Raw genomic sequence first — 72,089 nt, forward strand, 5'->3', positions numbered from 1 at the left:
ATATACAATTGCCGGGCGCTGGTGGCTCACGCCTGTAATCCTAGCTACTCAGGAGGCTGAGATCTGAGGATCGAGGTTCAAAGCCAGCCCGGGCAGGAGAGACCGTGAGACTCCTATCTCCAATAAACCTCCAGAAAACCGGAAGTGGCGCTGTAGCTCAAGTGGTAGAGTGCTCGCCTTGAGCTGAAGAGCTGAGGGACAGCGCTCAGGCCCAGAGTTCAAGCCCCACGACCGACAAAAAAAATAAATAAATAAATAAAAATTATATACAATTATGTTATAGGAAACTGATCGATGTGAGTTAATGTTTATGAAGCATTTAAACAATCACATTCATAATACGGAATCATAATGCAATACCTAAGAATTACAATTCTATTACATAATATAAAGGTGCCATTTTTCTGCCAGGAATGGGATTGGAACCTATGGACTTGGTAACTCTCTTGCAGTGTGTGGGAAGGGGAAACTGGCCTCCTTGAAGTCAAGAAATTCAAGTCTGTTCCTTAGGCCTGAAATAGATCACCACCACTAGAAAACATCCTATTCATGTACAATTTACATATGATTTATATTTATATACATATATTGACTCCATATTGCATTCAGTGCAGTTATTTTTTTTGTTTTATTCATGTATTGACCATTTATTTTTACTATTATGGCACATAAAAATTGATTACATTGATTACATAAGATACAGGTCTGCATATGTATTCCACTTCATACCTGACATCCAGGACATTCACAGAAAAGGAAAACATGTGTCACGATCAACTTCTTATTCCATAATTCATTTTTGGGGAGTGCTAGCATCTGAACTCATGGCCTACAAGCCTACAAGGCCCAATTCATGAATGGGTGAGGGTTACCATGCCATCCTGGGGCAAACTGAGCTGACAGGCTGTTCCCAGGGCCTGAGATCAAGCCACAGGTGTTAGCAAAATAAGAACAGATTGACAGGCAGATGGCAGAAAGCTAATAAATATGTATTTTTATAGTTTTTAGAGATGTCTATATATTATTCAGTTATATAGACTACATTCCTTCCAATTCCTGGGTATTAATCATGCATCCATGTAATTAATGTTATTATTTTCATCCTTACACTATTAAAGAAATCAATCAGTGTCCTGAAATTATTGTGTTCCTTTAAGTAATAATACTCTTTTTATGCTTCACAAATATTAAATAAAATCAATTAGCCTCCTGAAATGATGCTGTCTAAATTTATAGGAGCATCATTCATGATCAACTCATTGAACTTTGACATTGATAACATTCCATTGTTCTTCCTATGGATGGGAACCATTTTCTTAGTATTTCCTGCCATTGATTGGTGTTAGGAGGGGGATTTGACATCAGGGCCTATGTTGCCACGTGGGCCCAGATAGTCTGTCAGCCCTCAGCAATGCAAGGTGAAGTACCTTTTGCAACAGTGTCATTCAGAGCCATGAGGATCACCGTGCAAAGGAAGAAAATATAAAAAGGCCACATTTTTTCTGTGCATTGCTTTCTCTGCAAGACCAGGGGGTCTAGGATCCCAGAAGCAGCTGTAGGTCTAGTGGCTGCACCCCAGCCTAGGGTGATTGAACCTGAGGCACAGTTGCCACAACCTGACTTCAAGCCCGTACTGAGAAAAGTAAAATAAAAAATTTAGCTCCCTCCCTTGCAATTCATGATGTATATTCTTCTAGACTTTGGATTTGAACTCAGGATCTGGGTAAATCAGCAGCAATGTGGATGAAAGGGAAGATCACTGTACTTGAAGATAAGAAAGTCAGGCCTGTTTACTAGTCCTGAATTCAAGCCCCAGCCCTGGAAACATAATATTTATATACATTGTAAAGATAGGATTTATACTTACCTATAGATGTTCAGTCCATACATGTGTGTGGTTATTCCTTGAATTTTTTGTTTTATTCATTTATTTACCATTGATTATACTATGATGATACCCATTCCGTTTATTACATTGATGACATCCTATCAGAGACCATCTAGATTTGTATAAATGTTCTCCATCTTGTCAGTGTTCTCAGGTTCACAAATGATATTCAAAGAAAGGAAGACAATTTCACCCTTGGCTTTTTACTCCACAACCCACTTGTTGGTAGTGCTGGGATCTTAGCTCAGGTCCTAGTAGGACCAATTGGCTAAGAAGTCAAGGTGAACACACCAACCTGTGAGCAACTAAGGATGTAGGCCATTCCCAGGATCTGACATTGATCCCCAGAGTCGTCCAGTATAGTCATAAATTCATAATTTAAACATACAATCTATATTGATATACATGTCTAAACATGTTGCGGCCGTCTACTTGACCAGCGAGGAAGAACGACCACCACACCAGGAGTCTTCTCAGATCACACTTTATTGGAGAGCCTTTTAGTTGTAGGAGAGCTTGGGCGCGAGAGAGCGAGCACAGAAAAAATGGCCGCTTATATAGGGAATAGGGACACGTGTCGTCCTATCATTGGTCGTCTGCCTTTCACCGTCACCAAGTGCCACGGGATTGGCTGGGGACTCTACGTGGCTCGCGCATGCGCAAAGCCCAGGACCCACCGTCCCGCCAAGCACTGCCTAATATGGAGTTGTTTACCTCAACGCTGGAAGGGAGTGGGCGGTGGGCGGAGTCTAATTGCGTTCGCCCCGGCTCCCCACAGTTCCCCCTTTTTGTTTTTTGGCGACAGGTAAGAGTAGAGGTTGGGCCTCTGTCTAAAACATTAATGAGAGGACCTTGCACTGGTCTTCGCCTGAGGGGCGCCTTCCCCAGTGATGACCAGGCCCGTCCGATGCCTTTTTGCAGAGGTGGGATCTTGGGCATCATCCCACATGCAACCCAACATGCTCTTCTTGAGGCGATGGTCCTCCTCAAGTGCAGTGCACTTGCCTCGCACCCTGTCCCAAATTGCAAGTTGCATACCTGTCCCGGTGCAATGGGATCCCCTGATCCCTCGGGGTGCTAAGGCTATGCAAAATGGTAAGGCTTAATTGCCTCTCAGGGCCGACAGCCAGATCTGGGGTGAGGATCCACTCTCCAAAGCGGCTAATGCTTGTGAGATAACAACCTTGTCCCTTCTGGTTTGGGCTCGAAGGCGACAGACCAACCATAGGCAGACCACGCATCCTCCCAAGCAGCAGGCCAAAAATAATCCAACTCCCACCCACTCCTTAAACCAGGAAACAGCAGAGGAGATCCAAGATTGAAGTCCCTCCACGAATTTAGGGTCCACGCGTGTAGAGTTTACGGTCACAATGGCAATCCTCAGCTGGTCAAGCATATCATCAAACTCGCCAGACCAGTTACCTAGAAGATAACTTGACAACTGCTTAGACAAGTTTGCAGCCTGCGTAGCGTTGTTATACTGTACGCTTGTTACACATAACCCCTCATACTTCCACTGACATCCCAGCTGGGCAATCTGCCACAACGTATCTACCTGTTCTTGGACTAAATCAATCCTCTGATTAACCACCATCAGCCCTCCCCTCAATTGTGAATTAATCCCTTGTTGTACATCCAAAGCATGTGCTGTATTGGCAGAAAGGTCATTTAGCGTTTGTGCCATTTGTATTGATTGCCCCATGGCAACAGCTGCCGTTGCAGCTCCCACGGCAGCTAACGAAATAGCTGTCACCACGGCAGCAGTAATGCCGAAATCTCTTTTTTGGCGTAAAAGGGTCAAGGCACTGGAAGCTTTAACAGGTACTGGCACCCAGCGAGGAATGCGAGCAATAAGCGCATACTCATATTTAGAAGCATTCCAGCATGAAGTATAAAAACAAGAATCATTAGTACAGGTCTGCAGACCTTTGTCACTGACTATAAAAACAAAAGGGGGATAAACACAGACTGGGGTAGCCTTATAGCTAATATTATAATATGGTTGAACTCCATCCCCCCCACAACCCACGGTGGATGACCAAGCGACAACGCTATCGGTCCTGGTAGGGCTCTCGATCTCTGGATCCCAAAAGGCCCAAGGTTTGGAAGTGCTCCACCCAAACCGACTCACTCCAATCTTTCCCCCTCCTATCATTGCCATAGGCTCTAAATTTATACAACTGCCTTTTACGCCACACAGCAACCAAATATCAAATGGATTGGAAACATAGGCCTGTGAAGGGTTTTGGTCAGTATAATTCTTTCCCTTATAGGTTTGATTAAAACTTGTGCTAATGCCGGGGGAGAAATAAAAGGTTTGGTCTTGCATAACCCAGGCCCCCGTACGGGATTGACAGCCCGTCCAGGGCCAAGTGTCTCCAGAGTGCCGACCCATGCAAAAGGGGGCCCACTTTGGAAAGCTAGGCAAACCCTTTTCCTGACGCTTTGCCGGCCACCAGCCGGAAAACCAAGTGGCATTGGACTGTTTACAGGGGCCGCCGCCGTGGGGAACATCAAACCAGCCTGCAGTCTGAGATAAAAGCAAAATGCATGGGGAAAAGGAGGGAGTCGACTTGTCTTTCACTAACTGAAAACAAAGACTCCCCCCCAAGTGGAAGGATCTATTTTCCCCAATGGGGGCTTCCTCTGGGTCCAACAAAAGATACGGAAGGTCCATGGTCCTATTGGTGCCAAACAGGCGGGGAAAAAGTCTCGCATCATGTCGAACCGGCAGCGGCCTCGGGAACGCCAACAGAATTGCCCATCTGTGTTCCTCCCTGCTGAGATGAGTCTTGATCATCAATTGTATCACCAACAGCAGGAGCCTGGTCATTTTGTTCAATTTTTTCTTGACCTTGTAGGACCGGCAGCGTCAGCCGACTCGGGACCCAGTGAGGTACTTCTTGATCCTGTGGAAAAACACAAACAACTCCCCTGGATCTCGTTATTACTGGATCCGGTCCATACCATTTGTTATTAATAACATCCTTCCACATGACCATGTCTTTAGTATCCATGGAGTCTCTTGTCATATGCCGATCTGCGGCAGACTGATCATTGTCATTTAAAATCAGAAAATTGAGGGTAAAGAGTGTAAGAGAAAGTCTTTCCCTGGGGGACGCAGACTCAGCAACTCCCCCTTTTTGTTTTTGAAGCACTTCTTTTATGCTTCGATTAGCTCTTTCCACTATACCTTGTCCTTGAGGATTGTAGGGCAATCGGGTAGTGTGTGCAACCTGCATTTGTGCGCAAAAGGCGCGAAAACCATGGGAAGTATAAGCAGGGCCATTATCCGTCTTGAGTCTAAGGGGCTTTCCCCAAGCTGCCCAAGCTTCCAAGCAGTGTATTCTGACGTGGGACACCTTTTCTCCTGCCAGAGGTGTGGCATGAATGACACTACAAAAGGTGTCCACAGACACATGTAAATATTTCAATTTACCAAATTCCGTCAGATGAGTAATCCATTTGCCATAGGGTGTTTGGTCTCAACCCCCTGGGGTTTACCCCCATATGGGGAGGATGAAGAAAGGTAACACAAGATTTACAGGCCTTAACAATATCTCTTGCCACATGCCTGGACAAATTATATCTTTTCCTAAGGGTATTAGCAGGTACATGATACAATCTATGAAAGTCTTTTGCCAATTCTACAGGATCAGCAGCAACCAGAGCCACAGCCCGAGTTGCCTGGTCCACCAAATCATTACACTTTGTCATTGGGCCCGGCAACATAGAGTGGGCACGAATATGTCCAATATAAAAAGGGTATTTTCTGTTTAAAATAAGGGATTGAATCTGTAACAAAACATTAGAAATTGTACTGGCCTGCTTAACTGAAGCAGCAACTTCAAGAAAGGCAACGGCATTTACAACATATAATGAATCCGAAAACAAATTAAAAGGTTGATCAAATCTTTTAAAAACTTCAAGCACAATTAAACATTCAACAGCCTGTGGGACATTCGGCCGAAAATTAAAAACTACCAGCTGTTTGTGTCCTTGAACAAAAAAGGCACCTTGTCCGGATTTTGATCCATCCGTAAAGATGGTCAGAGCATCAACCAAGGGCTCCTTTGAAGTGACAACAGGAAAATAAACTAAATTTTTGTTAACTATGGCAAGCAGAGGATGCTTAGGATAATGATTATCAATTACATTTGGAAATGAGCAAACAAGAATTGCCCACATATCCATTGTGGCTGCTAAAATTTCAACTTGCTCACGGATGTAGGGAATAATCAATTTATCTGGAATTTTTGCAAAGTGTATCAAACAATACTTCATACCCAAAATTGCCTGTTTTGCCACTAATTCAGGAAAATATTGAACAGTTTTTGCTCCCACAGAATTACCATGGAGCCACAATAAGGGGCCATTTTGCCAAAGAACCCCCGTGGGATAATTTTTTGTTTTCAATATACATAAATCAATAGGTAAGTTTAAATCAACCCGTGAAAGTTGAGCCCTAGACAAAGCTGCCTCAACCTTTTGTAGGGAATTTAGTGCTAAAGGTGTCAGGGATCTAGAGGAGGTGACTTCAGGGTCGCCCTCCAAAATAGCAAACAAGGGTAACAGCTCTGACCGAGGGAGATTAAGAAACCCCCTTATCCAATTAATATCCCCTGCCAATTGTTGAAAATCATTAAGTGTTTTAAGGTGATCAGTCCGAATGGAAAGTTTTTGTGGTTTGACCTCAGTAGGAGAAACAACGGTTCCCAAAAATTGAACGACACTAGTCTGCTGAACCTTCTCAGGGGCAATAATTAATCCTTTATCAGCTAAGGTCTCCGTTACCTGCCCAAATGCCTCATGAAGAGTCTCTACCGAGGGAGCAGCCAACAAGATATCATCCATATAATGGACAATCCGCACCTTTGGAAATTTTTCCTTAACAGGGGTTAATGCAGCCCCCACGAACAATTGACAAATTTTTGGGCTGTTAGCCATCCCTTGGGGGAGGACTTTCCACTGATAGCGAGCATCCGGGGTTTCATGATTAACAGAGGGCAAAGTAAAGGCAAAGCGCTCCCTATCCTTCTCATAAAGAGGTATGGGAAAAAAGCAATCCCTAATGTCTAAAGCCAAGATAGGCCACTCTCTAGGTAATGCCGAGAGCAGTGGAAGTCCCCTTTGGATGGGTCCCATAATTTGCATCTGGGCATTTACTGCTCTAAGGTCATGCAATAATCTCCATTTTCCGGAGGCCTTTTTGATCACAAAGATTGGGGTATTCCAAGATGACACTGAAGGCTCAACATGCCCCAACTGTAGCTGTTCCCGGACAAGAGTTTGTGCCGCTTCCAACTTTTCTCGAGAGAGGGGCCACTGTGGAACCCACACTGCCTTTTGCGTTAACCAAGGTATGGGCACCGCACCTGTGCTGGAAGCTTTATTTTCAGAGGCCCCTAAGAAAAACCCAAACCCTTTCGATCCTGTTTGGGGAGCGGCTCCATCGGCTCCTTGCATCCTTGGAGACGCCGACCGAGCCCTAGGGCGGGCACAAATCCTTGTTGTTTCATCATGTTTTGGCTGGCCTCAGAATAATCATTTGTTAAGGTCAACTTTAGCTGCTGCTGCACATCTCTCCCCCAAAGATTGACAGGAACGTCTACCACAAATGGCTGCATTTTTCCAACCTGGCCTTCGTCTGTTCTCCAAGTCAATTCCTTTGCACTTAACTGTGGGGCATCGGCATAGCCCAGCCCTTGTAAGGTCTGGGAGGATTTCTGAGTTGGCCATTGCTTTGGCCACTCTCCTCTTTGGATGATGCTTCGATCTGCCCCTGTATCCACCAGTCCCTCAAATCTTCTCCCTTCCACCTGGAGAGTTAGCATGGGTCTCTGGTCTAAGGTTATAGATAGGCATGTTAGGTCAACTCCAGTGGAGCCTAGCCCCTTATCTCCCCTCTCTATCGCCTTTGCAGTGAAGTTGTCATGAAGGGAAGGCAAAAGCAGAAGCTGTGCAATTCTGTCCCCGAGGGAAATAGACACCACCCCATGGGGGACATGGCAGAGGACCTTAATAGTCCCCGTATAGTCCGGGTCAATAACTCCCGGAAAAATGATCAAACCTTTCATTGTAGAGGAGGAACGTCCTAAGACTATTCCCACAGTGCCTTTATCTAAGGGTCCTGTCATGTCTGTCTCCACGACCTGGACTCCCATTTGTTGTGTTAATACCAGTCGGGAGGTGGCACAGAGGTCCAACCCTGCTGAGCCTGTGGTTGCCCTCCTTGTGGGTTGGGAGTCAGATCCTGAGCTGCCCCATAAATTTTCGGGCCCTGGGGACGGGGGCCCCCCATCCCGTTTTTTTGATCCTGATCTGGGTTAACATCTTTGTTGGCCTGGGGAATAAGGTGGCCATTAATGTCTCTGACTGACCTGCACTCATTAGCCCAATGCTTCCCTTTTTTACATCGAGGGCACACCCCAGGGGTCCTAGCGGGTCGGGACACTTCCTGGGGAAGTTTTTCCTTCTGAGGGCATTGTCGCTTAAAGTGGCCTAACTGGCCACAGCGAAAGCATCCCTTTTTGCTGTTATCCCGGGCCGCTTTAGCGGCCGACAAGACCGCAGCAGCCAGCCCCGCGTTGGTTAGGGGACCGCCAACCTCCCTGCATGCTTTTAACCATGCCTCCAAGCTCTGAGTTCTTACTGGGGTAATAGCCCGCTGGCACTCTTTAGTACTCTGCTCAAAAATGATCTGTTGTACAAACGGCATGGCAGTCTCTAGGTTTCCCAAGACGCGCTCTGCCGTCTCCAACATGCGAGCAACAAAATCAGAAAATGGCTCACTAGGGCCTTGGGTAATTTTTGTTAAGGGACCCGCCGTTTCCCCTTTATTGGGGAGGGCTCTCCATGATTGGTAAAAAAGGGCATTTACCTGTTGATACACCTCAATAGGGTACCGCGTCTGGTTTTCAGTATAGGGCCCTAGCCCCAAAAGCATGTCCACGTTCCATTCGGGGTGCCCATCTCGAATGTTTTGTCTATACTGGGCCTGGGCTTTATCCTGGGCAATGGATCGGAAATCTAGGTATTGCCCATGATTAAGGCAAGTCCGGGCTACCTCAAACCAATCAGTGGGTGTCATAGCGTGTACGGTCAATCTCAAGAGCAGGGCTGTAGTATAATTAGCTGTTACCCCGTAGGATCGGACTGCTTCAACTAAATCTTTAAGTTGAGTATAAGACACGGGTTCAAAAGTTCTCTCATTGGTGGTAGGATTTTCAAAGACCGGAAACGCGGCCGCTAACCGCGACCAAGTATTGCCTTTTATAAAATGGCTCCTCCCCGTTTCTGGGTATGGGGGGGGCAGATGGGCAGAGGCCAGTCTGGCCGCTTCCCTTTTGTCGTGGCCTTGGGTCTGTTGTCAGAGCACGCCACCCCCCATATCTGCCTGCCTCATACTCGGCTGCTACCTTTTCTAGATCTTCAGCATCGCCCGGATCGAGCTGACTTTCCTCTCCCTCTGAGTGACTTTCAACGTCACTTTGTGGGTCCCGCCCTTCCACATGTAGGGCGGAGAACCGATTAGAAAATTCCTTCAGTGAAGGGTATAAAGAGTTTTTTATTGGAGTCTCCCTTTCAGGGGTTTTGTCAAGGCTCTTTTCCTTTTGAGCTTGTGAGGGCTGCAGTCCCTCCTGTTTTGACTCTCTAGAGTCCTTTCCTTTTTTCTTTTTTCTTTTTTGCCTTTTTTCTTCCTCCCTTTCCGATGCTGACTCTGAAAGGCTATCCTGGTGTTGCATCAAAACCCTACGCCCCTCCCGTATTAGATCAGAACCACCCTCCTCAAGGCAAGTGCGAATCATTCGCCACAGGGGGAGAGTCGCACCTGTCACTTGACCCTCTTCCTGGGCCCTAGCCAGGTCCTTACCCAGCTTATCCCAGCACGGGAGCGTAAGGTCTCCCGAAACTGCGAACCATGGGGCCTGTCTGTCAAAATCACTCAGCACCTTCTGGACCGTGGCTTTGGAAACTTTAAGCCCCCGCTGCCTTAACAAGGCCTGAAGAGGTGCATAAAAGTCCGTTAAGCCGCAGGGCTTGTCTTGTCCGTTTCCCATGTCGCACCCTTATGTACGAGTGACTTATCTCTCGGGGCGAAAACCACGTGATCTACCGTGGCTTTACTTTCGCTTTACAATTGTTTGCTATTAACAGCGGCAGGCCTTCCCAGGTTCGCTACAATGTAGGCAAACGCAGAGAACCACTAAAAAAACAAACCACAAGGGAAGAAGCAACGCAAGCAACCAGTAATCTACCGTGAACAGCATTCCGGGGGGACACTTACCGACGTCTCCTCTCCGTGTGTTGAGTTCTGGTTCCTGTTCAGCCTCTCGCACGGGTCCCGGGTTTCGGCACCACTTGTTGCGGCCGTCTACTCGACCAGCGAGGAAGAACGGCCACCACACCAGGAGTCTTCTCAGATCACACTTTATTGGAGAGCCTTTTAGTTGTAGGAGAGCTTGGGCGCGAGAGAGCGAGCACAGAAAAAATGGCCGCTTATATAGGGAATAGGGACACGTGTCGTCCTATCATTGGTCGTCTGCCTTTCACCGTCACCAAGTGCCACGGGATTGGCTGGGGACTCTACGTGGCTCGCGCATGCGCAAAGCCCAGGACCCACCGTCCTGCTAAGCACTGCCTAATATGGAGTTGTTTACCTCAACGCTGGAAGGGAGTGGGCAGTGGGCGGAGTCTAATTGCGTTCTCCCCGGCTCCCCACATAAACAGCATCTTGTATTTAGTGAACTTCTCTTTATTTTGTCTCTATTTCATGGAGGTATTGTGTATTTTACTAAATATGGTGACAGGTATAACTTTGCTGACATGGATGACAACCTGTTCCTATGGTTATAGGGTTGCCTATGAATTCCTCTTCTTGGTTGAGATTCAGGACTTTCACAGGAGAGGAAAACGTGTGCAACAACTGGCTTCTGACCCAGAATTTGCACAGCACAGGAAAACAGGTGCGACTGGCTTCTCACATCAGGGTGAATTTTTGGCAGTGCTGGGTTTTGAATTCGGGGCCTAGGAGGCCCAACTGCCCAATCAGTCCATGTGATCACACCAGACTTTGAGCCACTAAGGAGAGGGGCTCTTCCCAGGAACTGAGATTGAGCCACAGGGAGGCCAAAATAGTGCTCAATGCATCATTGAAACATGGGATATATATTCACATTCGTGTGTGGACTGCATCGTTCATTGAGTGTATTTATTGTGTTTATTTTGTATGCTATTCATGGATGTATTGTGTATTTTCTTATGTATATGATGACAGGTATAACTGGGCTGACATGGATAACAATTTATTCCCATAACCAGAAGGTGGCCCATGCATTCTCCATCCTAGCTGAGACCCAAGACTTGCACAAAAAAGGAAAACAGATGCAACAATTGGCTTCTGACATCAAGATGAATCCTTTGGCAGTGCTGGGATCTGAACTCGGGGCCTAGCAGGCCCAATTGGTGAATGAGTCCACATGAGCACACCAGCCTGTGAGCAACGAAGGAGCTAGGCATTCTCAGTACCTGAGTTTGAGCCCCCCTGGGGGAGAGTGGGGAGCACAATAGTCATCCATTCATAAGCTGAAGGTAGAATGCAAATAAGTACATATTTGTATAGAGTAGGATTGATGGTGACCTGTGGTGGAATCCAATCTGTGAGTACCTATATTTGGATCTTTCCTGATTTATCCATTTCATGTCTGTGATGATTATTGTCGTGCTTTTACTAACTCTTCTCTACAAATAATCTATACCCAATGAGTCTTGCATATTATTTCCTACTCACATCATGCATGAACTACTCATTCAAGGATGAAATCAATCGCATGCCATGACTCTTCCTAGGTCCAGAAACAAGTATCTCAGGATCTCCCGCCATTTCCTCCTCCTAGGGAAACTCAATTCAAGCCTTAGTCCTGGAAAACATACTCCTTATACACATTTTAACGATAGGATTTATATTTCCATTCAGATGTTCAGTCCATATTGTGTTTGGTGCATTTATTCATTTTATTTCTTGTTTTATTCATTTATTCACCATTTATTTTATTGAATTTGATGACACCTATACCATTTATTACATTGTTTACATCCTAACACATAGAATCTAGATTTTAGATGTGTTCTCAATCATGCCTGGCAGTGATGGAGAACTCAGTGCCTAGCAGGCCCAATTCATGAATGGGTGAATTTGAGCATGGGAGCCTCTAGCCAATGAAGCTGTCAAGTGGTTCCCAGGCGCTGAGATCGACCCTCACTTTAGGCCAAAACAGCGATATATGGATAGGCAGACAGTGGTATACAAATAAATATATATTGTTAAAGAGTCCCAGAGCCATCTATCTATGATTGAATGACACCTACTACGTTCCTACCAACTTTTAGGTATTTATTATACCACCATTGAAGGAATATTATTCTTTTCATGCTTAATGAACTATACGTTAAGATCAATCAGCATTCTAGGACAATTGCATCCAATTTTAGATTAGACGGATGCATGAACTCATTCAATTGGTATTCCCATGAATAGGAATGAGTCTCTTGTGTTCTCCTGCCATTGGTGTCAGGACTGAGATTTGAACCCAGGGCTTATGTTGACAGGTTGGCCTATGGCTTCACTGATAGCCCACCAGCCATCAGCAATTGCAGGTTAGGTCCACTTTGCAGCCATGTCATTCAGATCCAGGATGGTCACCATGCTAAAAAAAAAATCATAAAGTGCCAGCCCTCTGCAGCTCACCACTTTTTGTGTTTTCCAGCTTCTTTTTTCTTCCTGCAAGCCCTTTGGGCCTAGGATCTCAGGATCAGCTATGGGTCTGGAGACTGTACCCCAGCCTAGGGAGATCCAAGCTGAGGAAATGTTTCCAGGACGTGAGTTCAAGCCCCATGGATGGCCAAAAAATAAAAATAAAAATATTAATTATTTAACTATATAAAAAATAAAGCTCCCTGGTTTGGAATTTCTGCCAGTTTTTTTTCGTAGCCTGGGATTTGAACTCAGGGTGTTGGCAAATTTGTAGCAATGTGAGGGAACAGTTGCCACTACTTGAGTTCAAACCCCATGCCAAACAAAAATGAAAAACTAAGTCACTGACCTTGGCAGGGGAAGTAGTTGTGGAGATAGGAGGGAAGGGATGGCAGGGGGAAAACAAAGGAGGAGTCAATAATGCTCAATAGGAAATGTACTCATTACCTTGCTCCTGTAACTGTAATCCCTCTGTAAAACACTTTTGCAATAAAAAAGTACAAAAAAAGAGAAACAATGTTGTTCTCAGAGAAGCAATTTAGAAGTAAGGAAAGGATGTCTGAATAGCTGTACAAATTCCACACTGCTTTTTTTTAATGTTCAGTATGGAACTGAGTAACCATAAATGTTTCCATTTAAAAAAATGTCACTGTCTTGGAACTGGGGCCAGTATTTCTGCCATTGCTAGGATTTGAGATCACTGACCAGGTAACTCTTTTACACCATGGTTGAAGGCGAGGTTCACTGTCCTTGAGGAAAAGAAATTCAGGCTAGAGTTCCCAGGGCCTGAATGAAGGCTCTGCAATGCAAAAAATGTTTCTATACATGTTTAATATATGATATACACTTACATATGTATGTTAATTTCATATTAAGATTTTTATTATTGATTTTGTATTTTATTTATCTTGTATTCATTTATTGATTGATTATTGTATTTAGTATTATTATACACATAATATTTATTACAATTTGCACATCTATAATAAAATTCTATACAATAATTTAGGATATGTACTCATCTTTATTAATATTTTATTAAGTGTTGAAACATAATACATAATTAAATGGAAGCATTTGTCACAGTCTTCACATGTTTAGAGTCTCTCCCAAGTATGAGCTTTGTGCAATCTTTGAATATCTTCCTATTGGGATTTCTTTCAATGATTTATAGTCAGAAATCTTTTCCTGAGTATAGGCAAGTGAGGGATAAAATTGTAAGAGTGGGACTAGAAATGTGGCTTAGTGGTAAAGAGCTCGCCTAGCATGCAGGAATGCCAGGGTTTAATCCTCAGTGCCACATACTCAGAAAAAACAGAAGCTGTGGAGGGGCCTAAGTGGCTAACCTTGAGGAAAAGGAGCTCAGAGACAGTACCCATGCCCTAAGATCAATCCCAAGGACTGCCAAAAACAATAGATGAGATGTCAGTGGCTCACACATGGAACTCTAGCTTTTCAGGAGGCTGAGAGCTGAAGATCACAGTTCAAAGACAGCCTAATCAAGGAAAGCCTGTTAGACGCTTTTCTACAGTGAACCATGAAAAGACCCCATGTGGCACTGTGGCTCAAGTGGTAGAGTGTTCGCCTTGACCTGAGGGGCTAAGGGACAGTGCCCAGGCTTGAGTTCAAGACACACTATTGGGAAAAAAAAGTGAAGGTTAATCCAGGTACTTTTCTAATTTTGCTAATTATTATTTGCTAATTATGAGATCATACTTTGGAAAATGAACACTGATGTATACCAGAATTGGATTCAGAGCTTAAGGTTCAAGTGTAACATATCCATTTGCCCAGCCTCTCAGACTGTAGCATTGTAATCTTATGTCCTACAGGGTTCTGAAAGGTCAATGTTGAAAGGCTTAATATGCTCCTCAAGCCCTTTGTGATAAAGTCATTACAGTTCTGAACCTAGCAGAACACCAGTAGTTCAAGCCCATCATCCTAGCTCAGGAGGCTGAGGTCTGAGGATCACAGGGTGAAGCCAGCCAGGCAGAAAAGTCTATGACACTCTGACTTCCACTTCTGAAAGGTCACATATTCAAGAGCTTCCTGTGTTTCCTTTGGTGATGAGAAGTACTTGCACTCTAAATATTCTTGGAGTTTTGAGCTATAGAAGCAAAAAAGAAACATTATTGACCCATCCTGGGTTCAGATGAAGTTCTCAGGATCCAAGCCCTAGCCCTGTTAGCAGGAAGAACTCCAGTGTAACACTGTATTTGAAGGACGGAAAACAGTTTCAAATGCCAGGCTAGGTGCAGAAACAGGCCTACAGGATTAGGAGGCAGAATGTACACATTCAACAGGTAAGTGAGCAGCAAAACCACTTCATTTATTCCAGGCACTGCCAGCAATGGGGAGAAACCTGAAATATTTGTTAGAGTTACACCAGGGTCAGGCTTTTCTCAGCCTATTCAAACAATTTCTAATTAACCTTCCTCCCACAGGTGAAGGGACTTTCAGGATATCTTTTGGCTAACAATAAAGAGCAAATTTAGTGGGGGAGAGGGGAGGAACAGAGTAGAAAAACCCTGCTCTCTGTTCTTAGGGAGTGGGCTTTTGACTCTCCATCTGTCAGATTTGAAGGCCGTTCTACTTCTGCCAGTCCTTTCTCCTTCCTTCATTTTCCACATAATTAATGCAAATCCCCAGACCCACTAGAGTCAGGGATGTTTCTCTTCTTTCTCCAAGCACAGGAGTTAGAACCTGGCTCTGACCAATTGTCTCTGGGGCCCTTGGCTACCTGAGAAGTGGGAAAGAGACAGTCTTCCTACTCTGTGGGTGTGTGAAGGCGATGCTGGTGTCCTGGCACACTGCATAAGGCCTAATGACTGGGAAATGTTCCCTTCTTTCCTCCTGAAATCCAAGACCAGATTCATCTATCATCTTTCTATCTTTCTTTCTTTCTTTCTTTCTTTCTTTCTTTCTTTCTTTCTTTCTTTCTTTCTTTCTTTCTTTCTTTCTTTCTTTCTTTCTTTCTCTCTTTCTTTCTCTCTTTCTTTCTTTCTCTCTTTCTTTCTTTCTCTCTTTCTTTCTTTCTCTCTTTCTTTCTTTCTCTCTTCCTTTCTTCCTTCCTTTCTTTCTTTCTTTCTTTCTCTCTTTCTTTCTCTCTTTCTTTCTTTCTTTCTTTCTTTCTTTCTTTCTTTCTTTCTTTCTTTCTTTCTTTCGTTCTTTCTTTCTTTCTTTCGTTCGTTCTTTCCTTCTTTCTTCCTTTCTGTCCTTCTTTCCTTCTTTCCTTCCTTCCTTCCTTCCTTCCTTCCTTCCTTCCTTCCTTCCTTCCATCCTTCCTTCCTTCCTTCCTTCTTTCCTTTGTTCGTTCTGTGTGTCTGTCTACCTACTTACCTACCAACCTACCTACCATTCTACCTAGGTACAGAGCACATGGGAAGCAAAGATGGCTCTGAGAGAATAGAGTGGGCTGAGCCCAATTGGCCTTATGTTCAGTGGGGAACCACCCCGTGAAAGCTTAGGTGCATGATAAGGTGTGACCTTGACAGTGATTGGTTCCTCTTCCTCCCCTGCCATGCCACCTGCCCTTTTTTGGCTTTAAAAACGCTGCTCTCTGTTAATAAATGAGTTTTTCTTCCTGCTTGACTTGGCTCCCGGCTGTGTCTGATTGTCCCCCGGGCTGAGGGAGACTAGGGAATGGTCGAGCGCCACACTGACCTTTCTTCAGACCCTATCCATCTTTCATGGGATGGACGAAGACCCAACATCTGGTGCCCAATGTTGGGGATGAAAGGAAAATGCTTTATCACAGAAGAAGGAGGAGGAGGCAACATTAGGCCTAGAAGGAGTACAGAAGGACTTGGGAAGTGAGAAGGAAAAGGACCAGGTCAAATTCAACCAAGAATGCACTGAAACATGCCCAGTGGAAGTCAAAATGAGGATGAAAGTTAACCCCTCTGACTCGGGTGACCCTGAAGGTCTTAGGCCCCTTCCCTATTCCCCCGATTGGAGGGGAGGTACTGCACCCTACGAGATCTGCGAAAGGGACTTGCAAGACCCAGACCCCTACCCCATGGAGGGGCTGAGGGTTGGGGAAGTAACCTACTGGAAGACCTTCCCTGGAAAGGAAGGGCCACCTGAGAGCCCAGACTCTAGGCCACAGGATTTGCTTCCCCAAGCATATCCATTCAATCTGTCACCAGGGGCTAACAGGCCTTTGGAATGGTATCCGTGGGAAGCTAAGGATCTTAAAGAGCTCCTCAAGGCCGTGGCAGAGGATCACCCAAACTCTCCTTGGGCCCAGACCCTATTACAGTTGTCTCTAAGGACTGGCTGGATGTGGCCAAAGCTGTCCTTACTAGTTCTCAGTTTATTAAATGGTGTGCTTTCTTTGAGGAGGAATGCAGAGTGTGGGTGGAGAATAACTGGCAGGCTCAACCCATGATCCCTATTACTTCTGCCATGTTAGCAGGGATAAGGGAAGGGCATTCCACTGATGTCCAACAGGCCACAATAACTGGCCCGTACTGTGACCAGGTGAGACAGGCAGGACTTGCTGCCTGGTACAAACTGGATGATGGGCCTACCAAGACCCCCATAGCAGGAGTGAGACAAAAACACTGGGTGAGCCTCTACCGGATTTCATAGACTGAATCCAATTGAGCATTCACTGCAAGCTGCCGGCAGGGAACCTCCAAGATCAGTTTGTAAAGCTGCTGGTCTGGGAAAGGATGAATGCAGATCACCACATGGCCTGCAAGGGATTGAGAGAGAGTTCCCTGGGCAGATGGGTGGGGGCCTCCCAGGATGTGGGAATCCAACAGCACCACTTACAAACTTTAGCTTTAACTTTACAGGCTCAGACATCTTCAATGACTGAGGCTATTACCCAGGGATTGGTAGCCCAGGGCCAAGAAACCCCAAGATCATCTGGGAGAAGGACTTGTTTTCAATGCAGGCAAGAGGAGCACTTTAAGAGGGACTGTTTACAACAATCCCGCACCAACCGGCCTGGGGGCAAACCGCCCCATACACTCTGCCCTAGGGGCAGAGAGAGATACAAGTTTGATTTAGATGGGAAGCCTTTAAACTAGGGGAAGGGCATCCTCCAGCCCCACTAACTCAAGGAGGAAACCCCTCTGCTGTGAGGCCCAGGCAGCCTTGTGGCAGGGCGACCCTAGCCCATTGGACCATCCACCTGGTGGAAGGACTCTGCCCTAAAATGAGTATTCACGTAGTCGGAAAGAGGTTTCACTGATTAATTGACACTGGGGCAGATGGAACCATACTCAGGGAGGTGGAAGTGCCCTTGGACTGGAAGCTTGCACCTGGGCCCCTGATATTGGTGGTAGGGGGCAACTCCCAGTCCCAAGAGATGGTTGACCTTATGACATGGACTAGCCCAGATGGAGAACAGGAAAAGATATGTCCTTTAGTGGGAAAACCTCACTGCAAATTTACTATAACAAGACATGCTATGACAAATGGATGCCATGGTCCCTACAGATCATCAAGCATCCTATGATGATATCCTGGATGGGCATGAAGCACAAAGGCTTAAACAGGATCTAGAGGGAGGTAAGGTAAAGGATTTTTTTAACTTTCATAATTACAGAGAAGAACATAGGGGACAATGCTTGGTAAGAAATGTACGCATTATCCTGCCCATGTAATTGTAACTCCTCTGTACAGTATGTTCACAAATAAAATAAAATTAAATTAAAAAAAAAGAAGAACATAGGGGACATGCTCAGGTGCACCCCCAATCCTAAAAGGCCACTGCCCCCGATAACCTCCCATTAGGTGGAAGCCAGGAAGCCCAATCTGGGTGGAGCAGTGGCCATTGACCAAACCTAACACCCGTATTTGTTATTCAAAAAGCCTCCGGGGTTTAGCATATGCTCCAAGATCTACATAAGGTACATGAAAGGATGGAGCTAGTAGGAACGCCCCTAAGAGGCATGCCCTGGACTCCTGCTGTACCTTCAGAATATACCTTGGTTGTGAAATATTGTGTTTTTTCTATCCCCTGACACAACAATGAAGAGGACCTGACCCCCTAGTTACTATGGGCAGGGTATTTGGATGCATTTTTTCCCATAAGGGAGACAGCCCCCATTTGGATGCCTGCCAGGAACCTTAAGTTTTTACCCATCTCCTCTATACAGGAGGATGCCCAAGATAAACTAACCAACAAGGAAAGAAAAACAGACATGGGCGAGGCTTGTGTTTAAAAGAGAAAAGCCAGAAAGATAACTAATAACCTTCCCCAAGGGCAACCAGCCCTTGAGAAGCTCTTGTGTTCTCTAATAACTGCACATGGCGATATTCCAGCTGTTGGCTGTCCTGATTCTCCCAGTTCTGGCAATGACCCTACGGAATCTGCATCAACCTCAATGGGTGACCCGGGCAGTGATCAGCGCTGGCAATGCAGAAATCATAAATAGCATCACAAGAGAAGCTGTCCCTTTGACCTGGTGGCCTAAAATTCATTTTGATCACCACCTTATATCATTTTAATATTACCTGCTTTAATTGTTCTTTAACTAATTGCTTGTATAGTGGCATTGAATCTATACTTATTGTTAAACAACCACCTTTTGTTACAAGCCCCACCTCTGGACTCTGAAGTGGCAAAGACTGCTATCCCATCCTTCACTAATGTTAAAGGACTGGTAATGACATTTCCTGGCCTGGTAATGCTTTTGCTAATGGTTTTTCTATGCCTTCCTTGCATTATACGTGCACTGTATAACTCTTATGAGCATAGACAGCCTGTTACATAAGATCAATCTCCAAGTGAATGAATTTCCCCCCAAGAGGAATCGGAGACAGAGACGGGTAAGAGGGGGTGTCAGTCTAACCAAACTAAGACAGGGCCTTCAGCTTCACTCTGAAGAAGTTTACGATGACGAGTAAGACAGACAAGGTGATCCACCCAACCTAAGACAGGCAGGTTCGCTTCTTTTAACAAAGATGGGGGGAGATGATTTTGGGAGCCATTGACAGTAAAGCTCAAAGGTCATTTTGACCCCTGTGCTAGCTTAAAGGCATGTACAAGGAACTTGCTTACTTAAAAGACACCAGGTGCCCAGGATTGCTTTGCTATGTCTGCAGTTTTTTTAAATTTTCCTTGTTTTTCTGGACTATGGTAGAATGGCCTGAGTATGGGGGCCCACAAGGATGTAACAGTGCCACATGTGTGGAACTCCCAATATCCAGGCTATCCCATGTTCTAAAGAGGATGACCTTACGAGATACTGAAACTGACTTTTATATATGCCCAGGAAATAATGGAACTGTTTCAGACATTTCTAACTGTGGTGGGACTGATGTTTATTACTGTGCTAGGTGGGGATGTGAGGCAACTGGGACAGGCTCTTGGATCATGCACAAGTGCCCTCCCTATCTTTGTCTGGTGAATCTCAACCCCCAGACTTGCCTCAAACCCCCTGTGTGGCAAATGCTATACTTACCAATATAATCCTGTTAAAACAAACAAACAAAAAAGGTGAGGGGGAATCTGCAGGGCACATGGGCAGTAAAGATGGCGCTGAGAGAGTAGAGTGGGCTGAGCCCAATTTGCCTTAAGTTCAGTGAGGAACCAGCCCGTGAAAGCTTAGTTGCCTGATAGGGTGTGACCTAGACAGTGGTTCGTTCCTCTTCCTCCCCTGCCATGCCACCCACCTTTTTTGGCTTTAAAAAGGGCTGCTCTCTGTTAATGAATGAGTTTTTCTTCCTGCTTGATTTTGCTCCCTGCTGTGTCTGATTGTCCCCCGAGCTGAGGAAGGCTAGGGAATGGTTGAATGCTGCACTGACCTTTCTTTGGACCCCGTTCCTCATTCGTGGGACAGATGAAGACCCAACACCTAGGTATATTTTTGCCAGTTCTTGTTTTGAACTCAAGGCCTGGGCACTGTCTGTAACACTCTACTACTTGAGCCACAGTCCAAATTCTGGCTTATTCTGTGTATGTGCTACCGAGAAATCGTACCCAGGGCTTCTTGCATGCAGACCAGCACTCTCTCAATAATCCACATTCCCTGCCCCCTCATCTTTTCCTTAATGGTAGTTTCTTACATAATTATACTGCCATTTTACATCCCCAAGTTTTATTTTCTGAATATTGCTTACTTCTACAAAACCTGATCTTCTCTTCCCACGCCTGGTTTGTTACTTTTCCTGCAATGGCCTCATAATAAAATGTAAATAAAAGCTTCTGAGAGCGTCAGTGTATCATATAAGGACACAGGACTGGAACCCTGGAAGAGAAAAGACATGGGCCTGTAATGAAGAGAATGATGCAGTATGCACAAGGAGTATATCTGAAAAATAAATCAGTAAATAAAAGGAGAAGCATTGCATAAGGTATGTTTACATTCAGGGAGGTAGTGTACAGACTAAGTAGGTAGAGCACTGAAAAATTTTTGTGGCCATACTAGGGCTTAAACTCAGGGCGTTCCTCAGCTGTTTTTCCTAATGCTGAGGTTTTACCAGTGCCACAGCTCTACTTCCAGCCATCTGGTCATTAATTGGACATAAGTGCCTCCCAGGCTTTCCTTCCTGGTCAGGCCTGTGAATCCTGCTCGGCTTTCTCTCTTAAAGATGGAGCTCTATTCTCTGGACCACTGTACTACGTCTGGTTTTCTGGTGGTTTATTGGAGATAAGAGTCTCACCGAATTCCTGCTCAGGCTGAATTTGAACGGCAATCTTGCAAACAGGATTCAAGCTGCTTTCCTCAGGAAGACACCAAGGAGCCCCTCCACACAAACCCATAGTCTAAATCTCGAGAGGCACTAGAGAAAAAGAGATATATGAAGAAGCATCTAGTGTGTTCTAGATACTTAAAGTTGGAGACACACAACACTCATAATTATCAGATCATTTTATAGACAAAAGGAGCAATGAGGACAGCATGAGGATCACTCCAGCTTTTGGTCCTCTCATCTTGAGATGGCAAATTCACTGCAGCTCAATGCTAAGTGACAGAACTGGCGTGTCCTGTGGACATTTGCTCCCTAATCCTGTGACACTCACTTCTCATTTTTGGCTTCAAACCTGTGACTGAGAGGAGAAGATGAGGAGAGAAAATCCTTCTCAGAGAAACAGCTATAAAGAACATTGGGTAGTTAACTTATAAATTCAAACCTTTGGAATGACCCTGTTAAGAAGTCAGCTTGTCCAGATTAAAAAATGAAGAAGAAAAGAAAGAAGGTGCCAGTGGCTTCTCACTGTAATCCCAGCTTCTGAGGAGGCTGAGGTGTAGAGAATCTGAGTTTGAATCCAGCCAGTTTAGCAAAATCCATGATACTCTTGTTTCTAAGAGATCACAGAAAAACCCAGAAGTAAGGTTGTGATTCAAAGTTAATGCACTACCCTTGAGCAAAAGGAATTCAGGGACAATGTCTAGGCTCATAGTTAAACCCCAGGACCTGCCCCATCAAAAAGAGCCTGTACCTCCATGTCTTTGTGTATGTATGGATGTATTCTTATACATGAAGCTGCAGAGTATTATGATGAACGGCACCAAGGTAGGAAATTTGTATTCAATAAAATGATTTCGTAACAGAGACTGTTTTCATGACAGTGCATAATCCAGAGCTCCCCTCACTGTTCCCAGAGTAGCCTGAGGGTTTCTCTGCATCCCAGGCCAGCTGGTAGAAGTCTCTCTTATTGTCTGGACAGGCAGACAAAAGCCCTCACTCCTGTACAGCTGTGTAATCAACAACTCCATCTGGGTCAGATAGTGAGGATGATTTTGGGCAGGCTCTGAAGGTAAGGCGAAAAAGGTCTCTTTGTTCCCCAAACTATCTCTCTCCCCAGTGCTCTGGTTTGACAGGAAGCCTTCATTTCTGCCACCTCCTGTGGCAGGCCAAGTCCTGTGCACTTATCCTGCCTTTGTGAGACTATATTCCGGTGCTCAGATACAGTGTTCAATATAAATCAAGATTCCTTCTGGCAGACAACTAGGACCCTTAACTTAATGAAATGTTTCATTGCCAGTGATGATGGGCCTATGATGCCTCTCTTAGGTTTCTGGAAGCTTGGGAAATCCAAGCACATATCTAATATCACAAAGCTTCCTCTCATCTAGGGCTGGTGAATTCAACAGGTTTTTAAACATTTGACCTCTCCTAGTTTGGCCCTGGGTGGCTAGGTTTTGGGGTTGAACACAGGGCCAGGGTGCTGACCATGAGCACAGTGCAGAAGCCCGGTGCTTTATCATTTTGGGTAACAGCATCACTTCTAGTCTGTGTGTGTGTGTGTGTGTGTGTGTGTGTGTGTGTATGTGTACACGTGGGCACACAGGGGCAGGGCACATACATCATTCTTTGAGGTTGAACTAAGGACCTGAGCATTGTACCTAACTTCTCTTGTACAATCATAGCGTTCTCCCACTTGAACCACAGAGCTACTTCAGGCTTTTTTTTTTTTTTACTGTTGTGTTCCTGAGAAATGAAACGCAGGGTTTCATATTTGCAAAGCCTTCTACCCCTAAGGCACATTCCCAGCCTTCCACTTCAGGTTTGTTAACTTGTTTCTCTCTCTTTTTCTATTGTAGGAGTTGATGTCTGGGCCTGGGTCCTGTCCTTGAGCTCTTCAGCTCAAGTCTTGTGCTCTACCACTTGAGCCAAACACCATTACAGCTTTTCTGGTGGCCCATTGGAGCTAAGTGTCTCAAGGACTTTCCTGCCCATGCTGGCTTTGAACTATGATCCTCAGATCTCATCCTCCTGAGTACTAGGGTGACAGGCACCTAGCTTCCACTTCAGGTTTCTTAGTGGTGAACTGGAGATAATATGCTCATGGGACCTTTTGTGTCTGGGATAATTTGGAACGCAGATCCTCAGATCTCTGCTTCCTGGGAAGGCAGGATGAGAGACCTCAGCTATAGACCTCTAGGCTGTGGCATCTGCTGCAAGGGGGTCCATGGCTCCAAGAGGTGGAGTGCTAACCATGAGCCCAAGAGGTAAGGGTCAGAGCTTAGGCCCCTATTTCAAGGTTTATGACTTTGAAAAACCAGAACAAAACAATATTGTCTGTAGTAGACAACTCATTAGTCTTCAGTAATACATAATTTTGTCCCTGCCATGGAGACATATCTGAGCCTCAATATTCTTGTCTGCATAATCATCTCAGTGGGGAGATCTTACAAGGACCCAATGAAAGAATGCACCTGGTGAAGGACACAGCACATTGCACTCTTTGCATGATTCAGCACACAGCATCCTGTGAAAGACTCAGAACCCAGCACCTAATGCAGGACTCAGCACACTGCACCCTGTGAAGGACTCAGCACATAGAACCATGTGCAGGACTCAGCACAGAGTACCCTATGCAAGACTCAGCACATAGCTCTGTTCCACAAGCTGTCATTAGACTTAGGGTGCTCTAATCAATATCACCATTCTATGAGGAACATTTCACAAACCACACAAGTTCACACCTTACAGTTTAGTGAGATTTCTTTGTGGGGGGGTTTAGTCATGGAGCTTGAGCTTAAAGCTTTGGGATATTATTGTTCTAATAACATTTGCACAAGGCTAGAACTCTACCACTTAGAGCCATATTTCAAAGAGTCTAGCAGACTTCCTGGCAGGTTTTAAAGCCCCAGAGAGGCCAGGATATCTGGGGTAAGCCAGGGTAAGCCAGGATGATGGGGGTAACCCATGGAGCTGGGTTGCAGCAGTTTATATCTGGCTAAGTCAGCATCAGACTCCTAGCTTGCTCTGTCATGTGGTATTTGAAGTCCTGTCCCTCTACAGTTGTAGTTAGAACATTGTAACTCTTTTTGGCGGCAGTCCTGGGGCTTGAGTAAGGGTTTTGAAACTGTCGCTAAGCATTTGTGCTCAAGGGTAGAATTCAAGTGATTGAAAGACAGCAGAACTTCCAGGTTTTCTGTTTATGTGGCACTGAGGAATCGAGCCCAGGGCTTCATGCTCACTAGGTGAGCACTCAACCACCGAACCCCAGGAGTGAATGAGGTATAAATAGATAGAGATTGATGTATATAAACACTATATACACAGAAAGATGTCTGTATACTATTAATTTATAAATATTACTACCAATTAATAATTATTAAATTATGTCTCCATTAATGATATGTCCCAGTTAACAATTAATAAAGCATTAACTAAATTATTCAATATCCTGTTATTGTTTATCACATATTGTACATACATCCATACACATAATTTCATATTTTATAGAATGAGACAGATATCTATATATTATTAAATTATGCATCATGTGTTATTACCAATTATTAGGTATTTATGTCTCCATGCATTTTTTATTCTGGTAATACTTAATAAAATATTAAACTTAATACACATCCTATAATTTTAGTGTCTAATTTTATCCTAGAATGATTCACTACTAATTCAATCTGTTTTTCATTTATTGTAGTGACAATTCTTCCAATTATGACATTTTTTACATTTATGACATCCTATTAAATATAGATTTGCATATATTACATATAGATTTTCATTTGAATTATACATCCTACCTGTCACCAAGCACTTTCAAAGACAAAGAAAACATGTGTCACGCTCAGCTTCTCACTCCAAGATTACATTTTTTGGCAGTGGTGGGATCTAACTCAGGGCCTAGAATGCTCAATTCATAAGTGGCTGACTGTCAGAACAGCAGCCTCTAGCCAATTTAGCTGCCAGGCACTTCCCAGGCCCTGAAATTGAACCCCATATGTTGACCCCATTTTATGCTTAGTGTGCTTGTTCATTTTATGTTTTGTTTTATTCATTTACTTACCATTTATTTTATTGACTGTTATTACACATGAAATATTTATTACATTTATTACATAGGATATGGATTTGCCTATGTATGAAACTTCACACCTGATACCTAGGACTTTCACAGAAAAGGAAAACATGTGTCGCCATGGGCTTCTTACTGCACGATTCAATTTTTGTGAGTGCTGGCATCTGAACTCACAGCCTACAAGGACCAATTCATGAAAGGATGAGTGTCAGCATGCCACCTGAGGCATTTTGAGCTGACAAGCATTTCCAGAACTTGAGATCCAGCTCTAGGAGTTGACAAAATTAGAACAGATTGACATGCAGATGGTAGTACAAAAATAATTATTGATTTTTATAGAGTGCTAGAGATGTCTGTACATTATTCAGTTATATAGGCTACATTCCTATCAATTTTGCGGTATTTAGTATACGTCCATGTAATTAATATTATTGTTTTCATCCTTAATTATTAATTAAATCAACCACTGTCCTGAAACTATTATGTCCATGTAATTAATAGTATTCTTTGAATGTGTCAAAAATATTCATTAAAATCCATTGGCCTCCTAAAAGCACTCTATTTATATGGTAGTATTCAGAAACAACTAATTCAACCTTGCCATTCACAATCTTCCATTGGTATCCTTATGAATAGGAACGAGACACTTAGGATTTCCTTCCATTGGTTGGGGTTAGGACCCGGCTTCAAACACAGGGCCTATATTGCCATATTGGCTTTTGGGTTCCCTGGTAGCCCGCCAGCCTTTCGTAATGCCAAGTTACCAACATTCTTCAACCGTGTCTTTCAGAAGCAGAATGGTCAACTAGCAAAGAAAACAAATATAAAACCGGTAGCCATCTGAAGTTGCCAGTTTTTTTTTTATTTTCTGATTTGCATTAATTATTTTTTTTCTTGTCAGCCTTTGGGTCCCAGGAACCCAGGTTCAGCTGTGGGTCCAGTGGCTACACCCCAGCCAAGAGTGATCAAAGCTGAGGCAGAATTGCCATGAGCTGAGTTCAAGCCCGGTGGTTGACAAAATAAAAATACATACATACATACATACATACATACATACATACATACATACATACATACATACATACATACATGCATGCATGCATGCATACATACATACATAAATACATTAAAAATGTTTTTAAAATTATGAGGCTCCTTGGCTTAGAATTCATGCCATTTTTTTTTGCCAGGACCGGGATTTGAACTCAGGGTCTGGGTAAATCCTCAGCACTGTGGGGGATGGGGAAGATCAACATTCTGGAAGACAAAAAAGTCAGGCCTGTTTCTAGGACCTCAATTCATGTCCTAGCACTCGAAAAAATAATATTCGTATATATTTTAAATACATGAATTTTATTGACCTACATATTTTTACTGCATATTGCAGTTAGTGTATTCATTTTATTTTGTGTTTTGTTTCTTATATATTTTAGTGAATATGATTACACATATAATATTTTTTGCATCCTATTACATAAGACATAGATTTGCCTGTGTATTCTACATCATTCCTGAGTATCATTCACCCATAATGAAACCAAGTGGGACAATTGGCTTTCCACCAGGATTAAGTTTTTGGCAGTTCTGTGACTTGAACTCAGGGCCTAGCAGGCCCACTTCATGAGTGGGTAAATGTTAGCACACCAGTCTGATGCAAGAGAAGTTGGTGGGCAAATCTGAGGACATGAGATCAAGCCCTAGGAATGGCCAATATATAAACAGATAGATGATTAGACTACAGTGTGTGTGTGTGTGTGTGTGTGTGTGTGTGTGTTGTGAGCTGTTTTAATCAGGGCTATCCCTCTACCACTGGAGCTACACAGCTCTACTTCTGCCTTTGTTGGCACTGAAGTTGGACAGGGATCTCAAGGACTTTTCTGCCTAGTGTGAATTTGACTATGATCCTCCTATCACAGCCTTGTAAACATCAATAAGGACTGCTGAGAACCACTGGTGCCTGCCTAATCATTGGTCTTGCTGATATTCTTAAACAAACCTGTGAGTTCCCTATCCTCGGATTAAAATGGTGGGAGCTGGAGCCCACAGTTCGAATCCTGATCCTGCCACCTCCAAATGGAAAGAGATCCTTAGAAACTCATTCCTATCTATATGAATACAATGGAACATGATCTATGTTATGTTTGAATGGGCAGCTCTTAAATAATTCTACGATAAAATTATACACAATAATATTATAGGACACTGATCGATTTTAATCAATACTTTATGAAGCATTTAAAAAATTACGTTCATTAAATGGAAGCATAATGAAATACCAAAGAATTGGGCGTCACACAGTATAAAGGTGCCATTTTTTCTGCTACAACTGGGATTGGAACTCATGGTCTGGGTAACTCTGTTGCACTGTATTGAAAGGGGAAGCTAGCCTTCTTGTTGTCAAGAAATTCATGTCTGTTCCTTAGGTCTGAAATCGATCCCCAGTACTAGAATACATCCTATTTGTGTACATTTTAAATATATGACTTATATTTACATACATAGGTTGACTCCATATTGCATTCAGTGTAGTTATTCATTTTATTTTTTTGTTTTATTCATGTGTTTGTGGGGCACATAGGCAGCAATGATGGTGCTGAGAGGAAGTTGAGTGGGCACAGCCCAATTTTTTACCTTAAAATCTGATTAGATAAAGCTTAGGTGCATGATAGGGTGTGATCTTTACAGTGATTGGTTGGTTCCTTTAACTCCCCTTCCCAGCCTCTCAATTTTTCTCTTTAAAAGGTGCTTGCTGTGTAGTAATAAACGAGTTCTTGCTTGACTTGACTCCCCACTGTGTCTGAATGTTTCCCAGGCTAAGGGAGACTGGGGAACAGGCAAATGGGGCACTTACATTTTCTTGGGCCCCATCCATCTTTCGGGGGCAAACAAAGACCCAACATGTATTGACTTTATTTTAATGACTAATATGGCACATAGAACATTGGTTACATTGATTAAATAGGATGTAGATCTGCATATGTATTCCACTTATACCTGACACCCAGGACTTTCACAGAATAGGAAAACATGTGTCACCATCAGTTTCTTACTCCATGATTCATTGTTTGGGCATGATGGCATCTGAACTCAAGGCCTACCGGGCCAAATTCATGAATGCGTGTGTGTCAGCATGCCATCCTGGAACAAATTGAGCTGATAGGCAGTTTCTAGGATCTGAGATCGAGTACCAGGGGTTCACAAAATAAGAACAGATTGACACGCAGATTATAGTACACTAATAAATATATATTTCTTTACAGAGTGCCAGAGATGTGTATCCATTTTTCAGTTATATATACTACATTCCTACCAATTCTTGGATATTTCTTATGCCTCCATGTAATTAATATTTTTTATGTTTTTAAGTTTTTTATTGTGAAAATAATGTACAGAGGGGTTACAATTACATGGGCAAGATAATGAGTACATTTTTTATCAAGCATTGTAGCCTCCTCCTTTGTTTCCCCTTCCCATCCCTTCCCATCCTCCCCTCTGCCCCCCCACCCAATCCTCCCTGCTCCCTCACCCTCCACCAAAGTTGTAAAGTTCATTTTGGACATAATGACTTGTACATCTCTTTGTTGCAATGGGTCCACCTGTATCCCTATTTAAATGATTTGTTTTTCCCCTTCCCCTCCACAAATTATATTGACAACAAATACAGTGAAAGCAGGGGTTATACTGTGGGGGAGCAACAAAAAACAATCATAAATGTGTTAGAAACAATCACATAAAAGAAAAAAAACATTTGAGTACATATCTTAGGGTTCATTTCCCTAACATCACCTTATCTGACCTTTTCTGCTTGACTCAGACATATACTAGTTATTGCAAATAAGGGAAACCATGAGATAGGGCACTAGCCTTGAGCTAAACAGCACCCAGGCCCTGAGTTAAGGCCCCAGGATCCACAAAAAAAAATAAATAAATGTTATTATTTTTATCTTTAATAAAGTATTAAGTAAATCAGTGTCCTGAAATTATTGCATCCCTGTGAGAAATAATATTCTTTTAATGTTTCGTATATATATTAAATAAAATCAATCAGCCGACTGAAATCATGAAGTCTGTGTACAAGTATCATTCATGAGCATGTCATTCAACTGTGACATTGATAACATTCCATCATTATTCCTGTGGATGGGAACGAATTTCTTAGGATCTCCCACCATCTGTAAGTGGCATGACTGTATTCGAACTGTAGGCCTATGTTGCTGTGCGGGACTATGGCTTCTCCAATGGCCCTCAATTAAAAAAAAATATTTAGCCCCCTGGTATGCAATTCATGACATTTTTTCTGCCAGGCCTGGGATTTGAACTCAAGGTCTGCGTAAATATGCAGCACCGTGACGGTAGGGAATCTGAACATGCTTGAAGACAAGCAAGTCAGACCTATACCCTAGGCCTGAATTCAAGCCTCAGGGTTGGAAAACATACTCCTTATATCCATTTTAAATATAGGATTTATACTTCCATACAGATAGTCAGACCATATTTTGTTGGGTGTGGTTATTCATTTTATTTTTTGTTTTATTCATTTATTTACCATTTATTTCATTGACTCTGATGACCCCTCTACCATGTATTACATTGTTTACATCCTATCACAGCATCCAGATTTGTAAATAAGTTCTCCATCATGCCTGACACCCAGGACTCTCACAGAAATGGAAAACATGTGTCACACTTGGCTTCTTACTCAACATTAAAATTTTGGCAGTGCGGGGATGTGAACTCAGGGTTTAGCAAGCCCAATTCATGAATGGATGAGTGTGAGCATGGCAGCCTCTAGCCAATGAAGCTTTAAGGTGGTTCTCAGTTGCTGAGATCCAGCTCCAGGTTTGGCCAAAACAGTGATAAATGGATAGGCAAAGGGTGGTATACAAATAAACATATATCAGTAAGGAACACCAGAGGCATCTATCTATGATTGAATGACACTACTACATTACTACCAACTCTTAGGCATTTATTATACCGCCATTGAAGGAATATTATTCTTTTCATGCATAATAACCTATTAAGATCAATCAGCATCATAGGATTATTGCATCCAAATTTAGACTAGACTCAAACATGAACTACTCTTTCAATTGGTATTCCTATGCATAGGAATGAGTCTCTTATGATCTCCTGCCATTGGTAGGTGTCAGTACTGGGATTTGAACCTGGGACATATGTTCACAGGTTGGCCTATGGATTCCCTGATAGCATGCCAGCCTTCAGATATGGCAGGTCAGGTCCACTTTGCAGTCATGTTATTCAGACCCAGGATGGTCACTGTGCAAAGAAAAAAACGTAAAACCCTCAGCCCTCTGCAGCTTGCCACTTTTTGTGCTATGCTATGTTTTTTTTTTCTTCCTGAAACCCCTCTGGGCCTAGGATCCCTACTTTGGCTATGGGTCTGAGGATGCCCCACCCTAGGGCGATTGAAGCTGAGGCAGAATTGCCATGACCTGAGTTCAAGTCCCATGTTGGCAAAATAAAGAATAAATAAAAATATTAATTAATTATTTAACTAAATTAAAAAGAAATAAAGCTCCCTCGTTTTGAATTTATACCAGTTTTCTTTCCTAACCTGGGATTTGAACTCTGGATCTTTGTAAATATGTACCAATGTGAGGGAAAGTGCATATTTGCCACTACTTGAGTTCAAACCCCATGCAAATCCAAAAATAAAAGTTAAGTCACTGAGCTCGGCAGGGGGAGTAGTTGTGGAGATGGGATGGAAGGAATGGTAGGGGGAAAACAAGGAGGAAGCAACAATGCACAATAGGAACTGTACTCATTACCATGCTCATTTAACTGTAACCCCTCTGTACAACATTTTTACAATAAAAAAATGAAAAAAGTAGTGCTCAGACAAGCATTTTGGGGTTAAGAGAAAGATGTCTGATAGATGTACACAATTCTACGCTGCTTTTTAAAAAAATTTTCAGTATGTAACTGAATAAACAAAACTACTTCCATTAAAAAATTAAGTCACTGTCTTGGAACTGGGGCCAGTATTTCCATCATTGCTGAGATTTGATCTGACCATCCAGGTAACTCTTTTGTATCATGGGTAAAGGCAAAGCTCACTGTCCTTGAGGAAAAGAAATTCAGGCTAGAGTTCCCAGCTACTGAATGAAGGCTCTGCAATGGAAAATACATTTCTATATATGTGTAATATATGATATATACTTATATATGTATGTTTATTACATATTATAATGTTTATTATTGATTTTGTATTTATTTTGTTTTTTTTTACTTTTCATTTACTTATTGTTTATTGTATTTTGTATTATTATACACATAACATTTAGTACATGTTGTACATCTATTATAAATTTATACACAATACTTTAGGACATTGATTTGTTTTTCATTAATATTTTATTAAGTGTTGAAACATGATACATAATTAAATGAAGCATTTGTCACAGTCTTCATATGTTTAGGGTCTTTCCCAAGTATGAAATTTGCCTTCATTATCTTTAGAACCTTCCTAAAGGAATTTCTTTAGATGATTTTTACTCAGAAGCCTTTTATTGGGGATATGCAGTTGAGGGATAAATTTGTAAGGGTGGGGCTAGAAATGTGGCTTAGTGGTATTGAGCTGAGTCAGCATGCATGAATGGTAAGGTTTGAATCCTCAGTGCCACATACTCAGAAAAAGCCAGAAGCTGTGGAGTGGCTCAAGTGGTACAGCGCTAGGCTTGAGAAAAAGGAGCTCAGAGACAGTACCCAGGCCCTTATTTCAAGCCCCAGGTCTGGCAAAAACAGCAGGCCAGATGCCTGTGGCTCACAACAGGAACCTTAGGGTCTCAGGAGGCTGAGATCTGAAGATCAGAGTTCAAAGACAGCCTAGGCAAGGAAAACCTGTTATAATCTTATCTCCAATGAACCCCAAAAAGACCACATGTGCTGTGGGTCAAGTGGTAGAGTGTTCGCCTTGAGCTGAAGGGCTCAGGGGCTGAAGGGCTCAGGGACCGTGCCCATACTTGAGTTTGAGACACAAAACTGGAAAAAAGTGAGGGTTAAGCAAAGTACTTTTCCTATTTGCTAATTAGGAGAACATTCTCTGGGAAAAAGTATGGTCATGCACACCAGAATTGGAGGTAGAGCTCAAGGTTCAAGTGTAGCCAATACATATGCATAGCCTCTCAGACTCTAGCATTATAACCTTGTGTCTGAATGGTCCAATGTTGAAAGGCCTAATATGCTGCCCAAGCCCTTTTTGATAAGCAGTTGACTTGTAATGCCAATGTTATTACAGTTCTGAACTTAGGAGATCACCAGTAGCTCATGCCCATCACCCTAGCTCAGGAGGCTGAAGTCTGAGGATCATAGGATAAAGCCAGCCAGGGCTGGAAAGTCGATGACACTCTGACTTCTACTGCTGAAAGGTCAGATGTTCAAGAGCTTCCTGTGTTTCCCTTTGTAATGAGAAGTTACTTGCACTCTAAATGTTCTTAGAGTTCTTGAGTTATAAAAGCAGGAAAGAAACATCATTGACCAATCATGGGTTCACATAAAGTTCTCAACTTCCAAGCCCTAGCCCTGTTAGCAGGAAGAACTCCAGTGTAACAATATTTGAAGGCAGAAAACAGTTTCAAAAGCCAAACTAGGCAAAGAGACCTAGTCCTACAGGATTAGGAGGCAGAATGTACACACGCAACAGGTAAGTGAGCTGCAAAACCACTTCATTCATTCAAGACACTGCCACCAATGAGAGGAAACCTGAAACATTTGTCAGAGTTACACAAGGATCAGGCTTTCTCAGCCTCTTCAGACAATGACTAATTAATGTTCCTCCCTCAGGTGAAGGGAACCTCAGTCTATCTTTAGGTTAACAGTAGAGAGCCTTGCTCTTTGGTCTTAGGTAGTGGGTTTTTAACTCTCCATCTGTCAGATTTGAAGGCCCTTCTTCTACCAATGCCAGTTCATTCTCCTTTCTTCATTCTCCACATTATTAAAGCAAATCCCCAGTCCAAGGAGAGGCAGAGCCCTTTCTCTTCTGGCTCCAAGCACCTGAGTTAGAACCTGGCTCTGCCCTCTTGACTCTGGGGCCTCAGCTGCCTGAGAAGTGGGAAAGAGACAGTCTTCCTGTTCTGTGGTTGTTTGAAGACCATGTTGGTGTCCTGGCACACTGCAGAAGACCTCATGACTGGGAAGTGTTCCCGTCTTTCCTCCTGACTTCCAAGTCTAATTCTGTCTTTTTCTTGAATGTGCATGCTAGACAAGCACTCTCTCACTAATCCACATTCCCAGCCCCCTCATCTTTTTCTTAATGGTAGTTTTTACATAAGTATGCCACCATTTTATGTCCCCAATTTTAATTTTCTGAATACTGGTTACTTCTAAGAAACCTGATTTTTCTCTTCCACTGCTGGTTTGTGACTGTTCCTGCATTGGCCTCATAATAAAATGTACTTAAAGTCTGCTGAGGGTGACCTCCTTTAGGCAGATGGCTGCACAGGTTGTTGTGTATGTCTGTTTGTTGCCACTCCTGGACCTTGACCTCAGGATCTGGGCACAGTCTGTGAGCTGCTTTACTTAAGGCTAGCCTTCTAACACTGGAGTCATATGGCTATAATTCTGGCTTTGTTGGTCCTGAAGTTGGACAGGGCTCTCAAGGACTTTTCTGCCTAGGATGACTTTGACCATGATACTCCTTTCACAACCTTGTAAGTATCAAGGAGGACTTCTGGGAACCACTGGAGCCTGCATAATCATTGGTCTTGCTGATATTCTTAAACAGACCAGTGAGTTCCCTATCCTCGGGCTGAAGTGGTGGGAGCTGGAGCCCACAGTTCGAATCCTGGTCCCTGCCACCTCCAAATGGCAGGAAATCCTAAGAAACTCATTCCTATCCATATGAATACCAATGGAATGTGATGTATGTCATGATTGAATGGGAAATTCTTAAATGATTCTCGGATAAAATTGGAAACAATTAGATTATAATACACTGATCAATTTTATTTAGTATTTTATGAAACATTTAAACAATCACATTCATTAAATGGAAGCATAATGAAATACCTCAGAATTGGGTGTCATATAGTATAGATGTGCCATTTTTTCTGCCAGGACTTTCTTTAGTTAATTGTTAGATCCCATTTTCTGAATGTAATTTGGTATATGAAACTACGATATATTATAAAGCAATTATTCAAACAGTTTTATCAGAAATGTTTATGGCGAAATATAGAGATAAATCCAAATTATACATATTTGAAGACAGTGCTTGGTTAGTCCTCTTCTCATATTCCCCATTCCGTTCATGAGAATAATACACATTGTAAGGTAATGCTTAGAGTGTTTTGGTGAAATAGGTTGACTTTAATCCAGTGAGTTACTCTATGCTGCATTTTGTTTACTTTATATCCAGAAAAGCTAAATTTTTACTTTATCATTATCCTTAGGGTTTATACTCAGATTTAATCTCTGATGGGTGACAAATAAAGATATAAACATTTTTTAACAGTGGCTAAATTTAGGCTGAGGAATCTAGGTACAATGCAACTCATGCAGATAGGCCTCATAAGTCATGACACCCTGGTATCCAAATGTTAACCAATGCTTACTGCTGTCATGCTTATGAGATTTTGTGTATTATAAACAGTGGTTATTAGAATGTTTTTGGAATCAACATCATTTCATGGGTTAGGAACAGAAAGACATTGTAAACAGAAAAAAATTTAAGGAGGCATTCAAAATAAGTTACCATGATATACATCATATAACACAATATTTTGAAAATGCAAACTAAAGGAAATAATTTATGAAAAACATCAACATTTATGATAAATACAGAATCACTATGACTGATTTTTCTCTTATCCCAGTTGCAATACGGATTACATTATGACTTTTCTTGTGATATGTTTAGTTAAGTCTTGATATTTAGTTGGAGAAGTTATGTTCTTTCATATATTCATTTGTCAGATCAAAGAGGAAATGAATTCCATGCCAGAGTCAACATCCATAATAATGTTACAGATGTATCCTGCTACTTTGCCAAAGTTTCAAATCAGCTTGAGTAACTGAGGTCTTTTTTTTGGATCTAAATAAATAGGTATGCAATTTTCTCAGTACTAGAAAGATTTTCACTAACATTTGTTAAGCTATTATTTTCTAGAAACTACTTCTCTCTTTTCATGGGATTTTTAATTTCATTTATATCAGTTGTTGATGTTCTCCTTTAGATTACCCACATTCAATATTCTACAAAGTGTAATTTGGAATAGTTTAAAGTTATATACAATCATGTACACTACTCAGATTGTATTAGTTGCATATTTTTTCTTGTTAAATCAGTAGGAATTAGTTCTCAATATGGATAATATTGCACTTATTCATTGCTTTTCTGAACTTTTTAGTATGTCATGATTTTGTTATTTTATTCTTTTAAATATGTGCAGATCTCACTCCGCATACAGTCAGATTTGTTTTAAACAATTTGATCCATTCAAGGGGTTTGCTATATTAGGTTCATCTAGATGAATTTAATTATACCTTAATACAACCATATTTCTGAGACACAGTTTTCTTTATGGCTCTACTCCAAGTTAACATGTATTTGAGGTTTTTGTGCTTTAAAACCTGGGCAAAACTTGTTTTTGTTCCTGGGAAAGTTCTACTTTGTTGGTTGTTTTTCCAGTTGTGATGACTTCAACATATGTTTGTATTTTATTTCAATTGTTTTGTGTCAATATTTTGTTTCATATAACAGAAATTACAAAAATAGTCAGTGATTTAGAACTTTTCCAAATAGATTCTAAGAGAGACACTTGAAATTTTGTGACAACTGGGAATGGGCAGGTCTTCACAGTGGAGGGGATAGCAGAATACCAGATATTGTTTGACATGATTTTAATTCTTCCTCCTCTTGCCTCACTATTTCCAATGGTATTACTTCAAAGACTTTAGTGGAAAGAAAATATTTTTGTCTGTATGAACTCAGAATATTTTATTCAATTGGGACACATTACATATTTATATTTCATTTTAACTCGAATATCTTTCTTTCATTTAAAACCACAGTTCTGAATTTATAAGGCTAAAGTAGCATCTACTAATTTATATGAAATGGTACAAACTATTTTCACTTCACACGACATGTAATATATAGAGTGTAATAAAAATAATGAGTAATATAGCATGTAATAATTGCCTTTGGGGAAAGTCAGTTACAGTGGGTTTGTGAGATACTGAGTAATAGTAAAAGTTATATTTGATTCTATTAAAAAATTCCAAGTTACATCTAAAAATTATTCATAGTTATAAATTAATGCTGAAAACAACATTATTTATTAGAAAAAGCCAGAAGTTTCAATAAGCTTGCTTTTTTAAAATTGTCCTGAATCTTGTCTTTGGTGGCTCATGCTGAAATCCTAGCTACCCAAAAGTCTGAGATCTGAGGATAGTGGTTCAAAGCCAGCCTGGGCAGAAATGTTTGTGAGACTCTTATTGCCAATGTATATCTTGAAAACTAGAAACGGCACTGTGTCTCAGGTAGTACAGAGTTATCCTTGAGCTGAAGAGCACAAGGACAGTGCCCAGGCCCAGTGTTCAAGCCCCACGACAGGCAAAAAAATTGGCATGGATTTTCACTTTATTATTTCATGATTTTTTTAAAGTGAAAATACGTACAGAGGGTTTACAATTACATGAACAAAGTAATGAGTACATTTCTTATCAAGCGTTGTTGCCTCCTCCCCTCTTTCCCAGTCCCATCCCTTCCCATCTCCCTTTCTGCGGCCCCTCCCCCCCCCGTGCCAAAGTTGTAAAGTTCGTTTTTTGACTTAACGTCTTGTACCTGTCATTGTTGCAATGGGTTCACATGAATCCCAATTTGTTTTTCCCTTCCCCTCCCCAAATTATAACAACATCAAATACAGTGAAAATAGAGGTTATATTGTGGGGGAGGGACATAAAAAGCAACAAAGAAATCATCTTGTAAATATGGTAGAAAAAACAGCAAGTAAGTAAAAGCATTTGAGTCCTTATCTTGGTGTTCATTTCACCTAACATCAACTTGTCTGACAGTTTGTGTTTATCTCCGACATATACTAGTTATTGCAAATAAGGGAAACCATGGAAGCTATATATCTTTGGGCCTGGATTACTTCACTTACTATAATGTTTTCCAAGTCTTTCCATTTCCTAACAAATGGGGCAATGCCATTTTTTCTGATGGAGGCATAGAATTCCATTGTGTATATATATCACTTTTTTTTATTATTGTAAGAATACCGTACAGAGGAGTTACAATTACATGGGCAAGATAACTAGTACATTTATTATCAAGCGTTGTTGCCACATTTTATCGATCCATTCATCTACTGAGGGGCATCTGGGTTGGTTCCATATCTTAGGTATGGTAAATAATACGGCAATAAACATAGTGGTACTGGTAGTTATAGTATGGGTTTGTTTGTGATCATTTGGGTAAATGCAAAAAAGTGAGATTGTTGTGTCATAGGGGAGCTCTACATGGAGTCTTTAGAGGAACCTACATACTACTTTCCAGCGTGGTTGAACAAGATTACAGTCCCACCGAAATCCTGTCTAGCTTGTCTTGTTATTACAGTTCTTCATTATAGCCATTCTAACTGAGGTAAGGCGGTATCTCAGTGTGGTTTAGATTTGCATTTCTTTTATTGCTACGAAGGTTGAGCATTTCTTCATGTATCTATTGGCTATCCTTCTTTCCTCTTCAGAGAAGTTTCTCTTTAGTCTTTAGCCACTTATTTATTGGGCAGTTGCTTCTTTGAAGATTTGTTGTTGGGGGATTTAATTTTTCCAGTCCCAGGTATATTTTAGATATGAGACACTTGCCCGTTGTACGGCTAGTGAAGATCTTCTCCAAATTTGTAGGATTTTTATTGATCTTGCTAGCTATGTGCTTTGTCATGCAGAAGCTCTGCAATTTCATGCAATTCCATTTGTCCAACCTTTCTTTGATCTGTTGTGTTTCTGGGTCTCTATTAAGAAATTTTCAGCCTGTGCCAAGGACACATAGATTATCTCCTAGTTTGTCCTGCAATGTTTTCAGTGTGTCTGCTTTGACTCTGAGGTCTTTCATTCATTTGGAGTTGATTCTTTTTTTTTAATTTTTATTTATTTTTTATTGTGAAAATACTGTACAGAGTGGTTACAATTACATGGGCAAGATAATGAGTACATTTCTTATCAAGCATTTTAGCCTCTGCCTTTGTTTCCCCTTCAAGGTGATATATATGGATCTAGCTTTACTTTTCTACAAGTGATTAACCAATTTTGTCAGCACCATTTACAGAAGAAGCTCTTTCTTCCATTCTATTTCTTAGCTACCTTATCGAAGATTAGGTAGCTATAGTTCTGTGGGTTCATTTCTGGGTTTTCAATTCTATTCCATTGGTACTGAGGTCTGTTCTTGTGCCAGTACCAAGCTGTTTTGATTACTACACCTTTGTAGTAGAGTTTGAAATTTGGTATTGATATTCCTCTAGCACTATTCTTTCTGTTAAGGAATATTTTTGCTATTCAGAGTCTTTTATTGTTCCATATGAATTTTTGTATTTCCTCTTCTATTTTCTTGAGGAATGAGTTTGTAATATTGGTAAGCATCACATTGAATTTGTAGATAGACTAGGGAAGTATTGACATTTTCACGATTTGATTCTTCAAATCCAGGAGCATGGGAGGATTTTCCACTTTCTAAGTTCCATTTTTATTTCCTTTCTCTGGATTTTAAAGTTTGCATCATAAAGATCCCTCACATCTTTGATTAAGTTAATACATAGGTATTTTATCTTTTATGGGCTATTATGAATGGAGTTGCTTTCCTGATTTCAGCCATGGTTTCTCATTGTTGGCATACAAAAAAGGCATTGATTTTTGAGAGTTACTTTTTCCCCTATTACTTTGCCAAAATTTTGTATCAGCATGAATAATTTCGGAGTGTAGTTGGTGGGATTATTTAAATACAACACCATATCATCTGCATATAGGGAGAGTTTTACATCATCTTTCCCTATTTGGATCACTTTAATGTTTGCATCTTGTCTTTTGCTGTAGCTAGGCATTCTAATACTAAATTGAAGAGAAGTGGTGAGAGTGGACATCCTTGTCTCGTTCCTGAGTTAAGAGGAATTGGCTTTAGTTTTTCAGCATTAAGTATAATGCTGGCTGTAGGTTTGTCATATACAGCCTTTATTGTATTGAGGAATGTTGACTGGATTCATACTTTTTACAGAGCTTTCATCACAAAGGGGTGTAGGATTTTGTCAGTGCTTTTTCTGCATCTATTGAGATAACCATATGGTTCTTATCCTTGCTCTTTTTGATGTGATGAATTTTATTAATTCATTTGCATAAATTGAACCAGCTTTGCATACCTGAAATGAATGCTGTTTGATCATTGTGTATGATTTTTTGGATGAATTGTTGACATAAATTGGGCCAAATTTTGTTGAGGAGCTTTGCATCAATGTTCCTCAAAGAAATGGGTCTGCAGTTTTCTTTCTTTGATGAGTCCCTGCCTTATTTTGGGATAAGGGTTCTGATGGAATCATAGAATGAATTCGGTAGTGAACTTTCTCTTTCAATTTCATTTAAGATTTGGAGGACTATTGGTGTGAGCTCTACTTCGAAGGCCTTGTAGATTTCCACTATGAATCCATCTGGTCCTGGGCTTTTCTTAGATGGGAGGACTCTTATTGCTGTTTCTTTTTCTATGCTTGATATGTGTATGCTAAGTTGATTTAACTCATCTTTGTTGTTTTGGCATGTTAAGATTTGCTAGGAAAGGTCAGGTTCTCAAAGTTATTCACATAATGGTTTGAAAAGTACTTCCTCATATTTTTTTGAATCTCGGTTGTTTCTGTGGTGATGTTTCCATTCTCATCTCTGAGTGTTTTTTTTTTTTTTTTTTTTTTTTTAATTTGGGTGAGTTTTTCTTTTTCTGATAAGATTTGCTAAGGTTCTGTCAATTTTGTAATATTTTCGAAGTAACAACTCTTTATTTTGTTGATTTTTTCTATGATTTTTTGGTTTCTAATTCATTCAATTCTTATGTAATTTTAATTATTTCTTTCCATCTACTGAATTGGGGTTTATCTTGCTGCTCTTTTTCAAGGAAGTTCAGATGTCTTATTAAATTGTTGGTTTCAAATCTCTCCAATTTGTTGCTGTAGGACCTCAGAGCTATAAACTTGCCTGTGGGTATTGCCTTTGTTGTGTCCCAGAGGAGCTGGTAGTTTGTGCGTTCATTTTTTTTTTTAATATCATGAACATTTGCATTTTCTTTCTAATGTCTTCCATGACTCATTTGTGATTCAACAGTGTGTTGTTCAGCCTCCATGTTGTCTAGGGCTTTCTTTTTTGGCTTTTGGTGTTGAGTTCTAATTTTATTCCCTTGGATGCTGATTCTTGGATCTTACTGTGGTCTTCTTGGTTTTCTATGTGAAGGATACTTTTCTTTTGTGGGGCTGGTTTTGTGGAGATATATTGTTTCAATTTTTCTTTGCTTTGGACAGTTTTTATTCGACCTTCGGTTATGAAGGATAGTTTAGCTGTGTGCAGTATTCTTGGTTGATAGTTGTTTGTCTTTAGCACATGGCATACACCATTCCAGGCTCTTCTTGCTTCAATCGGCTCTGCTGGGAAATCTGGGATGATTCTAATTGGTTTCTGTTTATAGGTGATTGTTCTTTTCTCCTTGAGATCTGTAAGGTTCCATTCTTTGGTCTGAATTGTTCCTGTGCAGACTATAATGTGACAGTGGCATGTCTTGTTCTGGTCTGGTCTATTTGGGGTTCTATAAGCTTCTTGTATCTGAATAGGCCTGTATTTTTGTATGTTTGGGAAATTCTCTGGTAGGTTTCTGTTAAATAAATTTTCTGGACCATTCACTTCTTTTTCTAGGTGCTCCTCTACACCCATTAGCCTCAGATTAGGCCTTCTGATGGTGTATTCCAAATGTTGAATAGATCTATCATATTTTTTTGGATTTGTCTTGCATAGTTTTATGTTTTTTCTTTATAATATCTAGGCTGTCTTCAATCCCCGAGATTCGATCTTCTGCATGGTCTAACTTAATGTCAAGACTTTCTACTTTGTTTTTTATTTATTTGTCTTCTAATTGGTCGTCTTTGATGGCTTCAAATTCTTTGTTGTTGCTTTGCTTTCGATCTAGTATGAAATTCTTTACTTCTTTAATTTTGAGTTCAGTTTCTCAAATCACATAGTTGATTGGTTATGGCTTCCCTGGACATCCATTCTTTCTGTCCGGCTCCATTCAGCATTCCATTTGTGGTCTCACTGACTTCTTTCAGCGGTCTGTTTATGGATTCCATGAATATCTATTGATCTTTGTCTACTCTCATCCTGCTCTCGTAATTCCTGCATTACACTTTGATTAGTTTCGTCACATTCACGCAATATCAGTAATTCTCTGTGGTTGTGCTCTGCCTGCTCATGCATTTCCTGTATTTATCTTTGACTCTTCTCAACCTGCTTATGCAATTCCTGCATCAATCTTCAAGTAGTTCTTAATGCTTACAAGATTCCTGTTTAATCTTTGATTTGCCTACTCTCGCTCCCTATCATGCTCACTCTGAGTCCTTTACTAGTAGTGTTTGTACAGGTTTTTATGGAACTTCTCTGGATTATTCATTAACAATTCTTTCAACTGAGATACCTGCACTTGCCATTTTTATTGTGCTTTTATTGTGCTTTTCGCCTTGTTCTGCCCATTTGGTATGAAAGTAACAACAATTTTGTGCTAGAACACTATTTTAAAGCAAGCATCAACCTGTATTTACACAATCCTCTATTTGCACAATCAAAATGGCTGCAGATACAATGTAATTCAACAGATTGATTCTATTCAACATCAAACAACTATGTATTATTGGGCTACAAACAACAAAATAGGATTTGGCAAACCAGAAAATATTAGCTTTAGGGAGAAATGTGGGGACAAAAAGGACTAGAGGAATATGGAGGGGTAAAAGGAGAGTAAATTTAACCAATTCCTAATCTCAGAGAGGGAAATGGATTGGACAGAATGATAGGAGAGAAATAAAAAGAAAAATTGGAAAAACAAAAATTAAATTTAAGAAGTGAAACATTTAAAAATTATGTACATTTAAAGAAATGATACCTAGAGAAGAAAAGGATAGAATGAGTGGAGGGGACTGATAGAAAGATAGATGAAAGCAAAAAATGAAAATTATTAAAATTAGTTACTTGATAATTATGTAGGTATAAATAGATGATACTGCTCTTAAAAAAGTTAAGCCTAAGAGGTTGTGAATTGAGTAATAAATTTCTGGATTAAGTATGTACACAATAGGGAATAAGGTCTAATAATTGACGACAGGTATATATCGGGATGAGCAGAACAGCAATTAATTCATGCGAAAAAAAAAAGAGAAAAAAATAAAAAGGACCAAAAGCTCAAAAGAGATTAAACACAGACACAGACACAGACACAGACACAGACACACACACACACACACACACACAGACACACACACACACACACACACACACACACACACACACATACACACACCAAAAATAAAAATTAAAAAAAAGATGAACAGAAAACACTTTTAAAAAATAAAAATATAAGAAAAGTTTCAAAAAAGTGTTCCTTGATTTTTTGTTTTTTTGGGGGATGAATGGGAAGACCCTATATCTCCCCTGTGTCCATAACGAGTCTCTTGGTAGAGACTCGGCTCTGCTTGTGCTGTTTGGACTTCCTGTGGCTTGACTGGTTTCTTGTCTGTTTGGGCAGGCAGAAACAGCTCTGTGTTAGGCATGTTTTTTGATCCTCTTCCCAGGCTAGTTCAGTGGGAGGGAGATCTGCTTGTAGTATCACAAAAGAGGGAAATGGTAGTTTCCTCTAGTTTGGAGATGCTGTGATGAGGCTAGGTTCTGGGTAGGGTTGAGGTCTCTCAGCAAACAGTAGCTTTTCCCTGAGGGGCTAACTCCTGAGACATTCACAAAGCCCAGCTTGGAGCTTTTCTCAGGTTTAGGCTTACTGAATTTCAATGTTTGTCTAGGCTGTTGTAGGGAGAGGCAGTCTCTGGCTGTGTTTACCTGGTGAAGAAAGTCACTCCTCTGTGGGTGGAGTTTTTTCTGCCTGGGCTGGTGACTTTCTCCTGGGTGGAACTGACATCATAACTGACATCATAACTGTCTTCATAAACCTATTGTGTGATCGTGGTATTTCCCCTGCCAGGTAAGTATGGGAAGGGATGGGAAGGGGAAACAAAGGAGGAGGCTACAATGATTGATAAGAAATGTACTCATTATCTTGCCCCTGTAATTGTAACGGCTCTGTACAGTATTTTCACAATTAAAAAAAAAAAACTATTGTGACCTATTGTAACATTAAACCTATTGTGACCTCATCACCATTATAGCATCACCAACTAAGTATAACATCAAAATATTATTATCACTCGATATTGTGACATCATATTGCCATTGTGATATCACTGTTCCATTGGGTTTTTCAAAACAATTATGACCTCATAACATTTTACAAAACTCATGGCCTTTGAGCCTGTTAACTTGTAAACTTGCACACTTATGATGCATAAAACACAAGACAATCCAATGAGGCACATTGAAGATTAATTTATTTACAATAGAAATGGGACTGCATTTACCTTGTCCTGGGCTGTACAGTTAGTGACAGCCCAACCCCAACCACCAAACCTCAGACGTCCAATAGGCATTGTTAATTGGTTTGCAAAACACCAAACCCCCAAATTATAATCTCCATGCTCCAAACTTCAATAGGTAAGGCTTTTTCCTTTTCCCTTATTCCCTCCTTCTTTATAGACTTTTCCTTCATTTCCCTTTTTCCCTTCCATCACTTCCTTCTTCTCTTTAGGGCTCTCCACTACACTTCTCTGGACTGGTGGACAATAGGCTTCCTTACTCACCTGCTCTCGCTCAAATTCCACTTCTCTCAGGTCTTTCCCCTCCTGCTGTCTCACCACTTCCTTCCTTGCAGGTCATTCCTTGATTTTCTCCAATTCCATTGCTCTGACCATGCAGCCTATATATAGGTTTAACCCCTCCATCACTCCAGTGGGTCTCCTATCTAACAGTTTTCAACCATCACTTCACAAACTGCCTGTTCCCCAATCAATTCTTCACAGCTCATCATGTAAAGGTGACATCCTACCCCCTCCAGCAGCATGCCCTGCTCACTTGTGTGGCATGCCCCAGGCACTCCAGTGGGTCAGGTCATGGGGCAACATTGATTAGTGGGACCTGCTCATTATTAGGGCCATGCTGTTTTATATATTCCCCACTGTTTTGCATGTCCAATCAAATCCTTGATTCCTTCTTACCAAATCCTAAAAATTCCCTTCTCTCCACCCAATGAACAGGCTTAAAAGGTAAATTTAATAGAAAAAAAGTAAATTATAGAAACACACTAGTTAGCACTAATTAACACTTAGTAAGTCTTATCTTTAACAGTCCATCTTGCAGCCTTCTCTGTATATTGGTCCACTACTTATTCCATTTGAGACTGATGGATCCAATGTTGTTTTCATGCTAATTCAATAGGCAACAGTGAAGTTAGCACCACGAAGTAAGGTCCTTGCCACTTAGGTTCCAATTCAGTAGCATGATGAATTTTTACCCACACCAGCTCTCCAGGCAAGAAAGAGTGGATGGAGTTCCTTATTTTCTTTTTTCAGCTCCATTTCTTAGTTTATTTCATTTACCTGGGGTCTAGTTTTTTAATTTATTTCTGAAGTGAGACTTGCTATAGAATAATCTAAACTAGCCGGGCGCTGGTGGCTCATTCCTGTAACCCTAGCTACTCAGGAGGCTGAGATCTGAGGATCGCCGTTCAAAGCCAGCCCGGGCAGGAGAGACCGTGAGACTCCTATCTCCAATAAACCACCAGAAAACCGGAAGTGGCGCTGTAGCTCAAGTGGTAGAGTGCTCGCCTTGAGCTGAAGAGTTGAGGGACAGCACCCAGGCCCAGAGTTCAAGTCCCACTACCGACCAAAAAAAAAAAAAAGAATAATCTAAACTACTTTCCTCAAAGAAATTTTCCTTCCAACTGGATTTAATTTTTTATTTTATATTTGAAATTTTTATTTTCATACTGTTTATTTCTAAACACTTTTTTATTATTATCTTTAAATAGTTGTACAAAGAAGTTCCCATTCTACAAAACAGTACACGAATAAAAGGTGTCTGACAACATTGTCATCCAAATCTTCTAACCCTTCCATTCTCACAATTTTGTAAAAATTGAGATAGGTGATTACATATATTTCACATATTTCACAGTATTGTGGAATTATGATGCTTAGTTAAAGTCACAAACACATTTTAACCTTGACAAGTCAAATTATTGTTATCATTGTCCAAATTTTTTTAATTCTATGAACTTTGACAATACAATTTATTTTTCCCACCTCAGGTGATATTTACATTTTTTCCTTTTGCTTAATGTAGGCTATTCCCTCTTGCCCTCTTTCCCTCTCATTCATCTCTTCCCATCACTGTGTTTGGGTTGCTTAGTTATTTTTCTTCTATGTCCAGTTGCAGCTGATGGGCTCCTTTGTTGTATGTTGTTTCATTTCCCACTTATTGTGTTCCTCCTCCTGGCTTCCCTCCATTGCCTGCATATTTCTACCGTCTACATAGTCAAGAACATGGAGTCATTAATGTTGATACAACAAAATGAGTGGCTGTCCGTTGTTTCTCGAGTCCTGTTTACTTTGTCATACCTTCTTGCATTTTGGCTTTAGCATCCAAGTATCAGGTAGACCCTATGCAGTTTGTCTCATTGTTCTCAGCTTATCTCACTCAGATAATTTGTTCTAGTTCCATCCATTTCCCTGCAAATACCATCATTTTGTCCTTTCTAATGGCTACATGGTATTCCATTTTATATAGGTTCCACATTTTTTGGTTCCACTTATCAGTTCTGGCTTATCTGGGTTGTTTCCAAATCTTGGCTATTGTGAACAGTGTTGCAATAATCAAAGAGGTGTGTATTTCTATGTACACTGGTTCCTGTTGTTCAGAGTAGATGTCTAGGAGTGGTATGGCCAGTTCATAGGACAGGTCGATATTTAGCTTTCATAGGTACCTCCAGACTGCTTCCAAAGTGGTGGTATTATTATACATTCCCACTAGCATTGTAGTAATGTTTCTTTCTTTGTATCCCTTCCAGCATTTGTCATTGGCTGAATTTAGGATGTGGGCCATTGTGACTTAGGTAAGGTGGTATCTCAGAGTTGTTTTTATTTGCATTTCCCTACAGCCAGGGATGATGAACATTTCCTCATGTATTTCTTTATTGTCAGGCTAATGCCCCACTGGTTTTCAGAAGAGTTTTAGGTAGTAGCCTCGGAAAATTTACCAGGGTGCAAATATCTACACGTAAACTGACAGAAAGCTTGAGCCTGTATGAATTTTTTACAAGTTCAGTGTCAACACTTGTACACTTATTACAACTGTTTTTGCTTATTCCTTTAATTTTAACGACTAGCAGCTCTAGAGACCCCACTGGTTTTAGAGTGATCTCCCAAGTTACCTGATCACCTCAGATGTTTCCCTGTATCTTAGGGTCTCTAGTTTCTTTGCCTCCTGTACAGTACTCTGAACCTTGGAGACTTCTTCCATTTTATTCTCCTCCTTTTCTCTCAAACTTGCTTTCAAGATCCCACTCTCCTTCTCAATGTGCTCCTTAACTTCTAACTGTTTTGGCCGGGTCACAGGAGAGTTCTTTGACTGTGCTTTCAACCTCTTGGTTTCTGCTCCTTCTCACAACACCTTTGCTTGCTCTTCAGCTCCTCCCTTAAGTTCGCAAAGGTGCTATTGCGAGGTATTTTTTCCCAACTCCACCTGTTCCATTGGGACACGATGCTTCTGCATTACATTTATAATGAAGATCTCAGCAGTCTTTTGGAGTTTTTACTCTAGTAGTTTCTCTTTCTAGTTTTCCACTTCAGTGTATTTTTGTGACAGATCTTTCAACTGTTTGTTTAGCTGTTCTGTTTTTCTTCCTAATGCTCTTTCCCTTTCCCTAGCATTCCCTATCAGAGAAAATGGTCCTTTAACTCTTTCTGAAGAGTAACAATCTCTTTCTTGAGCCTGATATTTTCCTCTTTACTTTTCTTGGCCTGATCTTCTATGACACAGCACTTCCCCATCTTCTCTGCTAACTACTCTTTCCTTCTCTTTCTGTTCCTTTGAATTTCTGGTGACAATTTTCAAAGCTAATAACTGACATGTACTTCAGCCTCATACATTCTTATATCAGGTCCAGCTCCTTTTTCATGTCCACGATTTCTTAATGCAGCATCAGGATCTCTTCTTTGCCTCACTTGTGGTTAGCAAGGATGGCAGTATTGCTGTCTTTTGCTTCTGTCAGCCTGTGATCCCCTAATTTGTCTCATACTCATCCAGGCTAATGAACTTCAATTTCATTTGATTCTGAGTGTTTTTTAGGTTCATTTGAGGAATTTCTTCTCATTTTTGACTCTCACAAGTTTATATCTTCAAATATTTTCTTCACATCAAATAGTTCTCTCTGTTTTTTCCAATGTGCTCTTCTATGTGCTTTTAACCTCTTGGTTGCTTTTGACTGGTACATAATGGAGATTCAGTCTTTTATAAGCCTGTGTTTTGAGATAGAAGTGTGTGAATTTTTCTTTGCCACATTTCTTCTTAAGTTCAGAGGGCTGCTTTTTAAAGTGAAGACAGTTGGAATTCAGAGCCCTAAGCTCCTTTGCATGTTACTCCAGAGATATGAACACATTTTTCAGGTGTTTAATGTGATTACATAACCTGTTGTTTTCTATCTTTCTCCTCCTTGGACATTCCTTTTCACAATGTCCATTTTGGTTTCAATAAGCACACTGATCTAGTCCTAGAGGTTCCCTACTGCCATTTGCAAATGAATTTTACTGTCTTTGCCAAGGGTTTCTTGATCCCTATTCTGGTGCTCCTATCAAAACTCAACCACCTTTCTTAGAGTCTTTTTTATCCAGGGTATCTATGTTATCAAACACCTACTGAGCAACCACTTCCAACTTAGAATACACCTTTCTCTCAATAACTTCTATCTTTTGAAGCTTTCTTCTAATATCTGGGGCTGACTGGGAAATAAAGGCCATATTTAAGGCTCTTTGATTCTCCAGGGCTTCAAGATATATAGTCCAATATATCCTATAGTCTTCTGGGAGAAGTACCAGAAAAGCATTAGGGTACTCACTGGTGAACTGTACCATCTCACTCACCTTAGGTTGATGACTTGGCTTTTTAGCCACTAAGGTATCCTTGCTAATCAAACCTAGCAATAATAGGTAAGCACTTCCATACCTCGATCACTGTTAGTCTCAGCTTGGGTAAGTCTGCAGAAAGACTTGCTCCAAATGGTCTGGTTCAATTGTGGGGCTACTGTTTGGACCAAGTACTACTTTCAAGTCACCCAGCAAGATTCACTCCCTTTTCTACCAGGTGAAAAGCACCTGTAATATTTGGTGACACTCATTCTGGATGTGCTTGTGTGTGAAAATTACTGTTTCTAATGAAATAATGAGCCCCTGGGTTTTTTTTATCTGAAAAGGATGGAGTTTGCTGTTTCCAGTTATACAGGTCACTAGTTGTAAAGGGAACATATATTAAAAAGGGGGCTTGCACCCATCTCCTCCTTGTTCCTGTCTCAAGGGTAATGATGGTAACATACCACATTGTACCACCTCACGCTGGTAAAGTAACCACTTTTGGAATAGGAGGACTTAACATTACAGGTGCTGATGGCAAAGAATAGGAGAGAGTACATGAATGCATCTTCCTCTGAGAGACTCTATAACCCTGGGGGAGAATATTTTTTTGGATATGGCAACTTGGATATGGCCTTGTTCTCCAATCTTGAGGAAAGGAGTAAACAGAGATGCATAGAGGACACAGGTAAAACTATCAGCATACACAAACAGACCAATAGCCACAGACGATTAACTTACATGTCCATACGTCTCAATGTTGACCACTACAGGAGGTCCCAGATGACAGAGATAATGTCCCAGATTGCCTCTTGAGGAGGCCGCAGATGACTCTTGGAAAATGTCACCTATGTCCCTAGGAGGCCCTAGATAATCTCTCATGGAAGTTCCAAATGGCTCCCCAAGGAAGGTTCAGATGACCTCCAAAGGAGGTCCAAGATGTCCTCTCAATGAGGCTGAGATTATCTCTCGATTAGCTCCCAGATGGCAGCTCAAAGAGGCCATATATGAACCCCAGAAGAGAGTCCAGATACCCCTCTTGAGAAAGCCACAGATGACCTCCAGAGAAGGGCCTATATGGCTTCTCAAGGAAGTCCCAGATGATGTCTGAAGACGGTCATACATTTCTCATCAAGGTAACCCAAGCTGACCTCCCAAAGAAGTTCCAGATGACCTCAGGAGGTGGTCTTAGATTACCTCTTAAGGAAGTCCTAAAGACTACTTTTGAAGAGGTCTCAGGTTGCCTCCTGAGGAAGCCCCAGATGACCTCTGGATAAAGTCCAAGATTTCCCCTGGAGAAGGCCCCAGACGACCTCCAGGCTAGGTTTCAGATGGCTTTTCAAGGAAGTCACAGATGTACTCTTGATGAGGTTCCAGATGGCTTCCCATGGAAGACCTACATGACCTCTCAAGGAGTTCCCAGAAGCCACAAATGACCTCCAGAGGGGGGTCTCCAAAACAGGCTGGCAAGGTTTCCTAGACGCACCCCTAAAGGAACCTAAATGACTTTTGTCAATGTTGGTCCTCCGGAAACAAACACTCGAGGTAGACTCTTAAAACTGAGGGTTGACACTTTCACCTATGGGGATTTTTCCCTGGGGCCAAGGCCTGATGCTATCCAAATTGATTATCTCAATGGGGTTTCTGAATATTAGGAACTCTGTAGTTCAAGAGAATCCATCGAGACACATTAAATATAATAAATGTTCTCCAAACCACCAACCCCCAAATTCATGATATCCAAAGCTCCAAATATCAAAGGTCAAGCCTTTTCTCCTCTTCTCTTTTCCTCTCCTTGGCTACAGAACTATACATCCTTCGATGTCTTTCCTTTTTTCCCTTCTACCAGTTCCTTCTTCTCTTCAGGCCTCTCCACTCTCCACAGGTCTGTACTGCTTTGCCTGGGTCGTCAGTTGCCATCCTTCACCTCCTGCCCCCCCCCCAACTTCCTCTCCTCCAAGGTTCTTTCCCCTTCTGCTATCACATCATTTCCTTCCTTCCAAGACTTTTCCCTTTTTCCCTTTCCTTCTATTGCTCTGAACAAGTAGCCTATATAAAGTCTGTACCTCTTCTCTACTCCAACTGCCTAACAGTTTTTAAATGACACATCCCAAACTGCCCACAGCCCAATCACTTCTTGACAGCTCAACACATGTTGATTAATGTACCAGCTCCTCCCACAGAATGCCCCTCCTTCTTTGGTGGCATACTTTGTCCTCTCCAGCTGGCCAGGACATGGTGCCTGGCTGATTATCGGACCCTATGGATTATTGGGGCCCTGCTGATTATTACAGTATCCTCCTTGTGAACTAGTAGCAATTGAAATTGGAAATTTGATTGTGATATTTCAAACTCGTTGTGACATCACAAACCATTTTGACATCATCATCAGCACGATATCACTAACCCATTGTGACAATATTTTCATTGTGACATCATGATTCCATTGTGACATCTCAAATCTCTTATGACCTCTGAGATCCTTTGAAAAATCCATGCACTTTTCAATAGAACAGTCCCTTTTTGTACCCATATCATTGTTGTTAACTTACAATTGACATCAGACATGCCATTATAACATCAAAAAGTGTTTGTGACATCCTCAACAGTGTGACATCACATTTTCATTATGAGAGCATCAACTCATTGTGATATCACCAAACTCAATGACATAATCGCATTATGACAACAATTCTTATTGTGACATCATAGACACATTGTGAATGCCTATTCTGTGATTTCATTGTATTTCCAATGTGGCATGAGAGTTGATATCAGAAACACATTTTTTTGCCTACATAACCATTTTGTTGTCATAATCACATTGTGATATCACAGTGCCATTGTGATATCACTAACACAATGTGATGTCACAAACATCTGTCCTCATAACTTTTGTGACATGCTAATATTGTGATATCTTTGACCTTTTTGGCCTCATAATTTTTCAACCTCATATTTCATGTATGACATGAAATACCAGATATCCACTGACATCATGACCACTGTGACATCACACTGATAGATGTCGTGATCAGCGTGTCACATTGTGACATCACAAAAGTTTTGATATCACAATTAGTTGGTGATACCATACAGGTAAGGGGTCACAGTAGGTCTATGATGCCACAATTGGTTGGTGATATCCAAATGGCATAAAAAGGATCTCATTTGTCATGAAATCACAGAGAATATGTGTTCACGAATGGACTGTGGTATGTACAAAGGTGTCGTTGCAAATGTGTTGAAGTCGTAGGAGGATTATGATGTCACAGTGTTCATGATGTCTGTCAGTATGATGTCAAAATTATCATGATGTCACAGTGGATTTCTAGTATCACATATTGTAACTGAAATATTATAAGGTTTAAAACAGATTGTGAGCTCATAAAGGGCACGACACAAGACTTATGAGGACAGTGTGGGCACACAGGCATCAAAGATTGCCCTGAGAGGAGGCTGAGTGGGCAGGGCCTGATTTGTTTAAGTTCAGTGTGTAAACAGCTTTTGGAAGCTTAGGGGCATGATAAGGTGTCACCTTTTCAGTGATTGGTTGGTTCCATTTCCTCCCCTCTCACGCAGTCTTTTGCTTTAAAAAGGGCTTGCTCTGTGTTAATAAATGAGTCCTTGCTTGACTTGAATCCCCGCTGTGTCTGATTGTTTCTTGGGCTAAGGGAAGCTGGGGAACAGGCGAGAGGCCACACTTACTTTTCCTTGGACCCTGTCTGTCTTTAGTGGGACAGACAAAGACCCGACATCTGGCTCCCAACTTGGGGCTCAAAAGGAAAAGGTACTGGCCGAAGCTAAGCGCTCTCTCAATGTAAGTGAAACCTTTAGTATGGGTAGTGCTATTTCACAGAAGAAGGAGGAGGAGGCAACATTAGGCCTAGAGGGAGTAAAGAAGGTCTTGGGAAGTGAGAAGGAAAAGGAAGGGGTCAAATTCCACCTAGAAAGCATGGAGACATGCACAGTAGAAGTCAAAACGAAGGTGAATGTTATCCCCTGACTCGGGTGCCCTTGACAGTCCTAGGCCCCCACCCTATTCCCCTTATTGGGGGGAGGTAAGGTGCTGTATCGAGCCTGCAAGAGGAATCTGCCACACCCAGACCCCTACCAACCTTCCATAGAGGAGCCGAGGGCTGGGGAAGTAACCTAGTTGGAGTCCTGACCTTTAAGGGAAGTGCCACCCAGAAGCCTGGATCCTAGGCCACAGGATTCACTTCCCAAAGCTTATCCAGTCAATCTGGCACCAGGAGCTACTAGGCCCTTGGAATGGTATCCATGGGAAGCTAAGGATCTGAAAGAGCTCCTCAAGTTGGTGGTGGAGGATGGCCCGAACGCTCCTTGGGCCCAGACCCTATTACATGACATTGCTTATCACCTATGTATCTGGTGGGATGTGGCCAAAGCCCTCCTTACCAGTTCTCAGTTTATTAAATGGTGTGCCTTCTTTAAGGAGGAATGCAGAGTGGAGGTGGAGAATTACCAGCAGGCTCAACCCGCGATACCTATTACTTATGCAATGTTAACAGGGACAGGGGAAAGGTACTCCACTGGCATCCAACAGGCCGCAATACCTGGTCCTTACTGTGACCAGAGGAGACAGGCAGGATTTACTGTATGGTACAAACTGGATGATGGGCCCACTGAATCCCCCATAGCAGGAGTGAGACAAAAACCTGGTGAGCATCTAGCTGAATTTGCAGACCGAGTCCAACAGGATATTAACCACAAGCTGCTGGCAGGGAACCTCCAAGATCAGTTTGTAAAGTTGCTGGTTTGGGAAGGGGTGAATACAGACCACAGCATGGCCTGTGCAGGATTGAGAGAGAGTTCCATGAGCAGATGGGTGGTGGCCTCGCAGGATGTGGGAACACAACAGCACCAGTCCCAATCATAAACTTTAGCTTTACATGCTCAGACATCTGCAATGACTGAGGCTATTACCCAGGTGCTGGCAGCCCAAGGCCGAAGAACCAGAAAACCATCAGGGAGAGGGACTTGTTTTAAATGCGGGAAGGAGGGGCACTTTAAGAGGGACTAGTCACAACAATCCCCCCGCCAAATGTCCCGGGCGGTCCAAACCTCCCCCTACACCCTGCCCCAGGTGCAGGAAAGGATACCATTGGAAAAAGGATTGGCGATCCAATTTTGATGCAAATGGGAAGCCTTTAAAATAGGGGAGGGATGTCTTCCAGCCCTGTTAACTCAAGGAGGAACACCCTCTGCTGTGAGGCCCAGGAAGCCTCATGGCATGACAACCCAGGCCCATAGGACCGTGCCCCAGGAGTAAGGACTCCACCTTAAAATGAGTATTTTCATAGAGGTTTCACTGCCTAATTGACACGGGGGCAGATCAAACCATACTCAGGGAGGAGGAAGTGCCCTTAGACTGGAAGCTTGGACCCTGGCACCCAATATTGGGGGTAGGGGGTAACTCCCAGCCCAAAGAGCTCACTGCCAATTTACTAGGGCAAGACATGCTAAGACAAATGGATGCCATCGTCACTACAGATCATCAAGAATCCTATGATGATATCCTGGATGGAGAAGAGCAAAAAGGCTTAAACAAGATCTAGAGGGAGTTAAGGAAAAGGAATTTTTAACTTTCATAATTACAGAGAAGAATATAGGTGATCCGCTTCCGTGCCTCCCAAATCCTAAAGCCCACTGCTCTCGAGTACCTCCCATTAGGTGGAAACCCAGAAGCCCTATCTGGGTGGAGAAGAGGCCATTGACTAAACCTAAACTTGTAGCCCTCCACTTTTTGGTGAAGGAACAGATAAACCTTGGGCACATATGTTCTTCTATGAGTCCTTGGAGCACACCTGTACCTGTTATTCAAAAAACCTCCGGGGCTTGGCGTATACTCCAAGATCTAAATAAGGGAAATGAAAGGATGGAGTTAGTGGGAACGCTCCTAAGAGGCATGGCCTGGACTCCCATTCTACCTCAGAATATATCTTGGTTGTGATTGATATTAAAGAATTTTTTTTTATCCCCTGCATCCAGGTGACTGCAAGAAGTTTGCTTTCTCCATTCCTTCTCTTAATTTTTCCCAGCCTGATCGGAGGTTTGAATGGCTGGTGCTGTCACACAGACTGGCCAATAGTCCGGCCTTTTGCCAACAATATGTGGCCACACTTTTAGGCCCTGTGCTGGGTTCAGATACCTCCCTTGCCTATGCCTACATGGATGATATAATTCTGGCGCACCAAGACCCAGGCCTCCTTGAGGGCCTTCTGGCTCAGGTTCTCACCATATTAAAAAGGGGGGTTTCCATAGCCCTCAATAAAATACAAAAGGTACCTACTTTTAAGGTGCTTGTGTCCCACCTTAACTTGACCCAGGCCAGCTCCCTTAAGCCTTTGCTGTACATTCCAGCCTCTCTGAACTTAACCCAACTTCAGAGCCTTTTAGGGGAAATAAATTGGATCTTGCCATGGGTTCCTCTCCCTAAAGATAGTCTTGTCCCTTATTTGCTCTACTAAATGACAGAATGCCCCAAGAAGTTATTAAAATTTCAGACTGTCATTGGGAAATATTTTTGCAGTTCCAAAAAGCCCTGGATGAAGTTTACCTGAAGGGGTATTCTATTTTTGAGCCCATTTTCCTTTGGTTGTTTGCAGGTGTTACATTGATTTCTGCAGTTTTAACTCAAAGGGGGGAGCCGTTACAGTGAGTTCACACTCCCCTGAGGGGGGGCACACCTCGAGTGTACTCAGGCAGGCCAACTTACAGATGCTATTGTCAAGGGAAGGACCCAAGCCCAAAGGCATTATGGCCTCGACCCTCACTCCATTGTTTTTGCTTTTCAGATGGCAAGCGTTGAGTGGCTCACTCGAGCCAATGCTCATCTTGCTTTCTCCATGGAGGTGTTCCTAGGCCAAATTGACTGCCATTATCGGCCATCCAAATGGACTATCATGTTATGGCGACTTCCCCTCAAAATGCCTTCTCTATTTTCTCCTACGACTATTCCAGGTGCCCTCCATGTTTTTTTCTGATGGAGGTAAAGCAGTCTCTGTGTATGCAGCCTTTGAAGAACAACAAAAGACCCAGAGCCAACAAAGATTTCAACCGTGTCAAGGGTCAGCACAATATAAAGAATGCTGGCTGTAATTATGGCCCTTCAGGACATTCAAAAACTCTTCAATTTGTATTCTGATAGCCTATATATGATTAACTTGTTCCCCCATATTCCCTAGGCACATAGTAAGCTGGATGAAACCCTATTTCCCCTCTTATGGTTACACTTAAGGATCTATTAGAAGGGCGGGGAGCCCATATTCATATTCAACATTTGAGAGGGCATTCAAAATTTCCTGGGTTTTTATCCCTAGGCAATAATTGGGCAGACCAGTTAGCTACTGGCCCACAAGCATTAACCATACAAGAGGCTACCTGTTTGCATGATTTAACCCACATTAACTGGAGAGGTCTTCAACATAGATTTTCTCAGATTCTTGTAAAGGACCTCAAAAGGATAGTACATACCTGCAAAACATGCCAGCCCTTCTTAAAAGTACCCCCTGTTACAACCACCAGCAGTAAATCCCAGAGGCCTTAAACGTGACAAACGGATGTTACTCATTTCCTAGCCTTTGGTAAGTTTAAATATATCTTTGTCTCCGTAGATACCTACTCAGGAGCATGGTGGGCCACAGCACATAGAGGAGAAAGAAGTAAATATTTACAAGCACATTTTCTTCACTATTTTGCCACCTTGGCTCTACCAGCACAAGTTAAAACCCATAATGGACCCTGTTTTGTTAGTAAAGAGGTGTCAGAGTTTTTTTGACAACTGGCACATTAATCATATGACAGGATTTCCCTATAATCCCCAAGGCCAAGAAATTATAGAAAGAAATCACCAATGTCTTAAGGGGCAATTATAAAAACAAAAAGTGGGAGTTACCCCAATATACAGTTACAGATATCTTTGTTTACCATTAACCTTTTAAATTTTCCAAAAGGGGCAACTGAATCCAGATTTCAGAAGCACTGGGGACAGCTAAACCCTAAGTCCCAAGTGAAAGTCAGGTGGAAGGAACCCCTGACACAAACAATGGAGAGGACATTTCTTTACCATGGGCAGGGGATTTGGATGCGTTTTTCCCATAGAGGTGACAGCCTCCATCTGGATACCTGCTAGGAACCTTAAGGTTTTACCCATTTCCTGTATAAAGGAGGATGCCCAAGTGTAAACTAACCAACAAGGAAAGAAAAATGGCTATGGTGGCAGAGGCTTATGTTTAAAGGAGAGAAAGCAAGAAGGATAACTAACCATTCCCAAGGGCAATCAACCCTTGAGAAGCTCTTGTGTTCTCTAACAATTGCAGATGGCGATACTCCAGCTGTTGGTTGTTCTGACCCTCTCAGTCCCGGCAATGGCTAAGGAATCCACATCAACCACAACAGGTGACCTGAGCAGTGATCAGTGCTGGCAATGCAGACATAGCTCCACAAGAGAAGGTATCCATTCGACCTGGTAGCCTGACCTTCATTTTGTTCACCACCCTATGTCATTACGTATGCACCATTTAATATTTCTGTAGGAGCTATTTATTTTAATGCTACTTGCTCTAATATTTCTTTTACAAGCCCCACCTCTGGACTCTGAAGTTGAAAAGAACTGCTATCCCAACCTTAACTGTTAAAGGACTGCTAATGACATTGCTTGGCCTGGGAATGCCTTTGTGGATGGTTTTTCTATGCCTTCCTTGCATTATACGTGCACTGCAAAACTCTTATGAGTTTAGCCAGCCAGTTTTAAATTTCCCCAGAGAGGAACCTCAGCAGAGACAGGTATGAGGGGATGCCAGTCTGACCAACCTAAGACAGGGCCTTCAGCTTCACTCTGAAGAAGCTCCAGATGAAAGGTAAAACAGACAAGGTGATACACCCAACCTAAGACAGGAGGATTCACTTCTTTAAAAAAGACACGGTGTTGGGAGCCGACAGTAAAGCTCAAAGGTCATCTGGACCCCTGTACTCGCTTGAAGGCACATACAAAGAACTGGCTTACTTGAAAGACACCAGGTACCCAGGATTGCTTTGCTATGTCTGCAGTTTGTTTTAAATTTTCCTTGTTTTTCTGGACTATAGTAGAACGGCCTGAGAGTGGGGGCCCACGAGGATGCACCATGCTGCTTATGTGGAATTCCCAACACCCAGCCTGCTCCCATGTTCTGAAGAGAATGAGATAGTGACTGCTACATATGCTCCGAAATTAATTGAACTGCTTCGGACATTTCTAACTGTGGTGGGGCTGATGTTTATTACTTTGCTAGGTGGGAATGTGAGGTAACTGGAACAGGTTCTTGTATCACACATAAAGGCCCTATCATTTTCTGGCGAATTTCGCCCCCCAGACATGCCTCAAACCCCCTGCATGGCCAATGCTATTCTTACCAATGTAATCCTGTTAAAATAACCTTTACAGAGTAGAGGAAAAGGATACCTAACTGGGAGGTGTATCTGCCATTAAAACAAAAAGGGGGAATCTGTGGGGCACACAGGCAGCAAAGATGATCCTGAGAGGAAGTGGAGTGGGCAGAACCTGATTTGTTTACATGCAGTTTGTAAACAGCTTGTGGAAGCTTAGGCTCACGATAAAGTGTCACCTTTACAGTGAATGGTTGGTTCCATTTCCTCTCCTCCCACGCAGTCTTTTGCTTTAAAAATGGCTTGCTCTGTGTTAATAAATGAGTTCCTGCTTGACTTGACTCCCCGCATCTGATTGTCTCTTGGGCTAAGGGAGGCTGGGGAACAAACGAGCAGCCGCACTTACATTTCCTCGGACCCTGTCAAGTTTTCGTGGGATGGACGAAGACCAGACAGAACAGGACAGGCTTGTGATATCACACTGTGTTATTGATATCACTATGGCATTGTAATGTCACAAAGTAATTGTGATGCCATATATTTATGAGATCACAATGGTTTTCTGATATCAACCCAAATGCTACATTTGAAATAGAATGAAGAGAATAGGCATTTGCAATGTGTCTATAACACCACAAGTACAATTTAATGTCATAATGCTATGAGGTCATTGTAAATTGGTGATGTTGCAAGGAGGTAATGGTGTCATAATGAATATGTGTTGTCACACTGGTGATTTGGTCACAAAGTATTTGTGATGTTACAATGGCATATATGAATCTAATTGTCATGTGTTCATAATGAGGATATGGGTACACAAAGGGACTGTGATGTCACAAGTACCATATGTGTTTTCAAAGGTACTTAGAGGTCATGATAGCTTTATGATAAACAGTTGTGATAAGATCACAACGGGTCTTTGATGTCATAATGATTTTCTAATATCTCAAACACATGTCCAATTTCAACTGTTAGTATTTCACAATGTGCATACAAGTTCACAGAAGGAGCTTGAAGCTTTAATGGACATGATTTTTTTTAATGTTATGAGGTCATATTAGGTTTGTGAATACACAATGGGACAGTGATATCCCCATGGCAATGTCAACTCACTACATCATGTCAAAATATTGTTTTGGTGTCACAATTAGTTGATGATGCTACATTGGTGATGAGGTAACAAGAGATTGATGATGTCACAATATGTTGGACATGTCACAATGACATGATGGTTCTCAATTGTCTTTAACTTAAAATGAGTATATGAGTTCACAAAGGGACTTTGGTTTCTCCAAAAGTATGTGTTGTCACAAATATATTGAAATCCTAAAAGTTTTGTGATGTCAGAATTTGACACAATGGTTATGAAATCTGGCAGTGTGATATCACCATTGTCATAATATCACTGGGAATTTGTGATATCAAATGTCATATGTGAAATTTAATGAGGTCAACAAGAGATTATGAGGACAAAAAGGCCTAAGATATTAGAATTTCAGCATGTCACAAAAGTTATGATGACAGAATATTGTGATATGTGGGTTATTGTGATATCACAGCTGCAAGGTGATATACAAAGATATTGTAATGTCACAATTGTTATGAGTCCACGATTTGTTTATGATATCAACCTACAGGCCACATTTTAAATAGAATGAAATCACAGAAAAGGCATTCATAATGTGTCTATGGTGTCACAAGAACAATGTGAAGTTATAAATCTATCATATGATTTTATTTTTGTGATTTCACAATGAGCAGATGTCAAATTGACAATGTAATGTCACAATTTTTATGAACTCACAAACTATTTTTGATGTTAAAATGTCATGTCTGATTCTCAATTGTCAATATTTCACAGTGGGGATTTGACTACATAAAGGGAATGTGGTGTCACAAAGGTATACATTTTTTCAAAGGATATAAGAGGTCATAATAGATTTGCGATGTCACAATGTGGTCCTGGTGTCAAAATAGAAATGTGATGTCACAATGGGTTTGTGATGTCACATTGGTGATAAGGTCATAATGGATTAGTTATGTCACGATTTTGTAATATCACAATTATTTGTCCAATTTCAATTGGTACTAAACCACCATGAGGACACTGTAAAAACCCTATAATCCACGGGAACAGACAGTCATCATGGTCTCTTGGTCTGGACCACCAGAAAGGGGGGTTGCATGCCACTGGAGGGGGCAAGACATGCTGCTGAAGGAGATAGGATGTCAAGCCCCACATGGTGAGCTGCCAAAAAGTTTTTGGGCATGAATATTTAGGAAGTGATGATTGAAAATTTTACGCAGGAAACATATTGCAGTGGGGGAAGGGTACGTGTTCACTGCAACAGAAGGGGAGAGAAAAGGAGAAAAGGCCTGGAAGGAAAGAAGTGATGAGACTGCTGGAAGGTAAAGTCCTGGGAGGAGAGGAAATTGAGGGAGACCAGGTGAAGGATGTGAAGGGAGGTGAAGGATGGCAGCTGGCCACTTGGATAAGGCAGGGCAGGACTGTCAAGAGTAGCATTGTCATTTGGGATGTCACAATGGGCTGATTTTATCCTAACAACAATGTAATCTCACTCTGGACTTGATGTCACAAAGCATTTGTAATGGTACAATGGCATGTCATATCAGTTGTTCTTTGTTCACAATGAGGATTTAATTATCCAAAGGGACTGTGATGTCACAAACACCATGTGCTTTTCCAAAGGTGCTAAGAAGTCACAACAGGTTTGGGATGTCACAAGGTGATCATGATATCACTGTGGAAATATGATGTCACAATGGATTTGTGATGTTGCAATAGGGATAAGGTCACACTTGGATAGTGATGTCACCATGAATTTGTAATATCAATGGTGATATTACTAGATCACAATGACGATAGGAGTTCACATAAGGAGCTAGAAGTCAGAAAGGCCATGAATTTTCTAAAATATTATTAGTACATAATAGATTGGTGGAAATGCGATAGGACAGAGATATCCCATTGGCAATATAATGTTGCCATTACATGAGATAGTATTGTTTTGAAGTCACAAATAGTTGGTAATGCCATATAGGTGATGAGGTCAAATAGATTTGTGATTTCACAATGGGATGGTGATGTTACAATCTCATGCTAGGTCTCTAATTGACAATGAATATAAAAGTTCACAAGGGATAATGATGTATCCAAAGGCATATTTTGGCACAAGTGTAATAAGTCTTAACAGGTTTGTGATGTCACAATGTGACTCAGTGCTCATGACATCTGGCAGTGTGATGTCACAGTGGTCATGATGTCACAGTGGATTTCTGATATCACAGGTAATACCTGATGTGTAGCGACCGTCCACTCGACCAGCGAGAAAGAACGACCACCACACCAGGAGTCTTCTCAGATCACGCTTTATTGGAGAGCCTTTTAGTTGTAGGAGAGCTTGGGCGCGAGAGAGCGTGCACCCGAAACATAGCCGCTTATATAGGGAAATAGGAACGCGGGTCGGTCTATTGTTGGTCGCCTGCCTTTCACATTCACCAGGTGTCATGGGATTGGCTGGGGACTCTACCTGGCTCGCGCACGCGCACAGCCCAGGCGTCCCGCCAAGCACCGTCTGGGGTGGTTACCTCAAAGCTGCAAGGGAGTGGGCGGAGTTTTGCCCCGGCTCCCTACACTGATGTATTATGAGTTAAACAATTTATGAGCTCAGAGAGGCCAGAGATCACACTGGCAGCATGTCAAAACATTTATGAGGATAGGACAGTTTTGTGATGTCACAGTGGGTTTTGATATCATAATGGAAATGCGGTGTCAAGGTATTGTGATGTCATAATGGTTATGTTGTCACAATCTATTTCTAATATCAACCCACCTGCCATATTTGAAATAGAATGAAATCACAGAATAGGCATTCCAATGTATCTGTGACATCACAATGACCATGTGATGTCATAATGCAATGAAGTCATTGTTGTTTTATGATGTCACGATGGGCTGATGCTGTCATAATGACAATGTAATGTTACACTGGTGATGATGTAACAAAGGTTTTGCAATGTTAAAGTGGCATGTCTGATCTCAATTAGCTCAAAATGAGGATATAGGTACACAAAGGGCCTGTCATGACACAAAGGCCATGCTTTCTTTCAAAGCTGCTGAGGTCATAATAAGTTTGGGATGTCACAATATGATCATGGTGGCACAATGGCAATGTGATATCACAATAAGTTTGTGATGTCACCACGGTGATGTGGTCACAATGGGTTAGTGATGTCTCATCAAGTTTGTAATATAACAATGACATATGCAATTTCAATTTCTTCTAATTCACTATGAGGATGCTGTAATAACCAGTGTTGCCAGAATTATCTGTGGGAGCCAATAATCATTGTAAATTCTTGGCCTGGCCCAAGGGAGAATGTGGAGAATGCCGCCAAAGATGGAGGTGTGAAGCCTCACATGGTGAGCTGTCCAGAAGAGATTGAGCATTGGGCAGATTGGGAAGAGATGCTTGAAAATTGTTAGGCAGGAGACCCATTGGAGTGAGGAGGGGTACAACCTATCTATAGGTTGCCTTTTCAGAGCATTGGAAGGGGTGGGGGATAAAAATGGGAGCTACCAGGATGAAGAAAGTGATGAGACAGCAGGAAGGGGAAAACCTGAGAATAGAGGAAGATGAGGGAGAGCAGAATGTTGGCAAGTGGTCACTGGGACAGAGTAGGGCAGGCCTGTGGAGAGTGGAGAGACCTAAAGAGAAAAAGGAAGTGGTGGAAGGGAAAAAGGGAAACACCAGGACGGAAGGACAGGTCTGTAGTGAAGGAGGGAGGAATGGAAAAGTAAAAAGCCTTGCCCATTATGGTTTGGAGATTTGGAGATCATAATTTTTTGGCTGGTCGTTTGCAGACCAATTAAGAAAGGGTGGGGCTGCCCATTGGAGGTCTGGACCTGGGTATCCAGTCCAGGATAAGGTAATCACAGTCCCCTTTCTAGTGTAAATTGGTTTATTATATTAAATGTGACTACATGGTTTGTCTCCTTGCCTTAGAGTTCACAGAAAGAGCTTGAAGTCTCAAAGGCCATGCGACAGTGATATCACAATGACAATACCACAATATCATGTCAAAATAATGCTTTGATACCACAATTAGTTTTTGATACCATTCTCGTGATGAGGTCACAATAAGTTTGTAATGTCACAATGGGTTCATGATGTCAGAGTGGCATGGCAGATCTCAATTGTCATTAATTGTCAATGAATATATGAGTTCAAAAAGGGACTGTAATGTCTCCAAAGGCATGTGTTGTCACAAATGTGATGCCATTCTACAAGGTTTGTGATGTCACAATGTGACATAATGGGCATGATATCTGGCAGAATGATGTCACAGGGGATTTCTGATATCACATGTCATACCGGAACTATGAGATTGAAAACAGATTATGAGCTCACAAAGGGCCTAATATATGACAATGGTAGCATGTCACAAAACTTATAAGGACTGGTTTGTGATGGCACAGCAGATTAATGATGTCACAATGGCAATGTGATGTCACAAAGGATTGTGATATCACAATGGTTATATGCTCAAATGGGTTTCTGAAATAGAATGAATTCACAGAATAGGCCTTCACATTTATGTCTATGATGTAACAATGTCACTGTGATTTATCATACTATGATGCCATTGTCGTTTCGTGATGTCACAACGAGCTGATGGTGTCATAATGACAATTTGGTATGACTGCTGATTTATGATGTTACAATGGTTATGAGGTCACATTATGTTTCTGATAACACACATGTCAAATTTTAAATAGAATGAAAAATCCTGGAACCGGTGGCTCATGCCTGTAATCCCAGCTACTCAGGAGGCTGAGATATGAGGATTGCAGTTCAAAACCACCTACAGCTGGAAAGTCCATGAGACTCTTATCTCCAATAAAAATCACTAGAAAACCAGAAGTGGTGCTGTGGCTCAAATGATAGTGTGCTCGCCTAGAGCTGTAGAGCAGGGACAACATCCAAGCCCAGATTTCACTCTCCATTACCAACTACAACAAAAAAGATTAAAAACAGGCATTCACAATCTGTCTATAACATCACAATGACAATGTGATCTCATAATGCTAACTTATCGTAGTTTCATGATGTCAAAAGTAGTTGACGCTGTCATAATGAGAATGTTATGTCACACTGGTGCTGTCACAAAGGGTTCATGATGTTACAATGACATGTCTGATATCAATTGTCAGTTCATAATGAGTTATAGTTACACAAAGAGACTGTGATATCACAAAGGCTATGTGTTTTTTCAAAGTTGCTAAGAGGTCCTAATAAGTTTGGGATGTCACAATGTGATAGTGATGTCAACTATCTATGGAAGCTCACAATGGGTTTGTGATGTCACACTGGTGATGAAATCAAAGTTTTGTGAAGTCACATCTCATAGTCACATGCCCAATTTCAGTTGCTACTATTTCACAATGAGGATAAGAGTTCACAGAAGAAGACAAATATAAAAGGCTTTGAATTTTCTAAAATGCTATGAAGACATACTATGTTTTTGAAAACACAATGGAACAGATATCACTATTGCAATGTGAGGTTGCAATATGATGACTTAGTAATGTATTGCTACCACAATTGGTGATGCCACACTAGTGATGAGTTTACAAGAGGTGTGTGATGTCACAATGGGTTGGTGACATCAAAATGACACATGTGATCTCAATTGTAAACTCACAATGAGCTTACAAAGGGACTGTAATGTCTCCAAAGGCTTGCGTTGTCTCAAAAGTGATGAAGTCCTAACAGGTATGTGTTGTCAGAATGTGACAAAATGCTCATATCATCTATCATTGTGATGTCACCATGATCTAGATTTCACACTGGATTCGGGTATCACATTTCATACCTGGATTGGGTAAGAGAGGACTGAAATTTCACAGTGTATTAGTGATATTATTATGGAAATGTGGGGTCACAAAGGGATTGTGCTACCACAATGGCTATCAGTTTGTGCTGTCACAATTGGTTGGAAATGTCACAATGGCATGCCGATTCTCAAATGTCATTAATTCACAATGAAGATATGAGTTCACAAAGGGACTGTGTTGTCTCCACACAAATGTGTGTCATCACAAAAATGTGATGAAATCCTAACATATTTGTGAGTTCACAATGTGACACCATGGTCTTGATGTCTATCAATGTGATATCAAAATATTCAAAATGTGAGAGTCAATCACTGATATCATATGTCAGACCTGAATTATTGAGTTTGAAAACAGAATATAAGCTTACTAAAGGCCCAAAATATCCTAATGGCAGCATATCACAGAAGATATGACTAAAAACTCATGGTCTTTGGATCTTATAATTCTTTCTTTGCAATAGTACCCTCATTGTGAACTAGTAGAAATTGAAATTGGACATATCATTGTCATAATACAAACACATAGTGACATCAAAAACTCATTGTGACCACATCAAAACTGTGACATCACAAATTTATTGTGACATCACATTGTTCTTGTGCCTTCACATTCAAATTGTGACAACAGAAAGCAATTTTGAACTCTTAGCACCTTTAAATAACACATGACCTCTGTGGCCTCACAGACCCTTTGTGTACCCATATTCTCATAGTGAACTAATGAAAATTGTGATCACACATAGCATTGTATCATCACAAATCACTTTGTGCAATAATTATGACTGTGAAATCACATTGCCATCATGACACCATCATCTCATTGTGACAACACCAAACCCCGATGACACCATACCATTTTTTTCTTTATTTTCTTCTGTACATTTTTTATTGTAAATATAGTGTACAGAGGGATTACAGTTACATGAGTAAGGTAATGAGTACATATCCTATCAAACATTGCTGCATTGACATCATATTGTCATTTTGATTCATAGACCCATTGTGAATGCCTATTCTTTGATTTCATTCTATTTCAAATGTGCCATGTGGGTTGATATCAGGAAACCATTGTGAACTCACTACCTTTGTGACATCAAAATCTCTTTGTCACAGCACAATGCCTTTGTTATATCACTATCCCACTGTGACATCAAATACCTCTCCTGTCCTCATAACTTTTGTGAAATGCCATTGTGATATTTTAGGCCTTTTGAGTTGAAAATCTGTGTCTCACCTCATATTTCAGTTATGACATGAGATATCTAAAATCCAGTGTAACATCATGGTATCACACCACTGGACATCATAACCATTGTGTCACTTTGTGACATCTCAGACCGGTTAGTTCTTCAACTTTTTGACTACATATACTTTGGGGACATCAGAAACCCTTCCCAAACTAATATACTCATGGTGAGTTAAAGACAGTTGAGATCCCACATGCTATTGTGACATCACCAACACTTTGGGCCATTTAAATTCTATTGCGACCTCCTCATCAGTATCGCGTCACCAATTGGGACATCAAAACCTTATTGTAACATGATGTTGAGACATCACATTGTCATTGTGAGATCAGTGTCCCATTGGGTTTTCACATAGTATGACCTCATACTATGAAGCTTCTTCTATCACCTGGTATCCTCATATTGAATTATGAGTAATTGAAATTGGATATATCATTCTGATATTACAAACTGTGACATCACAAAACCATTGTGACCTCATCAAAAACCCAATGGGACATCTCATTTCCATTGTGATATTATGAATCACATTGTGCCATTCCAAAGCTATTATGACCTCTTACCACCTTTGAAAACACACATGGCCTCTGTGACATCAAAGAACATTTTTTGTATCCATATCCTCATGGGGAACTAATGACAACTGACATCAGGCATACCATTGAAACATAAAAAAATCCTTTCTGACATCATCATAATTGTGACATCATGTTGCCATTATGACAACATCAGCTCATTTTGACATGTAAAACTACAATGACATCATAGCACTGTAACTTTACATTGTCATTCTGATATCATAGACACGTTGTGTTTGCCCTTTATGTTATTTGATTCTATTTCTAATGTCGGTTGATATCAGAAACCCTTTGTGAGCTCATGACCATTGTGATATCATGGTGCCTTAGTAGCACCATATTGCCATTGTGATGTCACATTGCCAAATTGATGTCACAAAGGGATTTTGATGTGACAATGGTTATCACATCACAATGAGTTTCTGATATCAACCACATGCCACATTTCAAATACAATGAAATCACAGATTTGGTATTCATAATGTGACTATGATGTAACAATGACATAATGGCACTTTGTGATGTCACCATAAGCTAAAGATGTCATAACAACAATGTGATGTCATACTGGTTATGACGCCACAAAAGCATTATAATGTTACAATGACTATGAGGTCACAATGTGTTTCTGATATCAACTGATATGTCACATTTGAAATAGAATGAAATCATAGAATATACATTCACAATGTGACTATGACAGCAAAATGGCAATGCGATGTTGTAATGCTATGATGTCACTGTAGCTTGGTGATATCACCATGAGGTGATGGTGTCATAACGACATCTGATGTCACACTGGTGATGATGTCACAAAGGGTTTGTGATATCACAGTGGCATGTCAGATCATAATTGCCATTAGTTTATAGTGAGGATATGAGAATGAAATCACAATGACATACACAAATGAACTGTGATGACACAAAGGCCATGTTTTTTGTCAAAACTGCTAAAGTTCCTAACAGGTTTCGGTTGTCAAATTGTTAATGATATAAAAATGGGTTAATGATGTCAAAACTAGTTTGTAATATCACTTATTTCAATTCAGTCACCCTTTCACCTGAAGAGGGTCCCAGAAATACCCACTAGGGAGGTGATGGTACTGGAGGTCAGATAGAATATCTGGGAGGAACACATCCCCTCCAACACACGTACACCCGGCCTGTCTCCCCCCCCACCCCAGCTGTCAACACTACTCACAGGGTGATCACATTTCCCAGCTCTGCCAGCATCTGCTGGTGCTCCCAGTCCATCTGGTCTCCTTGTCCTTCCCAAGAATCCACCCAGTCACCCAGAAGCATCTAGGCTGGAAGTAGGGAGTCTGTCCATGTAGGTAGCCTTTAGGACCCAATTAATTTCCTCAACACCTCTCCCAACCAGGGTCAAACACATCCTGGGGACCCCATGACCCCTTGCTTTTTTTCACTCCTGCCTCTGAGGAGCCACATGTCTAGGGATTCCTTCACCCTGTGTCCTGGCCTAAGGTTTTGGTGAATGAGGAGTTAAGGCTGGTTGTTCCCAAGGGGAAGGGTCTGGCCCTGGGGAAGGGGAGAGATGGGTCATGCTATGTCATTAGAGTAGTGCTCCCCTTGGGTGGGAGCCATTGGTTTTTACAAGGGAACAGGGAATGGGAACCTATGTCCTCCAGCTTGTACATTGCCCCACATGTGGAACCAACAAACTTAGGAGAGGCACTACTCTGAGTGTGTGTGTGTGTGTGTGTTTGTGTGTGTGTGTGTGTGTGTGTGAGAGAGAGAGAGAGAGAGAGAGAGAGAGAGAGAGAGAGAGAGAGAGAGAGAGAGAGAGAGAGAGGGAGAGAGAGAGAGAGAGAATCTTTCTCCTTGTACAGCCTGACTGTGCTCAGATGAGTGATCAGTTGGCAAATTGCAGGTTCTGCATGGATGATGAGTCTTCTGTCACCGGTGTAGATTTGTGTGTGTGTGTGTGTGTGTGTGTGTGTGTGTGTGTGTGTGTGTGTGTGTGTGTGTGTGTGTGTGTGTGTGTGTGTGTGTGTGTGTATTTTGGGAGAGCAGGGAGATGAAAGCAATGAAAATATATTTAAGTCATCATGTCTAAAAACATCTAAAGCAATTTAATTCTGTGTGTGTATTTGTTGTTGTTCTTTTTCAATAGCAAGTACGAGCCCAGCCACAAATTTTGTTTTCTCCTTCACAGTTTCTTGGCTCCTTTATGGGAAGATTTCAGTAGACATTCCTTTCCTCTTCTTTCCACCTCTCTCTTCCCCCTTTCCTGTGTTGGGCCTGCATGTGCCGCCCCTAGGTGACCTGTGTGAACCTGGACTAGATTGGACACCTGTCCTTCTATCCCCAGCCAAAATTTTGGTGAGGCGAGTGTGACCATAGCCACACTATTCCAGCAGACACTCTGCTTTTGTGTTTATATTTGGAGCTAATTCAAGGGTCGGGAATGTGTCTGCTGAACAAAATTAGGGAATGAGATGGGGGAGAGGGTAGGGCAAGGGCTGTGAATCTATGAGGTTTTGGGGGCTGGCATAAGGTGTGACATGGCAGATGGTTCACCATGACCGAGGATGAGAGGAGAACCTTACCTAGGGCATTTATGGTCTCTGTGGGAATCCCGGAACATGGCTCTGGGCCCCCACTGGTGGTGTGGATTCCCTCCTGGGACATTTCACCAGTTTTCAATCCTCCCTGGAGTCCTGCAGACTCCAATCTGTGTCCCACCTGGGCTGTCTCCAGCTGGGCAGTGGTAGGCATGTCCACTCCCCCTACTGGAGCCCTCTCCATATCAAGAGTTGGCAGTTCACTAGGGATCACTGAATGCCAGTTTCTTCAACTTGCTGTAGGCTGTCTGGAAGGAAAGGGAAACCACTGACTTGGGAAGACTTTAAGTTTGATTGGGACAAATTAAATGCCACATTTTGCAGGGTGTTTCTTTTATTTTAGTTGCCAATTTTCACTAACGCTTGGGTTTATAGGTCAAATTAGATGATGATTTCAGACGCCCAGAAATGACCTTCAGAGGTCAGGAAGATGGCGGAGGAGAAGCTGGACGCTAAACGAGATCTCCCATAGAAAGCAGTTTTAGTGTTCCAGTGAACACTCCTAGGACAGAGAATTACACCAAGTGTGCCATCACAGTACAGAGAGTTTGGCCAGAGAGGGAAAATCCAGGCAAGTGAGAGACCTGAGCACTTGCTGGCAGCTGCGGTGGTGGTGGCAGTGGCTTCAGCTGTAGCCACCATACCTTCAATACAGAGTGTCTGGGAGAAAGGTGCCAGATGCAGCAGGCAAACGGATACTACATAACACCAGCAAGAACTGACAAGGAGCAGATATCTTCACCCTGCTGATCGCAGACCAGAGATGGCCCAGGAACCAACTATCTGGTGTGAGTAGAAGCCTGACATCCTCACTCCTCAGGGATCAGAGGAGGGAAGGCATTCATCCCTTATCCCACTACCGGAGATCCCCATCTTTGATACTGACAAAGGCCCGGCTGAACTGCCACCTCCAACTCAGGCCCTGGGAGAAAAAAAGACAGTCATTTAGCAGGTCACATGAACCTGCCCTGCCCTGCAACGCACAACTCCACCCAGGAAAAAAGCACCCATTCCAGGCAGAGGAAAATCTGCTCCCAGGAGTGGCTTTCTTCACTTGGTAAACAGAGCCAGAGGCTGCCCCTCCCTACAGCAGCCTAGACAATCCATTGAAATTCAGTAAACATAAACCCTGAGAAGGGCTCCAGGCTGGGCTCTGTGAGTGTCTCAGAAGCTAGCCCCTCAGGGAAAAGCTACTGTTTGCTGAAAGGCCTCAACTCTACCCAGAACCTAGACTCAATCCAGCATCTCCAAACAAGAGGAAAAAGCCATCTCCCTCTTTTGCGACACTCAAAACAGATCCCTCTCCCACTGAACTAGCCTGGGAGGAGGATCACAAAATCTGGGGTAAAGCAAAACATTTTTCTGCCTGCCCAAACTGACTTAATTAACCAGTCAAGCCACAGGAAAACCAAACACCACAAGCAAACCAGAGAATCCACCAAGAGACTGGATACGGACAAAGGAGATACAGATTCTTTCCATTGCCTCCAAAAAAAAAAAAAAAATCAAAGCGCTGTCTTTTTTTCTTTTTGTACCTTATTTTTAATTTTTTCAAATTTTTAATTTTAAAATTTTTTTTTCTATTATTTTTTCTTTTCTTCCCCGTATAATTTTTATTTTAGGTGTATATGTGTGTGTGTGCTTTTTTATCTTTTTTTTTGTCTTTTTTAATTTTTATTTTTATTGTGAGGGTGATGAACAGAGGGGTTAAGTTACATAAGTCAGGTAATGAGTATAGTTCTCTTTGAACAGTGTTACCTCTTCCCTGATTTTCTCCCAGGTTCCCCTCCCCCAGCACCCCTCTTTTTCCAACTTGAACAGTTCATTTTCAACATAATTTCGTGAGTATCACTACTGCATTAGTTTACCCTTTGTTACACCATCTTTTACCCTTACCCTTTAACTGATAAACTTACATAGAAGACAAAAGGTACAGAAGTCAAAAACAGCAATAAATGTGAGGGGAAAAAAACCACAAAAAATAAAGTAACACAAACCTCTTTTTTCCCTTTCTTGGAGTTCATTTCAATAAGCATCATTTTATAGCTATTGAGCCTTTGTGATCCTTTCCTAAGAACATCCTCCTTTAAACATTTACATTGTGAAATTCTAGAGTGTATTTATTTTTTACCATCCAGTGTGCTTACTTGTAGATTTATAGGCACAGTCTAGTCATTACAAATGAGGGAAATCATGCAGCCTACACTTCCTTGGGTTCACTTTGCTTAGTAATTTTCCAAGTCTTTCCATTTCCTTAGGACTGGAGCAATATTCTGATGAAAGTATAGAATTCCATTGTGTACATATACCACATTTTCATAATCCATCCATCCATTGAGGGGCATCTGGGTTGATTCCATATCTTAGCTATGATAAACAATGCTGCAATGAACAGAGTTGTTCTTGGACCTTTAGTTTGTCTGGTTTGTGGTCAATTGGATAAATGCCCAGGAATAGAATAGTAGGTCCTAGGGAAGCTCTATGTTTAGCCTTTTCCCCCACACTACTTTCCAGAATGATTGAACCAGTTTACCTTCCCACCAACAGTGTAGTGTAACATTCACTTTTGGCCACATCTCTGCCAGCATCTGTTATTTGTTAGTTTTCTTGATAATGGTCATTGTTACTGGGGTGAAGAATCTCAATGTTGTTTTGATTTGCATTTGTTATATGTCTAGAGATGTTGAACACTTTTTCTTTCTTTCTTTTTTTCTTCTTTTGGTCGTGGGGCTTGAACTC

Source organism: Dipodomys merriami, unplaced genomic scaffold (assembly GCF_024711535.1).
Source record: "Dipodomys merriami isolate MVZ:Mamm:240054 unplaced genomic scaffold, mDipMer1.0.p SCAF_1366, whole genome shotgun sequence".
NCBI lineage: Eukaryota > Metazoa > Chordata > Mammalia > Rodentia > Heteromyidae > Dipodomys > Dipodomys merriami.